A 64,986-nucleotide genomic window follows, 5' to 3' on the forward strand; every position below is an offset into this window, starting at 1 on the left:
GCAAACCTGCGACATTCAGGGGCCACGCAAAGAGCACCAGGTACACAACAGAACGAGCAGGGAGGCAAGAACTTCCTACAACTTCCTACACCCAAGGCCACCTGCCTCCTCCCCTGGCACAGCGAGCTGCACCCTCCTGCATCAGGGTAGCTTTCCTTGGACCATGCTCCATCCCTGCCTCCCGACAGCCTCGGGGGCCAGCTGAGGGTGCTGTGGGGCTGGCTACCTAAACACGCACCAGAAGCAGCTCTGGGCTCCTGTGATACAGGTTAATCCCCCCCTCCCTTCCCCAAAACCAACTCAGTCATTGGAATTTAGGCCCTGTGGAGTGTACCTGGCCTCAGCTTAATCTAGCTGTGACCTCTAGTAGCCCTCACAGGAAACTCAGACGTACAAACTTACAGCTTTAAAGGCAAGAAAGTCCCCTGCCATTTCATGAACAAGCCCTCCCCACCAACTTCTTGTCCCCTTGGGAAAGGCCTGAGGGGCTTTTCTTATCCTCAGTCGCTGTGGCCAGGACCCTGGAGTCCAACAACCTGACCCGCTAAGCCAAGGCTGTGCTTCACCCTGAAATCTCCCTTCTGTGACTTAAAAGGATCCAGAAATTCCCAGCCCAGGGAGAAGTGCAAAAACAGCTGGGGGTGGGTTTTGTGCCTGCTTCCAATTCAACCCCCTTCTCCGCCCGTAGAAAAGGCACCATCATCACCCCTGTCACCTCCCTTGCTGCAGGGGCATCACGGCAGGCTGCAGGGGTGCTGTGGGATGCAAGAACAGGGCTTGGTGCAGGTACCTGGGGCTGAAGCTGCCCAAATACTCCTGGGTTTGCCCGTATTAACTGGTTTGCCCGTATTACTGGTCGATGGCAGCAGCCCTCTTGCTGGGAAGAGGGTGCAGGGACGCCGTTGCTCTTGCAGAAGTCAGGCACAAGCGGCAGGGTGGGTTGCCACACTCCTGGGCCACGTCTCCCTTCAACAAGAGACCGAAAGCCAGCTGGCTCTGTTCAGCGTGACCGCGCCTGCTGTCACCCCGCTTGGGGCCCCCCCCCCCACCCCCCAGCGCCGCCACGGCAGGGGAACCAGCTCTGCTCTCCCACAGCGCCCGTGAAGAGGAGGCGATGGAGGGACAATGGCTCTCTCTATGCCTGAGCTAGCAATTCCCAGGCCCCCAGAGCTGACTCAGTGCAGCAAGCCCTGCCCTCCCCGCCGAGGCTGGAAAGGAACAGGGACACCAGTGTTGCAGGTAGAAAGCGACCGGGGGGGGGGGCCCCCACGGAGGGCAAGCCGGCGGCACGCCGAGGCATGAAAAGAGCCTTAGTCTGGGCCCAGGGAGCCGAGACAACAGACCGGGCTACTGTTCCCCTCGCCACAGGAGAGGCAGCTCCCCAAATGCACCGCTTCAGAGCCGGGCTGGGCCCCAGCCCCCCTCCATCCTCCGCCTGTGATGCCAAATTGGGGTGTCGGGCCAGAGGTCTGGGGAAAAAAAAAAAAAAAAGCAAAAAAAAAAAAAGCAGCTCATCCCTGCCTGCAGCCCTGCTCCTCTCCAGCGCCTTGAAGGGCTGAGGCCAAACGCAAACCTGGAGCTCAGCAGCCCACAGGATCTTAAGTCTCTCCTCTTTGCCCCGGCCCCGCAGCCGGCTCCCAGCCCGACCGCAGGCATCGTCGTCCCCGTGTGTCCCCCCCCCAGGACCACCCTCCGCCCCTGCCCAGGGGCAGCCGTGCTGCTGGATCCCCGCCGGCCGCCCGCAGGGGCACCCTCCGCCCCGGGACCCCCGGGGCCCGCCAGGCCTAGGCCCCTGGTGGGCCCCGGGGGGTCCCAGGGCGGGGGAAAAGCCGTGCGGGGACCCCGCTCTACGGCTCTTCTGCCCCGAGCCTCCAGCAGCCTCCGCCCCCGCGGGCCCAGGCACAGGGGAGAGGCAGAGCCCCGGGGCCGGCTGCGGGGCGAGCGGGGTCGCAGGGACGCCCCCCCCCCCCCCCCCCCCAACCCGGCGGCCACGTCCGCAGGGAGCCGGCCGGCAGCGCGGCGGCCCTTCGCCCACCCTTGCCGAGCGGGGCCGGCACCCCCCCCCCCGGCTCCGAGCCCACCCCCCGGCTTCAGCACCCACCTGCGGCCCGGCCCCGCTCCGCTCCCGGCCGGTTCCCCTCGGCTCCGCTCCGCTCCGCTCCCGGCGGCGGCGGCGGCGGCGGAACCCCCGCCCGGCGGGCCCCCGGCGGCGCCCCACAGCGCCCCCTGCCGCGGCGGAGGAGGGGAAAACCGCCGCGGTACCGGCGCCCGGCCCCCGGAGCGGGCCCGCGCGTGGTTCGGCGGCGGGAGGAGCGGAGCGGGGCGGGGCGGGGCGGGCCGGCGGGAAAGGGGCCGGTATCGCTTCCCCGCCGTGCACCGGAGTGGGAGATACCGAGCCCGGGAGGGCCGCGGAGAGGCGCCGGTTCGAGGCCGAGCGCCGGAAGGTCTCCAGGCCTCAAGGCCAGGCCCACGCCGCCCCACCGCCTCAGCTCCGGCTAAAAAAAAAAAAAAAAAAAAAAAAAAAACCCAACAAAATACCCGCTTGCGGTGCAGAAGCCCCCGAAACTCATCCCTCCGTCTCCCGCACCGTGTCCCTGCCCCGGTCTCCGAGTTCCCAGCCCTGTCCCGGGCAGCTGCGGGGCAGGATGGGGCCTTCTGTACCCCCGGCCCCAGCAGCCCCGCAACCCCCATCCCGGCTCCAGGCGAGGCTGCAGGGCCGGCTGTTGCCGTCAGGTGGCCACCCAGTAACATTTTACAAGAGATCTTTTTTTTTTTTTTCCCCCAAAATTACTTTATTTAAAAATAATAAAGATCACTTGCTTCTGCCTTTTTCCTCTCCCGCCCACCCAGCTGCAGCCCTCGCCCCACCGTGCTGCTCTGCCCTGCAGCACCTGGCCCTCCCTCCTGCTCCGGACCACCCCATGTCCCCTGTGAAAGTGGCCCCAGGGCAGCCCCAACAGGACACCAGCTCCCAGCAGGTGCTGGCCAAGGCCCACGAGCAGAGTCTGGCTTGTTGGCAGCAGGGTTGAGGCCCTGCCAGAAGGGAAGAGGCAAAGATCCGAAAGCAACGGAGCACTCCAGCCCAGGGCAGCTGAAGAGACCAAGCAAGCTCCAGAGAGGCCTGGGGGAATCCCGTGCTGCTTTGCTGGTGGCATTCCCTCGCTATCTTGTCTTTCCAAGAAGGGAGGAGAAGGACAACAGCTCGCTCCAGAGCATCTCTGGGTGATTGCGCCATCCAGGATTTGCCTCGAACAACAGCAGCTGCTCCCGGGCAGCGAGTGGGGAATTTCCCTGGCTGAGGTGGGGTCAGGCACGTTCGGTGTCTCCATTCCCACAGCACCTTTGGCTGCTGGTTCCCTAACGCCTTCCACGTGCTCCTCTGGTTTGGAGAGGGGGCAGGGAAGGGCGGTGAGCTGAACAACAGAAGGGATGTGGAGATAACGCTGCAACCTCCTCTGCTTGCAGCCTGGGGGAATCTAAAACCCAGGGAAGACCCATGCCCTCCTAAGCCGGGAGATGGGGCAGGATCTTTCTGTCCTCTTTGTGGAAGAGGAAACCACAGCATGGTAAGGCAGCCAGACGTCAGGCACAACGGCAGAAGCAGGGATCCACAGCCTGGTCTTCCAGCACCTCCTGTGCTCTTTCTTCAGCCCCGGAGCCAGAGCATGGGAATGGAGCACCGGGCTGGGATCCCCCAGCCCCGGCCTCGAGCAGCCTTTCCGAAGGCTCTGTGAGTGGGGAAGCCCCTGCGCTCCCACTCACCTTCTGCCGTGCAAAGGGGCCGAGGGGAGCGGGCAGGCTGGGGAAGCCCCTGCAGCCCACTCAGCCTCCTGATGCTGCGTGGGAGTGCAGGGCGGGGGGTGTTAGATCACATGAGACCTCAGGTGCCCGGCAAGAACAAATGTTTATTCGAGTAAGTGTCAAGTCTCCTCAGCCCACACTTCATTCTGATGGCGTTTGGGGGTGCCAGAGGATGCCCCATCCACCGTACAGTGTGAAAAGGAGTCCCCTTCTGCTCCTTCCCTGGGTAAGCTGGAGACCCCCCCCAAGTCAGACCCGTGGCAGCGTGGGGAAATTCAGTCCTGCTGCTGGGTACAAATACTAAAAGAAAAGCCTCCCCTGTGTAGTGCTCATAGTGCCACCTTCTTCCCTCTGGGAAGGCAGCCTAAGGCAAATAAAACGCTTCCAAAGAGGAGACGGGAAGGATGAGTCTCCCAAAGTGGCTCTGCTCCCACGGAGCCGCAGGCAGGCAAGGTCCCAGCAGGCACCAGAGCGGCAGCGCAGAGCGAGGAGGCAGCCCAACGGGCCAAAGGAGAGTCCGAGCCGCTCATTCAGAGCACACCACAGGCTTCCCCGAGATCTTCAGGTCATCGAAGGGCAGCAAGGCGAGGAGCTGCAAAGGCCAAGGGGGTGGACATGTCAGGATCCAGGGTCTTGTCTCCGCTGAGCTGGGGGTAAGGGCCCAGAGCTGCTCCCTGCAGCCCTGCAGCCTCCCACCTCCCCGGGGAAGCGCCAAGAAACCCTGGCTGGGCTTGAGGCAACGGGCACCCACGGACCCCCAGAGCCAACACCTGCACCCTATGGGGGAGGATGGGCACAGCTAGAAACTCCTCCTAGGAGCTCCCCCCCCGCCAAATCATCCGACTCCTGCATCCCCCACCACGCTGGCAAAGCCACAGGCCTTCCCTCGCCCCCGCCCAGACTCACGTCGTCGTTGCCGTCGGCCAGGTCCTGCGCCGTCTCGTTCTCCATGTTCCTCAGCAGGGTGTCGGCCCCGGAGTGCGAGAGGATGGCGGCGATGGCGGCGTCCTTGCGGCCCACGGCCAGGTGGAGCGGGGTGCACCCGTTGTACATCTGGGCGTCCACGTACGCCCCCCTGCGCAGCAGGAACTGGACGGCCCTGCGGTTGTGGCACTCCACGGCCAGGTGCAACGGGGTCTTCCCGCTCGTGCCCTCCTGCAACCCGCAGGCCACAAGGGGGGGGGGTGGGTGCAGGGTCCCCTCAGAACCCACCTGCACCCCCTTGGCAGGGTGGCAAAGGGGGCAGTCGCCACCCCGACTGCAGTCATAGCACCCAACAGCCCTGCAAGGATCTTCCCTCTCTTCTCCCTCCAGCACCCAACAGCCTTCCTTGCAAGGATCTTCCCTCTCTTCTCCCTCCAGCACCCAACAGCCTTCCTTGCAAGGACCTTCCCTCTCTTCTCCCTCCAGCACCCAACAGCCTTCCTTGCAAGGACCTTCCCTCTCTTCTCCCTCCAGCACCCAACAGCCTTCCTTGCAAGGACCTTCCCTCTCTTCTCCCTCCAGCACCCAACAGCCTTCCTTGCAAGGACCTTCCCTCTCTTCTCCCTCCAGCACCCAACAGCCTTGCAAGGACCTTCCCTCTCTTTTCCCTCTAGCACCCAACAGCCTTGCAAGGACCTTCCCTCTCTTCTCCCTCCAGCACCCAACAGCCTTCCTTGCAAGGATCTTCCCTCTCTTCTCCCTCAAAATTCAGAGCCTCCAAGCCCCACGGCGGTCAAGCCACTGCCCAGCAGTGCCTGCCTCAAGGCTGGAGCGCCCAAGGGAGCCACACACCGCGCCCAACCTCACCCACCATCTCACCATGCCCCCAGCCTTACCCGAACATCGATGTTGGCACCGCTCTCCAGCAGCAGAGACATCATCGGGATGTTCCCCTTCAAGGTGCTGATGTGCAGACAAGCCAAGCCTGGGGTGGGGAGGCAGGAGCCACAGTCAGCCCAGACCCCGACAGAGGGTCACCAACAGAGATGTGCCAACCCCGACCCCGCTCTCGCGCTCCCGGATCCCAACGCACCGTCTCCACCCCGACCTGGCCACCAGCCCCGTACTGGGCTCAGGTCTCACCTTGCCAGTTCTGGAGCTGCAGGTCCTGGGCGTGCTGGGGGGGCTGGGCCGTGCCCCCCGGCAGGGCTGAGCCCTGCAGCAGCTGCTGGGCGCAGCGCAGGCGCTGCTGCTCGCAGGCCAGGTGCAGCGGGGTGTTGCCGTTGCGGTCCTGCAGCCCGGGGTTGACTCCCTTGTGGATCAGCGCCTGGATCACGCTGGGCTGCTCCAGGTACACGGCGAGGTGCAGCGGGGTCTAGAGAGGAGGTGGGGGCAGAAATTAGGAAAGGGGAGGGGGGGGGGGGGGATGCCCCGTGGGACACCAGGCGTGATGAGCCTACAGGAGCCAGCCTGGTGGCACGGGCAGGTACCACGCAGGAGCCCATCCCCAGGTGTCCCCCACGCTTAACCCCAGGACAGACACCCCGGGGGTGCAAATGGCTTGCTGCCCACCCTCCCCCCCCCCCCCCCCCCCCAGCTCAAGGATCCCCCATGGGGGCAGATCTCAGTCTCCCAGGTTATCCACGCTGCCACATTCAAGCCGTGCCTGCTCCACCCTCTGCGACTGCCTGCGATGTCCTGGGGCTTTGTGAAGGACCCTTTCACCCTTGGGCGCTGGGAGCTGTCACACCTCTCTCGCTCAGGGTGTCTCCCACGCTCTTCTTCCCCTCCCTAAAAAAGGGGCTGCTCACAGGGGACCTTCACCACGCTCTGGAGGAAGCAGGTGGGTGGTCCTGGGGAAAAGGCAGACGGATGGGGCATCCCCCCAGGGAGCAGCCTGCGGCACCTGCCTTCCTCCCACCTTCTGCCTGTCACATCCACATACCTGGAAAAGATCATTTTGGATCTCCAGCACCTCCCTGGGCAGCTGAGAGATGCAGCAGAGTGCCACAGCTGGGACACAGTGGATAATGGCCAGGTGAACCAACCTACAGAGGGGATAAAGGGAACGGGAGAGGGAAAATAAAAGAAGAAAAATAAGTCCTGAGTGCCACGCTGAGGAGCAGAGATCCTCCACCGCCACATGGAGGAACAAACTTCCCTTCCCACCAGCTCAGGGCTTCTCCATCCTGCCCTCTCCCCGGGGAAGCTCAGCAGCAGGGCAAGGCAAGAATACGGCCCGAGGCTCCTCAGGGCAGTCCTTCACCCCGATCCCCCCCAGGGAACGGATCCTCCTGTCCCCGCTAAGCCCTGCAGGGTCCTCCCTCGGACCTCACAGCACACACGGGGCTTCTGTCCAAAGCCAGGCTTCCAACTGGTGCAGGTCGGAAGAGCCTGGGATGCGTTTCACAGAGCCCAAGGGACGGCTTTGGTGGCTGTGGAAGGAGGTCTGGGCTCTGGCAGCTGTCCGGGGAATTCCAGCTCCCCACTGCTGGCTGCTGCACGCCGCACTTCTGCTTTCCCCTCCACGAAGGCCGGCAGCCAACGCCGGGCAGGAGCCCAGCGCTGCTCCAAGATCACCTGCCTGGCACAGTCCCCGTGCCAGCCTGTCTGCTGGCCCACCCTGATGTCCTCTTCTCTCCCCCATATCCTTCCCTTTCCCCCACAGCAGGGCTGGCACGCAGTCCTCTGGCACAGAGGGACACCAGAGGTGTGGCTGTCAGAGCTCGGTGGCCATCAAGGAGCCCTGGTCCTCAGGACCGTGGTCCCCACGGCCACGAGGTGACCGAGCAGCCCCACAGTCCCCCAAGAGAGGTTTGATTTCCAGCCAGGTCTGATGCTGGCCCCTGCACAGTCAGAACAGAAGCGAGAGCACCGCGGAGGCAGAGCCGAGAGGGAATTTCCAGTCCCCTCCACCAACCTGCTGTGCTCCTGGGCCACCCCGCACAGAGGGGCCGGCCACACGCTGCAGGGCAGCCTCCCCCCGCCGCCCCGGGCCAGCCCCAGCCCCGGCGGGCAGCAGCGAGGAGCGGGCAGCAGCTCCCGCTCTGCAGAGCATGGCAGGCGCGAGCTGAGCCTCCTGCCACCTCCTCACCGCCGCGCTGGGGCCCCTGGGTGGCTTTTTCTCTCCGGCAGGGATCAGCTCCAACCCGAAAGCCAGGTTCGAAGCGGGCTCCTGCCACTCCAACGCTGCTTGCTGGAGGCAGGCAGGGATGAGGGATGGAGGGCGAGAGCTGTGCCAGCCCTGGCAAGACAACGCTCTCACCAGACAGCCCAGCTTCGGGATGCCACCTGCAATGCGGGGGACGGACAGCGTCCCTCCGCCGGCGGGAAGGCGGCAAGACCTGGCCCTAAAGCCTTGCAGCAAAGCAGCAGGGCCAGGGCTGGCTTCTCACCAGCTGCACGGGTGCACCGAGGAGCCCAGATGCCAGTCGCCAAAATGTCCTTTATCCACCTTCTGCCAAGCATTGCCCGAGGGTTCAGCCAGCACCCGGGACCCCAGGGACCCTCAGCTGAGCCCCGTTTTTGGTGGCAAAAGCAGGCCAGTTCCTCTTCACCCTGCCGCCAGGGAAGGGGCTGACAGGAGAGGCTGCATCCCCGGGGAAACCCCGGGTCATGCCACGGCAGGAAATTCCCCACTGGAAGGAGAGGCCACCCACATCTGCCTCTGCACCGCCACGGGGTGCCCCCTCGCTGCTGCCACTCCCCGGGGCAGGGGAGGGGGCTGCGAGCTGGGGACAAGCAGCCCCACGGGCAGCGTCCCACCGCCCCTCGGCAAACCAAGGGCACATCCAAGGGGCTCAGGCCAGGCTAGTGGGGGGGGGGGGCAGAAGCGAGGGGCAGAACTGGGGGACCAGCAGCAACAATACCCCTCCCCTCAGTGGGGCTCTGGCTGACCCCAGCCCGGGTACGATCCGGGCAGGGAGATTCCCTGCTGGGTTTTTCATCAGGCCCTTGGTCCCCACAGCGGCACCTGCGCCGGGGTGTCCCTCGCTCGCTGGCAGGGACGGCCCCCGTTCCTCCAAACCCGCTCCCAGGCGGGAGGGGGCCGTGGGATCTGCCTTTTTTGCAGGTACGGCAGCAAAGAAGACTGCTCCGACAGGGGACTTTCCGAGGCAATTCGGCTTCAACTTCAAACCTCTGCTGCTTTCACTTTCCAAGAGCCACGCTGGGCGCCCAGGGTCGTGCCCCGCTGCCGCCAGCCCCCGCACCCCCCAGGAATCCCCCCTCCCCGCCCCCAGCCCCTCTGCCACTACCTACGCCATGCTGCGCCGTCTCATGGGGACAAGTGGGGCTGTCACCCCGGGGGGGAGGTGGACACCCCGGGCAGCCCTTTGCTGCTGCCAGCACCTCTCGCTCTTCTCGGCTTGGGTGGCTTTGCAGCTCAACGAGCCGCTTGGGGCTGGGCTGACGATGAGCCAGTTTGGGCATCTCTGCTGCAGAGGTGATGGGGGGTGAGCACCTCGAAGCTGGGATTATGCCTGCTTCGAAGGATTGCTTTCCCCCACCTCCCTCCCTTCTCCACCCCGGGGTGCAACCTCCTCCTGGGCTTTCATTTCTGCATTCGTCCCCCCCTCCTTTCCTCGTTGCCCAGCCCTCAGCTTCCTGAAACGGCTGCAAGAGCCCCGAGTGACTTGGGGGGCGGGGGGGAATCGTGGCGAGGCTCAGCGGGCTGGGAAGAGCCCGCCGAAGAGCGCACGGGCACCCAGGCACGCTGTGCCACGGGGCAGGGATGCCACCCAGGAATCGGGATCGGCTCCGGGAAACCTCCTGCACCCAGGAGACCCGAGGGGCAGGCACCCTGCCAAGCTCCACTCTCTTCCAGCCAAGGCTACACCTCTCTCTCTGCCACGGCGGCCCCGTGGTCCAGCTGCTGACGGGCTGCTGCAGGGCACAGCGATGGAGAGAGAAGTATTTGCTGCCAGACACCCCTCCTCACCCAGCCACAGCCCTGTGCCCTCCCCCATGCCATGCTCAGACCCTTTGCCCTTCCCTCGGCTGCCTGCACGCCCCTCCTCTGCCTTCCTCTCCTTGCCTGCTCCCTCCCTTCCCACACTCCTGCCTGCAGCCACGGAGTAGCGGGGGGTGGGTGCCCAGCGAGGACTTTTGGAAAGGGCAACAGGGAGTTTTTAGAAAGGGCAGGGGATGGAGGAGCTGTGGGCAGGGGAAACGTGGCCAACCTGCTGGGCTCGTTCTCAGCTTTTTCCACTCGCTCACCAGCTCCATCCTGGCACAAGAGCTCTGAATCGCAAAGGTCCCGCGGGCACAGGGCATCCCTGGCACCAGGAGATCTGCACGTCATCAGAGAGAGAACGATCCCGGAGCAGCGGGGTCAGGGCCACCCCTGGGGACGTCCCCGGGTCTGAGCATGCCATGCCCAAGGTGGTCCTAGTTTAGGCAGGGGAGAGCATCCATTCCCACAGTGCTGTCCATCTCCCAGGCTTCTGAGTGACCTCAAGCACCCGGCAGGAAAAGTGTCCACACCCGAGGGCTGGAGGAAGGAGAACGGGGTAAGGGTGACACCCAGCTCTGAAACACAAGCAGAACTGATGAAGTCCCACCGGTTCTCTGGCTATCCTCTTCTCTGCCTCTAGAAAAAGGGGCTGACCATGCAGATCCCCCCCATCTGTGGAGCAAGACACTTTGGTCCTCAAAGCAGCCTCTCCTTTCACCACCTCACCCCAGCAGCACCTAGGACAAGGGGTCCAGCATTCACTAGAATTTGCTTTGACGAATTCTTTTCCCTCTCTAGATAAGATCCCTGTCTGCAGCAGGAACAGTTCACTCCCGGCTCCTTCTTTTGGCCGAGTGGAGCAGTCGGAAATCATGCAAACAATTCACACAAGAGAAACTTGTTCAGGGGAGGAAACGGCCCCAGCAGCAATCGAGAGGAGAGCGAGGGAGGAGGAAAACAGTAGGGGAATTCCACGCTTACCCTGCTCTCCTGTTCCAGCCCTGTAACCTGCACTGCTAACCGCTTCCTCAGCCAGCAGCACGAACCGCTGCCAGCAGGCTCAGCAAGAGCAGCTCCCTCCCGCCCTGCAGCCCTCCACCAGCCCAGCCCGGCTCCTTTCCTCCCCCCACACACCAGTGCGATGCTGCCCTGCTCCATAAAGCTGTTCCACCCGCCCTCTGGCAGCAACAAGGGCGCAGCGGATCCCAGCTGGCTGCAAGCTCATCCCCACGTCCCCTGCTCCTGCCCTGCAGGTTTCTTCTCTCCCTCCCACCCTGGGCAAAGCCCCTTCAGTGGTTGGGTTCAGTCCCCCGCTGATCTCCAGCCTGGGCAGCAGCTCCTTCCCAGCCTGCTGCTCCTGGGACCAAAGGGAGGGGTGGGAAGCGATGGGCGAGCAGGGGAGGCAGCCTCCACCTTTCCTGTGGTGCTCTGCAGAGGGTCTGGTCCGGGTGCCGGAGGATGAGGGGTGCTGGATGCTGACGGGCAGGGGAGGCGTTGCGAGAGGGCTGTGGGTGCCTCGTTTTTCAGTGAGGTGGGGGGAAGAGGAGGAGGAGGAGGTGGGGAGACGAAGCTGCCCTTGTTCACCCACATACAGCACGCCGTGCCTCACATCCTCTAGACTCTGCACCCACACATTTGAGCGTTTTGCCCCATTTCTGAGCAGATGGTGGGTCCAAGATGGCAGAACCACTCAACCTCAGGTGCATGCAGACTGCTGCCTGCCAAACGAGGGGTCTGTCCCACGCTACCATCCCTGCAGGGATGGGCCAAGCCAGAAAGCAGGTCAGGCCATGCCAGGAGGGCTCAGGCACAGGCTGAGAAGCAATAATTGCAATAAAAGCAGCAAACAGCCAAAAAGGTCCGTTGGCCTTGACTACTCCATTTCAAACGAAGCAAATTCCCATTATCATTCAGCAGGAGGCAAATACGTTCTCCTAAATTTTCTCTGCACACAGAGATATCTTGAGGTCAGACCAGCCTCTAACGAGGGGACAGTGTCTGGACTTGGCCAGAGCCCGTCCAACACGCCCTAGCAATCGTTTACAGCCTCGCAGGTATCCTCACTGCCTCAGGATTTTCTTTTAATGAGGCACCAGACATGGGCCTAGGATCTCTCAGGGCCCCCCTTCAGCCCTGCATCTGCCCCTGTCAGAGGGGCTTCCCATCTCCGGGGTGCAGAGAGCGTCCCGGCCAGCTCCCTGCGAGGCACCCGGTAACCACAGCAGCTCAGACCCCACGGCCTCTCTTTGTACACAGTTACATCTGACTCCTCCTTTATCCACGTTGTATCGAAAAAACCCAAACCCAACGAAATTCAAAACTTTCTTTGTTAATTTAGCTGAGCTCAACCCTTTCCCAGCAGGGGCCAAGGCCGCCTGCAGAGCGCAAGGACCTGAAGCCCTCCCCACCTCGACGGATCTGCTGCAGCCTGGCATCAGGCTTCTGCATCCCAGGGCATGGAAATTTCCAGCCGTTCTTTCCCTTCCTCTGCGCTGAAGTTCCCTGTGCCTCTCCCCAGCACCAAGGCAAACCTAAGCAGGCGGAAAGTTTGAAGAAATTTCCTCCAGGCCAGGCTGAAGTCATCCAAACAGGGGGGGAAAACAAATAAAATCGAATCTCTTCTTGCCTGCACAACCCCAGAGGGCTGCCAGGACTTACCCACCTTACGCCAAGGCTGTACGTGTGTGACCCCTGTGGCAGCCAGCAACTTCTGGGGCATCCTAAGGGAGCCCGTGCGGAGCTGCCTGCCCTCGCTTGGAGGGGCACCCAGCCCTCCCCCGCTCACCAAACTCCTGAGCTGAGCGTCCACGCAGCGGGAGCTGGACACAGCAGGTTCTCTTCTCCCTCTGGCCAGCCCCACGTTAGGATTCATTTTCCTCTAGGGAGCAACCCGGAATGGACTCGAACTTCCCAGGCAATTGGGCAAGGAGCTTCCCAAAGCCTCTCTGGAAAAAAAAAAAAACCCCAAGAGCATCCCTGCTTCCCATGAACTACGGCCATCCTGCTGCTGGGCAGCCAGCACCAGCCCAGCCCAGCCAAGCAGGGGGACCCCCAGCCCGACCAGCACCAAGGCGTGCTCTCTGCATCAGACGTCTTTAAGCCTTCTCCTAAACCTGTGCTTCCCCAGTCCTCTGCGGCTTTTTTTGTCTTCTTTCACAGCGGTTTCCCTTTGCTGCCACGCACCGAGCGTTCCCCCGGGCACACACGCTGGCACCCGGGGCTACGGGGGTTCAGCAACACCCCTGCTCCGCAGGGCGAGCAAGAGCAAGCGGCCACACCGCAGCAGGCGTGGGGAACAACCCCTGTCCCCCCCTGCACGGGGCAGATCTCTGGCCCGCAGCTACACGAGGTGGGAGGGTTACGGCTGGCGAACGGTTCGAAGGGGCTCCTGGCCCCCGCTCGAGGAGCCTTCGTGCTCGAGGCCCACCCACGCAGGCCAGGGCTCGGCGGGGAAGGCCCCTTGGCCACCCTCACGCAGCACCCAGCTCCCGCGGGGCCCCAGTTTTACTCGACCAACTCTCCCCAAGCCCTCGTGAAGGCATCTCCAGCCCACAAGTCACTGGCACGTGATTTCTTATCAGCAGACGGGGCAGCACTTGTGTCTCTGGGGGAAGGAGGAAGTCAGGCTTCCTCCGCTCCCCTCCCTCCCCGAAACACACACTTGACCAAAATCGCTCCGGTCCCATTTTCCATCGGAAGGAGGTCGAGATCTCCCTGCTGGGATTGAGCTGGGGGTCCCCTGACCTTCACCCCCACAGAGGAGCCGCGCTGCTTTGCAGACGGAGCCCCGTGCAGAAGGCGGCCACCCTCCTGCGGAGGGGCAGCCCACGGCCTTCTGCGGCGCCCCACGGCCAGGGGGCCCGGAGCAAGCTCGCCCCAAGCCGCCCAAGGGGCCCATCACCGTGGCGTCAGGTACCCACGGTGTGAACTGGCGTGTGCGCCACCAGGAATAGCAGGGCAGAAAGGGAAACGTGTTTTTTAAGTTTCAGACAGAATATATAGCCCTAGAGAGAGGAAGCCATGCCGAACTTCCCACACTGATGAATCAACTCTGCCTCTCCAGAGCTGGCAGAGGCTCCCACAAACCCAAGCGAACTGGGGAGGTCTTCCCTCGTGCTGGAATGCAACAGGCAACCCCACCGCCCTCCATCCCGCCCTGAAGGAGCTGATCCCACACCCACCCCTTTCCCAGGACACCGGGCTTGTGCGAGGCCGGGAAGGAGGGAGTTTCCTCGGTGCATCCTAACAAAGGTTGAGCTTGTCCGGAGGCCGGGGCACAGCGATAAAGCCGCCTGCCCAGCGCTAGCCATGCTCGCAGCTGGAAAGCCCCTCTCCTTGCTTCCACACGGAGCAATCCCACAAGGACTCCGTTCAGCATAAAAGGAGCTGGTTTACGAGGAAGACACGGATGCTTGGAGGAGACCTCTTGGTTCCCAAGGAAGACACGGATGCTTGGAGGAGACCGCTAGGTTCCCAAGGAAGACACGGATGCTTGGAGGAGACTGCATGAGCTTGAGCCCACAGGGCTTGCTCTCTGCCCAAAGCGCACCCACCACATTCTACTTGTCGCCCTGTTCCTCCTCCTTGACCCCTCCTGCCACGCCAGCTCTGCCACGCTGTCTCGGGGACGGATGTGCCGGTGCCCCATTACTGCAGCTCTGACTTCCCTGCGGCACTGCAGAGGCGCGGGGGTGGCTGATGCTTGGGCAAATGATTCTTGGAAGACAGCACCCACACATTGAACCGGCCATCACACCCACGTCTCTCCCCCGCTGGCCAATTTCCTTCCTGCAGAAGCAGGACCCCTGCTAATTTGGAGCGCGGGAAGAAAGAGTTTCGGTCCCGTCGCTTCACCCTGCCTGGGTTAACGCTGCTCTCCCGCAGAGGTGGGCAGAAGGGATCCAAGGAGGGTCCTGCTGATGCTCCAACCACCCAAGCCCACGCTCCTGGCCTCTGCTTCCACCTCCTGTACATCCCCACGGGCACCAGGCTGACAAACACAGCCCCCTCGCAGGCACACCTCGAGGTGCCACGGGTGGGTGAGCCCAGGGGAGCTGCGGATAACCAAGATTTTTGGTCAGGTGGAGAGCCAAGCCTTTTGCCAGCTCCCTTTGCGCACGCCTGGTGCTCCTCTCCGTACCAGCCAGGGCACCTGTGGAAACAGGAACTACTTGGCCAAAACCCCTGAACTTTTTGTATTTTCAGAATTACAATTACAGGAAAGCGTCGTTGCCCGGGTCTTCTGAAATCTAACGATAGTATGATTTTCATTCTCGGCCTGGAGCTGTGTTGTGGCAGACATTCAAGCAAGGCACACAAGGAAATGTGCTGCTGACGGAGATGAAAAGAAGTTGACGGGTTTCTCTTGCTGGATGAAAGGGCTGCAGCCTGTGGCCATCAGATCCCTTTTCTCTGGGGACCTTCTGCCACCGGGTGAGCAATTGCTCCACCGACTTTAGCTCTGCTATTCGCCCCGACTTTTTGCACACAAAACTGGTAGCAGCCGTTCAACGAGTTGCTGGGCGCTCACAGTCCCCATTTGCATCGACTGAGCTTTGGATGTTCAGCGTTGCTAAATATAAATGCCGCCTACCTCTGCCGGAGGGTCAGGAGGAGAGACAGGAATAGCAGAGGCAGAAATCCACAGCCTTGCCGGTCTAACCACAAGAATCGGGTGGGTTTTTTTTTTTTTTTTCCCAGCAGCGGGAGCAGATCCCAGGAAAGCCGGTTCCTGCACGGACACGGTGAGCCCGGAGCTGTACGAGCTGCACCACCAGCAGACTTTTCACTCCCTCCCTCGCTGTTTTACAGATTTCCTGTTCTGAGCTGCGCTGCGAGCGAGAGAAAACAACAGAAGAGCAACTGCAGCCCTTTGCAGAGCTCTCTGGGAGCCTCTCCTGCCTACAGTAACCAAGGCACCGCTGATTAATGTGTCCCTAGTTAATGAGGTGCTTGTGCTAGGTCTCTCCGAGCAAGCCTGACAAGCAAAGGGCTCATCCACTTTAGAAGACGGACCCAAGCAGCAAAAGCATCTCCGAGCAGCTGCATCTCCCAGGCTCATCTCCCACGCTCCACTGGGGAGCCCTGGGCGCGCAGCGATGGACTTTTCGGAGGCGTTAGTTCCACAGCTCTGCTTAAAAGACCCCTGGCTCTCTCCGTGGGCACCTTGGCTCCAGTGTTACCGCTGGGAAAGGTGGTGAAGCTCCTCCAAGCCTAGGAGCCCCCGAGCCAGCCTGTAGATAGGACAGGACTAGAAAGTACTACCCAGGAGCCTGGCTGGGGAGCGTGGGAGGCTGGGTTTAGTCTAACCTTGCTTGCCACGAGACTTCCAGCCAGTCCTTGGAGCAGATCCCACAGCGAGCATTAATGAACTAATTAGCAGCTGCACAGGCTCCTTCCTAACCTGGAAGTAAACACTCAGGCTGCCTCTTGGCTCATCCTCAGCCTCAGAACCAGGCGTGCTCTGCCAGGCAACAACAGAGCCTCTTTGCTGCTCCCACGACTGAAGACGTTCGCTTGGTCGCGTCGGTGCCTCTTAAAGTTTCTCTTCCTCTTGCACCATTACTCAGAATTCGACGCCAGCCTGGGTTTGGGGCAAAGCTTTGCCCTTCTCCGCTGTAAGCGCGCTTCGCTTGTGCTCTGTGTGTGCACACTCGTGACGAAACCCTTCCGTCGAGGGCATGTGCGACAGGAAAGCGGCACGATTCGCTGAAGGCACTTACCAGAAGCCAAACCAACCAACTCCAGCATGATGCCTCTGCTCTTGAGAGGGCATCACGGATGTGGGGAGCCCTCCCGCACTCAAAGAGACACTCGTCTCCGTCACAGAGGCCCCGCAGGGCAGCCCCGCAGCGGGGCGTGCGTCACGACCGTGCCGAAAGCGGCGGCTGTGCGGGCGGGTTGGCAGAGCGAGGCCGTTTCCACCGGAGAACAAATAGCGCTCGGGCTGCTCGGTGGAGCAGCATCTGGGGCCCTCACACAGCCGTCCCAAGGTCTCGCCCTGCACAGCCCACCTCCTTTTGGGTCTTGCTCACCTTCCCCATCGGGGAGGAAACAGTTGCATTCTCTGGGGGGTTGGGGGGAAAAGATGGCGAGGGAGGGGGGGGGGGTTTGATGCGCCCCTTCTAGTTTTGCCACCTTGTCGTTGCCAGCGGCCTCAGAGACAAGCGGGAGACCTGTGCCACGGTGCCTGGGGTGCCTCTCCCTCCTCGCTCCGCTGGACCCCCACTTGGATGCCCCACTGGTCACCCACCCAAACCCCGCATCCGCAAGGCGACAGGCTGTCACGACAGGGGGGCTCGGGGAGCCTTTCACAGCCCCCCCTCAACGGGTGCTCCTCCGGAGAGGGCTGGGGACACCCACCCCCCCACCCCCCCCGCCGATAAAGCCCAGCTTATCTCTAGGGACCGGCTGCGAGGGGGCCAAGCCCGGGGCTGGCTGGGGGGCGGGGGGGGAGGCTCGGCGCTCGCCAGTTGCCCCCGGGGCTTGCTGGGGGGGGGCTCGGCGCTCGCCCCCGGGGCAGGGGCCGCGGTCACTCACGTGTCGCCGTCCTCCGAAACGTAGGTGAGCGCCTCCAGCTGCTGCCGGCTGAGCCCCTCGGGGGGCGGCGGCGGCGGCGGCGGCTCCTCGACGGGGCAAGCGACCGGCAGCCCCGGCAGGGGCTCGGGAAGGGCTCCGGAGCCGTAGCTGGAGTCGAGCCGCTCCTCGGTGGGGGTCTCGGTGGGGGTTTCCTCGGCCAGGGGCTCCTCGGCGACGGGGATCACGGCGGCGGCGGCGGGGGTGGCGGGGGTCTCCCTGCCGCCCGGCAGCGAGCGCAGGGACTCGATGCCCGAGTCGCACTGTCCCTCCTCGCCCTCCCAACCCGCCGCCTCCTTGCGGCACTCGCCGCCCGCCCCCCGCGACATCCTTCAGCGTCTTCTTCCTCTTCCTCCTCCTCCTCCTCCTGGCCCCGGCCCCGACCCCGGCCCCGGTACCGGTACCGGGGGGCTCATGGCCGGAAAGCCAGCGACCGGCGGCCGGCGGGGAGGCTAAGGCGCCGCGGCTCCTCCTCCTCCTCCTCCTCCTCCTCCTCTTCCTCCTCCTTCTGCCCGCACTGACTCAGCCGCGCCCGGCCCCGCCTGCCCGGGATTCCCCCCCCCCGCCGCCGCCATCGCTCCGCCCCGGCACCCCCTTGCACCCCCCTAAACAGGGGGGTGGGGGCTGCCTCTGCCCACCCGCTTTGGCCGGAGGAGGGAGCAAACCCACCCGCGGGGGCGCGGCCCGCGGGGGCGAGGGGCGGCAGCCGGGGGGGGGCGCGGAGGGGAGGCGGCCGCGCTGTGCTGCCCTGCCCCGGGCGGGACGTGCCGGTGGGTCCCGGAGCTGCCTCCTCGCCTGCCCTCTCTGCTGGGGTTCTTTAAACCGCGGGAGGGTTTGCCAGGGGTGGGAGAGGGACCTCGCCAAAGCGGGGGTGCCGGTGCGTGTGCAGGTGCCGGCTGAAGCCACGGGCTCTGCGGGAAACGATGCGGTGGATGTCGCTGGCGTTCGCTTTTTCCCGCGTGCGCGGTTTGGTTTAACCCGTTTCACCCACTGCGACACCTTCTTGGCTGGCAGGGAACGGCCAGGCGGTCACCACAGTTGGCTGTACAAGTGTCCAGGCACTTCCCACCACCTCTCTGGGTCGCAAATAGAAAGCCCAAAGGCCAGAGTGGGTCACACAACAGCAGCCAGGACACAGAGATCAAAGCTGAAAACAGAAGCTCAAACAAAGGCCCAGCTCTGCCTGTGAATGATTGACCTGGCTGCATTCCAATGCTTTCCTTCCAACCTCAAAAAAATACCCAGTGCTCCCCTTCCAACCTCAAAACTACCCAGTTGCGTTCCTCATGGATCTGTGTAGACTTCGTCTGGTTACCTTCCAGTATCCCAAGCAGTGGGCTTTCCTCAGAAGACAGCCCTGAGCACAGGTGACACTTTGCCATCGGTTTCACTTGTTGCTTTTATCGCTTGACGTGCCCCTTCACCTCCACGGGGTGCCCACCTTCCCAGTTCAGCCCAGTGGGAGGGGAAGGGTCTCTCTGTGCCGCACACCTGCAAGGGAGCTCACCTGGGGAGAGCTCGGTGGTGGGTACGGGACCGAGGTCACACAAACCACACGCAAAGCACCAGTGATTTCCCCCTCCCGTGCTGCAGCTGCCACCTCAGCTTGGCCTCACTCCCCCGGCACTGGCCACCAGGCCTTTCACCACAGCCTTGCCACAGGCAAGCCACCCACCAAAAGTGCCTCCACCCAGGCAGGAAGAGAAGTTTTGGGGTGCGAGGGCAGCAGGAGGCAGGCAGGGATCGATAACTTCCAGTCACGAGTTTTCCTCCCACACTCAGGATCTGTTTCAGGATCTCCAGTTGTGCCCCTGGCCCTGCCTGGCTGCGAGACGACAGTTGCTAAGGGGAGGGAGCTTCTCCCGCATCCTTTCAGCTCCGTCCAACGCAGGGCAGGGAGCTGGGCCATATATTTGTGTTGCTCCCTCTCACACCCTGGCAGCGGCTGCATCCCAGCTCCATGCGCATCTGCAGCTGACGTTGCGGACCCCCACCCAGAACTTCTACTCTTTCAGCTTTCTGCACCCAACTGCTACTGGGTTACCCGCCAAATACCTTCCAAAATGACTTTGCCATTTTCTCTAGTAACTTACTAGAGGTTACCAGAGATGCAGCTCCATCACGGAGCGGTTACTTACACACTTTTGCATGGATAAAATCGGGTATGGGGAGAAATCTGCTTTGGTCAAACCAGCACAAGCCATGCACAAAGATTTCACTTTTCTGTGAACCAGCTGCTCCTTGGCTTTGCAGCAAGTGGCAGTCACCCCTTGACTACCTTGTGATGTCCTTTGGGATATGGGTGTGCAGCCTGCTTCCAGCGCTAGCACTGGTCCGGGAGTGGATCAGCCAAGGCACAGAGCCCGAAGCTAATAAGCCCTGGACCAGCTCTGCAGGGAGGCAACTGGAGATCCACCACTTGGGACTCTACAGTCCAGTCCACTGCAAGCTGTTTACCCCTCTGGCTACCAAGCAACCCCTGGAGGTGGCTTCCCCCTGCTGCTGATGTGAGGCTAGCTGGAGCTAGGGATCTTGCAGCTTCCCTCAGGTGAGCCTGGAACGTTCTCGAGCTGGCTGCTCCTCTCCCAGGGCTGTGTGGCAGTGGTCTGCTGCAGCTGAGCTACGGACACTGGGCACTCCCCATTCCAACCAGCTGTATGTCCCACAGGCATCCAGATCCAGCCACGCTCTCCTCTGACCTTCAACTACACCCACTAACGTGAAGCTCGGGCACCGTCTCCTTCCCATCTCCCTTCTGGCTGGGTGGGCTTCTACTGACCCTTTGGAGAGTTTGACTGGAATGTCTGAAAGATGGACGTGGCCACTCTGCCCCGTTATTGGCCTTCTGTCACTCATTCGGCGAGGCCTGGGCTCTGTTTCACGCTGTCTTCCTAACAGAGAGCTTTTCTGCCCGGCCATGCGACTTCTGGACTATATAACATGCGGCCAACCTTGATCTGCTGGTTTGCTTTTGAGGATTTGAAAACCGAAACTCTTGATTCTGGGCTCTTTCCAGTCCCCCTTAAGACGCGTCACTTAAAATGGTTAAAACTGCAGGGAAAAGCTGAGCCGGGAGGGACCTGTTCCCACTAGAGGTCAGTGTCAACACACGCTGCTCGAAGGGACCCAGCGCTGCTCAAAACAACCTCTGCGGCAAGAAACCCGGCTCAGCAAGGCTCCCCCACCCCACTGGGCTGCCAGGAGCATCGGGGCAGAGCCTGGGCATGGCAAGGGCTCCCCAGGCCACCTGTGACCCCCGGTAGTGTCCCTGAGGATGGCCTGTCCCCCACTACGGCGCTCTGATTTCCTCGGTGAAACCCCAAGTCTCAGCACCCAACTTCTTGAACCCAAGCTCTGCCTGCCTCAGTTGCAGCTGGGCCTGGCACCAGTGTATTCTCCGCTGCTCTTCGAGCTGTTAACTGGGTGAGATAAGTGAGACGAAGCTGAGAAAGAGGGAGAAAGGGAGTTTATGCCCAGTCTGTGTCTGGTCTGAGGAAAAATAATGGCACTTGAGTTGCCCGCTGTGGTCTTCCTTCATGTTTGAGGAGCACAGGTTACCTGAAATTGTTAAAAGCAGCTATTGGAAATGTGACTAGTGCTGGATTCCCCCCGTGCTGACTGCCCACCGCACAGCTTTGGTCCCGCACAAGCACTGGGCTGCTCCGTTCCCTGGAGATGAAGCCTTTTTCCCCCCTCCCCAGCAGCAGGAGTCCTGAGCCCAGCAGAAAGGTGCCAGACCCTCACCTGAGAACGCTCCCACTGCGTTTTCCACACCAGAGATGTCTCTGGGTGCCCTGAGCAGTAACCCAGACCTCCCCCTGGGACTCCAGCTCTAGCTCAGCCCAGAAACCACGTGCACTGGGCTCTTGACCAGGAGCAGAGGCCCAGGGAGAGCAAGGAAAGCTGCAGGACAGACAACAGGCTCTCTCCTCCGACTGCTGTTCCATATATTTGCCAGAAAATCGGCTCTGTAGCGCACCAAACTGGGTCACTTCGCTTCCTGGCCTAACAGGGTAAAGCAGGAACATGACTTTTGAAGATCCAACGCTCAGAAGTGAGGCCAGGCTTTCCAAAAGACCAGTCCTCCTCAGGTTACCTATTTTCTGGGGTAAGCAGCCCAGAAAATGCTGGCTGCTCTCTTGTGGTAAGTCTGGCTGAAATCACAGGACCGCTCTGAAGCCAAGGACGCTGCTCTGGGGCAACCTGCTTGCTTTTGCAGTAAGGGATCGTTTCCAGTCCGAGTTTTCCTCCTTGCAGCCTGTGCTGGGTGCCTCTTGTCCTCTTGTCCTGCTGCTGTGCACTCCTGTAACATCACAGGACCCATTGCACCAATACCGGGACGCACAACCCGGGTCAGATCGGGTTTGTCTACGTGTGGTAAGTGGCCGGCAAGTTGCCCAGCTGATGCCCTCCCTGAGAAGGACACACCGTTCCCGCTGCTGCCCCGAGTCCCGCGTGGTTTCTAGCTCCTTCTGTCGTTCACCGTGTGTATGATGGGTAGGAAGTCAGATGAGGAGGGTTAATTAATTCTTTGAACAGGGATCACACCCAACTCACCTCTCTCTTGGCCGTAGCGTTCACTCCCACCAGCAGAGCGTGGTCGATATAAAGATGCACCAAAAATCCTCGATCTTACGAAGCGAATGAACAAGACCCCCAGATGTTTTAACAAAATCTCATTCCCAACTAGATCCTCCTTGTGTCACTCCTGCCAGCTCAGTGGCTGCTCGCATCCCGGCAAATGGGTGGCCGCTGAGGCCTCTGTGCGCGTTTATTTACATGTGTGTGTGCAGCTGCGTGTGCTCAGAGCTCTCCCAAAGGAGGTGGCAGATGCGGTTGTGAACGGGGAGGGGATGGCAGATGGTCTCGGAGAACCGATAATAAAACCCTGCTGAAATAGCTGGTGAAACTGTGCCTTAGGTGAGAAATCTCGTCACCTGGGGCTCCCTTTATAGCTGGTGGAGAGACAGACTCACGTCCAGGGGCGGCCCTGATAACCTCTGCCTGGCCACAGCGCTTTACCGAAGCGAGCTGCTCCTTCCCCGCGGAATAGCTGTGGAAAGCAGCGCTCCGTCACCGGGCTATCATTTATTCATGACTCCCTAAGCACAGTTTATCCGGCAGGGACTCTCCGAGGCAGCACAAAAAACCTCGGCTCACCCAACCGCCCCGCAGCTCACCTCGCCAGAGAGCGCGGGACGGAGGCTGCCAGCGCCGCATCCCGGGCTTCGGCATCGCCGCGCTGGACCCGATACGGCCCGTCAGAAAGGAGGATGGGCCCACTTCCACTCCTGAGTTGCTTCCTCAGCCCTGCAGCCCCCCCCCCCCCGCTAGCCCAGTCCTCGCCTTCTAGCAGCGCTCTGCGTGGCTACCGTGCGACCGGTGCTGCCCAGAGGTGTTACCCGTGCGAGCTCAGCTCTGCTCTCCGGAGAGTTAAACCTCCCAGCTGCCAGGCTGAATTAGAGCTTGTGTCTCTCCTCGCTTGCATCAGAGCGATTTGGGAACAGGCCTGGTGGAGCCACCCTGCTGTAAGCAAGCGAGGAGCCCGGGCTCAGATGTTGGGAGAGAGGGGTGAGCAGGAGGGCTGGCTCGGGTCAGCAGGGCGGGGAGGTGGGGGCGAGCGGGCTGTTGGAAATACTCAAGCGCTGAGCAGGAGCACAGGGCACGCGGAGGGCAAGGGGCAGAGGAGCCCTGGCGCCACGAATAAGCGGTGAACCAGTCCGTGATGGCCGGGGCATGGGTGGTCCCGGCGCGCTGACGGTGGGATCGCAGCCCTTCCCCAAGGTGGGAGCGCAGCCGTTGCCCGGGACCGCCGGCCTTGCCACCAGCCCCAGCCCGTGCAGAGGCCCCTAAGCAATGCAGCCCGCCGTGCGGTGGGCTTTTAGCCCCTGCCCCACAACAGCCTCGGCTCCCCGGCCTGCCCAGGTCCGTGGGGGGAGTTGGGCGGCGTGCTTCCCCCGCCCAGGATGCGTCAGCTCCCACTGCTCCGTGCTGGGAAGGCAAACTGCAACGGAAACCTATTCTCTGCTTTTAGGGAGGTGACTCCCAGGCCCGTAACTAGGGACAGGCTGAATTCTCTGAGCCATTCGTTTCCACGGCTTGTTACTTTTTGGGGACGATGGGCCAAAAAAAACTCAGGCAGAACGAGACATTTACCATGGGAGGATGTGGGTCAGTTTGCAGGCGCTTGGGGTGGTCGCCGCTGCTCCAGAGCTGTAGGGGACAAGGTGCCCTGAGGGACGGTCGAACGGCATCTGGGCAGCTCTGAATCCGCTTTTGCTTGCCAGGGGCGACGGGAAGGAGGGCCCTGGGTATCCTGCTGGGCTGCTGCAGGGAGGAAAGCGACTTAACCTGAGCCAGAAACCTCTACGGAGCCTCACAAATAATTGTGGTGATGCAGAAATAGAGTCTCACGGGGGCTGGGTGGAAAAACAGCCAAACTGCACCCAGCCAGCCTGCTGGAAAAGGAAGGATCAGAGCAGGGATCATGGAGTTTCCAACGACAGCAATCGCCGTCCGTGAAACGCAGCCCGGAGCAGGAGCTGCCAGCCCACCTACTTCACGAGGTTTAAGGCTTCGCACGTTTGTGGACCGCTGGCATCCGGCCCAGGGGGATGCAGACCCCTGCCGAGTGAGGCTGAACAGAAACTGGTTCCCCAGTCACAAAGGAGTGACACCTACGGGTTTCCTTCCCGTGACAAAAACGGGCACGCCTGGCTCTCCTCCCAGCAGACGTGAAGTCTGAGGGTAGCTGAGGAAAACGCAACTATTGGCACCGATTTTCTTGAGGACGACGACCGCAGAGGCGAGTGGAACCCACTCAGTCAACCCCGCCGACCAGCAGTGGCAAAGGGATGTTGTTTAACTGGAGCAATAGGCACGTTCCTTCACCCACACTCCCCTTATTGCATTATTAAGGAGTAATTTAATCGGAGCAACACATTCTGGAAGGCTCGGACAACCAGCATAAAATAGCCTTGAAATTTCTAAATGTGATAGGCATTAGTTTCTGAGCTCAGAAAATCCTGCATCCAACACAAGGGGATTTTCTGCTACACATCTTCTGAAGAGAGAAAAAGAGGCGGACTGCTAGGAACCATCGCTTCAAAACAAAAGACTAAGATTTGATCACAGTTGGCCTGTTGGACAAAATAAAGCTGAACCCAATGTTACATATACAATGCCACAGAAATTTGGTGCAAAATCCAGTTTTATATTTAGGCGACGAAAGCCAGCCCAAGGATAGGTCACCTGGTTTAAAATGCAGCCCCTGTCAAAATTTTTCCAGAAATGAGATGTAAATTTACTGCATGGGTAACAACTAAAAACATAGTTAACCAGGAGCTGAAAGGCTATTTTCTGTACCCACCAGGGGCCGAAATTTGGGACCTTTTCTGGCTGAACACACTATGAAAAATGAATGGAGAATACCACTAATACGACTTACTGCTTTACATCTGCTTGGAATAGAAACTAATGTCCCTGCAGGGTGGCAGGTAGAGGTGTCTGGAGGACAAACCTATCGACGCCCCAGTAAGGCACCACCTCTGCTTCAGCTGCCATGTCTCCTTAAAAGCCTCCCTACTTCTTCCAACTGTTTTGTCACGTCAGAAGTGCGCCCAATCCCAGCAATGTCCGGCTCTCTGACACGATCTAACAGCAGAGCATCCCAAAACCCTACGGGGATAACTGGGGGGGGGATTCTCACATATAAAAGCAAAGATGTTTTAATCTTTTGCCCCCAAGAGAAAGAGGTGTTGAGTGTTTAGGGCAGTGCGTTATCATTAGGACTCCTGGGTTCTCCCGGTGATGGTGACACGGAACGCTGACCTTCTTGCTTCGCTTTCCAAGTGGCGTATACTTCATGCAGCCTCATTTCTGCCATTCTCGGGGGGGTCCTGTGCTCTTTGTAACACAGCCATGCCCTCGGGTTCCTATCTGAGGGTCAAAACCTGCCACCTGCCTGTTCCCCACAGTAAATGGCTGAGAACTTGTACAACTTCTGATGGAGCAGGGCACAGGACTTCTTCGGGACCTCTCAGCCCAGTATAGCCAGGGATGTCTTTGGCAGTGTTGCCTCCAAGACACAGAAAACGTGCTGCTGGGAGCAGCATCCACGATGTCCGAAACAAAACCTCCTGCCTCTGGCTCACCAGTAGCTGCTGACTCCACCGGCAGAGGCCAAACTGCAGGGCTCTGTGCGGGTGGCTCCACAGGGGTGGCAGCAGCCCGCTTCCTGAGGGTTGGTCCTAGGGGATAACAAGCCCCAAACGGGCACACCGAAGGAAGCTGCTCCTCGAGCCTGGGGGCGAGCTGCCCAACTCCTTGCACGCAGCATCTACAAGTCCAAAGTTAACACAAATTCCAAAGCAAATGGACAAATTCCCTGGAGGAAAAACCACTGTGGGCTATTAAATGCAAAGACTCAAACTCGTATCTGTTTTTTTTTCTTTTCCCCGCCACCCTTCTGCTTTGCTCTTTTTGGGTGACATTCCCTTCTTGGAGAGAAAACCAGAGCTCGTCCTGAAGGGCGGTCACCCCGCGGATGCTTTTTGGTCTGGTTGAGGTCACTTCCTCCAGGAGTCCCCAGCACTATAAAAAGCAGAAATGTGTAACTCATGCAAATTATTTGGAGCTGCCTACTGGTGTGCATGCAACAGCCCAGAGCCCTGCGGCAGAAACCCTGGCAGCCCTGGGCTCGTGCCTCTTGCTCTGCCATGGCACGCACGCGCCGGTGGGCTCTCCTTGGAGGCGTGGGATCCCCCACCTGAGAGGAGGGGGCTGCAACCCTCCAGAGCCAAAGCCTGCCTGGAGGATTGGGCAGGGGGTGCCTGAGCGGTCGGCAGGGAAATTCAGAGCCGGCTGCTCCTGCTTGCTGCTGTTCCCATGGAAACAGGGGAAAGGCGAGAGGAAACGCATCCCCAAGCCTCTTTGGAAGAGGAGCTCCTTCAGCAGCACCCCACCCCGGCTGCCACACCTCTTCCCAAAAGAAGCGGCGGCTGCCAAGTCCCCTCGGAGGCGTCTCCTTGAGCGAGGCCATCAGGCCTGCGGACCGCTCCTTCTCCATCCCAGGCGACAGAGTGGGTGAGAGCAAACCGCTCTTCCCACCGCCAAGGCTGAGCCTCAGAGCTCAGAAAAAGCGAAGCCATTTCCAGCAAATTCTGCAACTCGCGCTTTGCCCCAGTTTGGGTCTGGGGAAGCACCTGCAGGGACACCTGATTTCCCAACACTCTCAAGGAAGATGGGCTCTGCCTGCAAAATATCTGGGCCTAGATGAGTCTGGACCCTTCCTGAGCTCTGTGGGTGTGTGTCCCCGGGGGATGCTACTGTGAGTTTAGCTTGAGAGTCTGAAGAGACTTTCCCACTCCTCCCTGCAACCGAGCAGGACAGGTCTATGGGTGAAATCTGCTGCAGCCAGCTCTGTGATAGCTAGCTGAGCATCCTGGGGCCTGGTGGAGATCGGAGCAGTGAAGACACTGCCTGACCCAAGGTTTTTTTCCCCCGAGTGGTGGCATCAGTGCTGATGCTCAGCCTTACCCCCCGAGACCAGCTGGGGCTGCCCACGGATTACCAAAACAGCCGGAGCACACGCAAAGTGTTCCTGATCCTCCGAGCTCTCCCATTTCATCCTGAGGGGAGAAAAATACACAGGACCCCTCACCTGCCCCATCAGTAGCCCGGTGGGGGCTGAAGCCCCCCCCCCCCCCCCCCCCAGCCAGTCTGACGTCCCCTTGATGGGGCTGGAAGCGGGAGCCCTCCCCGGCAGTGCCCGGGTGGCAGGTCCGCTCTCAGTGGGGGTCCCGAGGGGCGGCGGCACCTGCTTCCCTGCCTGCCTGCCCGCTTCCCTGCCTGCCTGCCTGCTTCCCTGCCTGCTTCCCTGCCTGCCTGCCTGCTTCCCTGCCTCCCTGCCTGCTTCCCTGCCTGCTTCCCTGCCTGCCTGCCTGCCTGCCGCCGGCTCCTCAAGGTCACCCGCTTGGGCGGGCGCCGATCCCACCGTGCCCCCACCCCACCTCATCCCATCCCGTCCCACCCCACCCCACCTTCATCCCCATTCCCATCCCCACCCCACCCTCATCCCCATCCCCATCCCCATCCCCACCCCACCCCATCCCTTCCCATCCCATCCCATCCCATCCCATCCCATCCCATCCCATCCCATCCCATCCCCACCCTCATCCTCATCCCCATCCCATCCCACCCCATCCCCATCCCATCCCATCCCCAATCCCATCCCCATCCCCATCCCCATCCCCAACCCCATCCCCAATCCCCATCCCCATCCCCATCCCCATCTCCATCCCATCCCCATCCCCATCCCCATCCCACCCCATCCCATCCCATCCCATCCCATCCCATCCCATCCCATCCCATCCCCACCCTCATCCCCATCCCATCCCACCCCATCCCCATCCCCACCCCATCCCCATCCCCATCCCCACCCCATCCCCATCCCCATCCCCATCCCCATCCCCAATCCCCATCCCCATCCCCATCCCCATCCCCATCCCGTCCCCATCCCCATCCCATCCCCATCCCACCCCATCCCCATCCCATCCCATCCCATCCCATCCCATCCCATCCCATCCCATCCCATCCCATCCCCACCCTCATCCCCATCCCATCCCACCCCATCCCCATCCCCACCCCATCCCCATCCCCAATCCCATCCCCATCCCCATCCCCATCCCCATCCCCATCCCCATCCCCATCCCATCCCCATCCCACCCCATCTCATCCCATCCCATCCCACCTCATCCCCATCCCCATCCCCATCCCCATCCCCATCCCCACCCCATCCCCACCCCATCCCCATCCCCAATCCCATCCCCACATCCACACCCCCCCCCCCCCCCCCGCCCCGGCCCTCCCACCGCGGCTCATCCCCGCCCTCCGCCGGGCGCGGGCGCGGGAGCGGCGCTGCGCTGCGCTGCGGCGGGGCCGGGGGCCCGGCGGGCGGCGAGCGCTGCCGCGGCTGGCGGGGGGGAGGCGCCGTGCCGCGGCTCGGGGGGGGCCATGCGGCCGCGCCGCCCGCCCGCCGCGCCTCCCCGCCGCCCGCCCGGCAACCGGCGAGGCAGCGCCCGGCGGCGGGCGGGATAATGCGGCTGCCCAGCCCGCAGGCACCGCCAGCGGGGCGACCCCGCCGCCGCCGCCGCCGCCGCCGCCGCCATGTCCCCCCCGGCCTCGGCGGCCGCCGCCAGCGAGGGAGGCAGCAGCACGCCGGTGCCTCCGGAGGAGGAGGCGGAGGGGGCCCGAGAGGAGGTGAGGAGAACGCCCCCCCCCCCCCCCCCCACCAGGGGGGCTGCCCCCGACCCCCCTCCCGTCCCCGCCCGCTTCGCACGGAGCCCTCGTTGACCGCCCCGCCGCGGCTTTGCCCGCCCAGGGACGGACCCCCTCGCCGGGAGCCCCTCGCCCCTTCCTCCGACCCCGGGGTTGCGGTGCGGACCGGCCGCGGGGTGGGGTGGGGGGGAGAGAAGAAGGAGGAGGAGGAGGAGGAGGAGGAGGAGGCAGGCGAGGAAACCCACCCGTCGATCCCCGGCGCCGCTCTCCATCCCTCGCCCCGTCACCTCGGGCTCCCCGCGGTGCCCCCCGGGGCTGGAGGGGGCGTCCGGAGGTGGGGTCGGGGGGGGTAGGTGGTGGTGGTGGTAGTTGGGGTTTTGGGGCTCGGGGGGAGTGGCTGGGGTGTTGGAGGAAGGGGGAAAATCACCAAAAGAGAAGCGGGGGGCGCTGCTTGGGCTTCCTGCGGTGGGAAGAGGTTGTTAACGCCTGGGAAAAATAGGGATGGAAACCCCCCCACCCCGTCCTGCGCTCTGGTTTGGGGGGGGGGGTGGGGTGTGCCAGGAGGGGAGCACAGCTGCCTGGGGTCACCGCGAGGGAAGCCGCGGTGGGCTTGGGGCCGTGGCGAAGCTTGGGGTTGTCCCTGGTGGCTGCTCCCAGCTGGAGGGTGGCAGGGGAGAGCAGAAGGTGCGGACTGGTGGGGCAGGCCAGGTACCAGCACAGCCTTGCCTCCAGGTATGCTGCGGTCCCCTCCCCACCTGATGGGGACTTGTCTGGAGTCCAGGCGCTTACCAAAAAAAATAGCGTGAGGAGGAGCAGGGTGCTCTGTGCGAGCCCCTTTGCCTGCCCCCGCGCATCCTGGGCTTCCCAAGAGGGGGGAAAGCAACCGCACTGGCGAGCGAAACCCACCGCCTGCCACGGGGCCGGCGGCCCACGGGGGGCAGCTGGGCAGCAGGGGAAGGGCAGCGCGCTCCTGGCGTGGTGGGTTGTCCTCGCTGGTGAGACCACAGCTCAGAGGGCAGCTTGGGGAATGGGGGGGGTGGGGGGGGTGGGGGTGGCGGTGTGTGTGCTCAGAAGCTGGTGCATCGCTCGTCCTCAGCTGTTGAGGAGCTGCGGTTAGCAAGTGCTGCATAATCCTGGTGTTCTCTGCCTCCTTGGCTGAGGAAGAACGTGCATGCCCATGCACGGTTATTCTATATATACAGGCTTATATTTAGATATAAATAATTACGGGAGAGGAAAACTGAAGTTCAAGGACTGGGGAGCTGTAAAAGCGCCATATACTCCGCTCTGCGGCTGTTCCGCTCTTGCTGCCTCCGTTCAACAAACCCCGGCGCCCTGAGCCCATGCTCTCCAAACAGATCCCGACCGAGGTAGCTAAACCACGAGGCACCTTTTTAGCTTGAGGACGTGCTTGTGCCACGCTGTGACGTGGTCTCTTGCCCCCAGTGCCCTGGCAGCGCTGGCGCTATGCTCACGAGAGCGCAGTGGCTTTTGAGAGATGCCAGAGCGAGCGCCGGTTTGGATGAAAGAATCGTAGCAGGAGCGGTGCCGGGGTGAGTTTCCCTCGCCTACGGTGTCCCCTGGCTCGCAAGGGATTACGAGAAGATCGTCTGGGCTTTGATTGCTCCGTGGTGGCTGCCAACTAGGGTGGCAGTGTCATTGTCCCCTGGGGGAGCAGGCAGAAGGGCTGCAGTCAAGGATCTGCGCTGTTTAGGCTGAGGGCACGCTTCCCCCGGCCAGCAGCTATCACAGGCGGCTGGTGGAGGAGAGGGAAGCTGCAGCCGCTCCTGACGGTGCTGGTGTCTCATCTGATGCCATGAGGAGAGACTTTAGTGGGCGGCTTGGATTCGTGGGCTGACCTAGGGCAATTCTCGCCTTCCGAAATATCAGGAGGGGAGGGTGTTCCTGCGCCCCTATAGTGCCTGTGTAAGGCTGTACCGGCAGCGAGGTGTCCTCGTGTCCATCGGGACCAGCTGCTGGGGCCAGCATTGCTGAGGATCCCGGGAGTGTGGCTGAATCCAACCTGTAAGGGTCCGTTGGCTGGCAGGGAGGCAGAGGAGATGTCTGGAGGCAGGAAAATGGGGAATGTGCTCTGTCCTGTTTGAAGGTGCTTCATCTTGGCGTATCTCAGGTCTAGGAGCCAGGCGGGGCTTCAGGTGCTGCTCAGCTTGTCCCAGCAAGGCAAGTAGCAAGGGCTACTGGTCCGAGCGGGCTGAGCCCTTCTTCCCTGTTGGCATCACCCGCATATACCTACGCTTAATGGTGGTGAGCTGAGTCTCACTCAGCAATGCCTGTCCACCTCGGAGAGTAGAAAATGCCAAGGGACGAGCTCTTCAGCCTGGGAATGAGTGGAAGAATGTCCTTGTCCTGCTGCTCAAGTGAGGTCCGATGGAAGGAACCAGTCCTCCTCCAAGCTGCTGTGTAAAATGGAGACCTCGGTACCGCTGCAGGAGCTGGCTGCTGGCAGGGTTCCCCGGCTTCTAGATGCTCAGCCTTCCCCTTTCCTCTGCAGTTGGCAGCGCTGCCAGCCTGGGGCTGAGCCAGCTCTTTCTTCTAGGCAGGTGGTTCCTGAATCTGGGCCGTAGGCATGTGGGGCGTGATGTGGGTGTTTGCTGGGACCATCCTGACCGGGAGTTGCCAGGGCCTTGGAAGATAGATGGTGGCAGTTCCTAGAAATGGCTGGATCCTTCCAACCCGCCTTGTTCTGGGGATTTGAGGTCAAAGGGAACAGACAGGGCTTATTCATTTGTGCCATGATGTAAGCAAATCGGCCGGGCAGAGCCATGGAAACTGATGCTCAGGAGTCCCGCTGGAGTCTCCTGCAAGCGGCTGCCACAGCCTGGCGCTCAGGAGCTACCTGGGCCTTCAGGCTGCTGCTCCGAGGCTTTTTTGAATCATTTTTTTCCAGCCCCATAGAGGGCTGTCCCGAGGACCCCTAACCCTGTGAACCCCAGGGCGTCTCGTAAGGCGAAGGCTTAGCATTCTGGGGATGAATCGGAGATTTCAGGCAGGTCTCTACAGGGAGAGGTGGGTGAGAGGCGCGGGAGGTGAGGACGCGGGAACGCTTGTGACGCAGGGCGATGGTAGATGGGGCCAAGGGACGGGCTGTTTCGGAGACGAGCTTGAAGGATTCCTGGAGTTGTTTAGTGTTCAAAGTTGCAGCGTCAAGGTGGTAGGGGTGATGAAGGTATTGTGGCCCATGTGCTTGGCCACTGGGGTGCTGGGCAGGTTTGCCCCCTCAAAGAATTTTTGAGGAGAGGATTCTCCAGATCTCGAAGGAGTTTCGTGCAAGCAGTGTTGGGGCCCCCTCTTCTCCTGCCTCTGCCCTGTGCCTTGAAGGCATCTCCATGGGCTTCACAGCTGCTCATCAGTCATCCCGTCCATCCCTTCCCGTGCATCCCAGAGCAGCGGCTGCAGGTGTGGGGCTCCATCTCCTTTGACCTCCGGGACAATGTCAGAGGCAAACGCTACGTATGAGGGAGGGGAGGCTCTCGCAGCAGTCTACCCCCTTGCCTTTCTCCGTGTGTGTTACAGTGAGGGTTGTCCCACGTGTTCTATATGGTGGACAGAGAAGGGACTTGACTGGGATCCCGCAAAGGGGTTGGCCGAGCCATGGCTGGACCAGTTCTGCCCTCTAAACACTGCAGAGGTGTTGAGGTGCACCTGCAAGAGCAGATTTGCTTACCCCTCTCCAGTGCTCAAGCCTGAGCGATGGGGGAGGCTCCCAGTGGTGAAGGGAAACCCTATTTGCAGTGAAGTAGGGCAAGCCTTTCGCCTCGTTTCATCAGACTGCAGCGGGCAGATGACGATGGCATTTATATCAGAGCCTGCTCTCCTCCCGGTGACACTGTTCTGGGATAGAGAGGATTTCCCTCGGCGCAGCTTTTTCATCTGCGTGTTTGCTGTGCTGGGCTTCTCCAAGGCTGGTGAAGAGCTCGAAGAGGCAACCTGATTCAGCTGCTTCTGCAGGGAGAAGCCACGGAGCTGGCGGTTTGCTCCTGCGAGCCCTTTGCAGCCCGGGAGAGGAGCGAGGATGCTGCAGTTCCTACTGGGATTAGATTCTGCAGCTGGCTCCTCCTCCGTCTCTGCTGTGGTTGTGTCCCCTGTCATTGGCACTTGGATCAGCTTTCAGAAACCCCACCAGCGTGGCCGATGTGTGTGTGTGTTTTGCCTCAAAAGCCTCGGACAAAACTGTGCTGTAAACAGTTTACAGCAGGGGATAGCGTGACCCTGTAAAAGCTCTGCAGTATCGAAATGCTGCGTAGCCCTAGGAGGAGGCTAATGCGTGGACTAGAGCCCTGCTAACACAGTTCCTGGAACCAAGCCTGGGCTGCATCGTGCTCCCTGCCCGGGGTGGGTAACCGCAGTGGGGCTCGCCTGCGTCTCCGGGTGGCAGCCAGCAGCGCCCTTCTCGTGGGCCGGATGATGCAGGCAGCGCGGGATGCGAGGGGCTGGGAGGTGGCATTGGCTTTTCCGAGATGAACCTGGCCAAAGACCTGTCCCCCTCCTGCCCCTTCCCCAGCTCGGCAAACGAGCGAGCCGAACGCTTCGCTTTCTGCCCTTGGGCTCCGTTTGCAGATATCCCCCCGCCTCCCCGGCCCCCAACCCCGCGCAAGACGCTGTTGCTGTGCAAACCCACGCACACGCCAGGGGTAGCGTTTGCCCTGCATCTCCCCGAGACACCCCCCCCCCCGTTCACTCAGGCCTTCCCCACGCTCCCCCTCGAGCCAAGAAGCCCCCTTCCAGCCTCCCAGCCAGGGCCGCTGCCGCTGGGGAAGGCTGGCAAGGCGGGAGGCGGCCGTGGGAGACGAACCCTTCAGCCGCCTGGGTAGCGGCACAGCGGTCCGGCGCGGCAGAGCCGTGCTGCAGCCCGGCAAAGCCGGAGGGGTCCGGGCAGGCTCTTGGAACCCCCCCCTGAGCAGGGACGGCGCAGGTCAGGCAGCTCTGCCTGCTGGGTGAGCCCCCTTCCTCTCCTTGCTCCCTTTTCTCTTACCCTTCTCGCCCAGTGACCGTGAGGATGTTGCCGTAGTGGGTTGTCCTGGGAGGACTGGGGCGCACGTGTGGCCGTGCCGGAGCTGGTGAGCAGAGCTGTCCCGCACCTCTCCCTGCAGACCAGCGCTGCCCCACCTGCCTTCGCCGGGCTCTGTGTCTCTGTCACTGGCTCTCATTCTCAGCTGGTGGCCCCAAAGAGGGGGGCTCAGTGCTAGTGATGCTTGGGGCCTGCAGGAGGGTTGGGGAGGGACTTTTTGCAAGGGTGTGTCGTGGTAGGGCAAGGGGTAGTGGTGGGAAGCTGGGAGAGGGCAGGTTTAGACTAGATGCAAGGAAGAAGTTCACCCTGAGGGTGGTGAGACACTGGCACAGGCTGCCCAGAGCAGCTGTGGCTGCTCCCTCCCTGGCAGGGCTCAAGGCCAGGTTGGATGGAGCCTTGAGCAACGCGGTCTGGTGGGAGGTGTCCCTGCCCATGGCAGGGGGGTTGGAACTGGGTGGTCTTTGAGGTCCCTTCCAACCCAAACCGTTCGAGGATTGACCCCCAGCGGGATGTGCCACCGTTCATTCCCCTTGCCACCAGCAGTCCCTCGGGACGTGCCGCCCGCTCCGCTCGCGGCAGGCTGGCTGCTGGGGCAGCTCCCTGCCTTTGGTAAGGAAAACTCTGTTGGAGGTTTGGGCTGGATCCAGCCCTGCTAATCGCAGTGGCAGAAGTCCCACTGGCATGGGGGGGGACCAGGCTTTGGCAAGAGGAAAGGTTAGCACGTGGGACTCTAGGGGACCAAGCCAGGGCTGAGGGGCTCTTCAGGGAGAGCAGGGGGGAATCTCCTAGAGGAAAGGAGAAGCCCAAATCTGTCCCTAGACCTGCCAGTGGCGTTGTGACCTCTGGTTCTCGCTTTAATTTTCCTTTTCGTGCAAGAGTGAAAGTGACCCCCTTGCTTTCTAGTAGTGTGAGCCCATTAAGCCCTTTGGGATCCCTGGGTGAAAGACCTCTCCATCCCAGTGTGCTCAGGAATGGAGGAGGGATGGGGCCAGGCTTGAACTTCACTGCCCTGAGCGGTGTCGTTACCCCCTACAAGGGCAGAGGTGAGCTCAGGAGCCGTGCTGCACGCAGCTGGGGAGGGAGAGCAAAGCTGGAAGCTTCTTAACTGAGTTTTGTGGCATCTGCACAAGGCTGGGGTTCTTGCCCCGCTCTCAGCTTGCACCTTTGGAGATTGCTGGGTTGGATGGCATTTGGGCTGGGTGAAGTCTTTTGTATGGGAAAGCAAGTTTCATCTTTGCACGTTCTCCCTTTGGGTGTGATAATGCCAGGTCTCACTGACCAAGCTGGATCGAGACTTGAGGCTTCAGAGTGTGGCAGAGACCGACAGAGGTTTCCTTAAGTGGGTTTTTTCCCGAGTCTTTGTGAAACCCTGCAGGCACCATCCCTTTTAAAAGTCTTGTTGATGAAGTCCTGCCCTTTCCTCACCATGGAAGACCTGCAAGCAGTTTTTCCAGAAGTATGGCCTGCAACACCTGAAAAAAAACCCTGGTGCAGGCAGGGACATTTACTGGCAGCGGTGACTGCCGCTCGCCCTCCCTGCTCTGGCAGATCGGTAGGGTGCTCTTTGCCGCCTGCCCGAACACCTTTTAGGATGTTATTCCATACTCGCTTTCTCTTCCACCAGAGGCAGCCGCGTTTCAGTCGTGGAAAAGTACTTTCCCGTTTGTGTGGTTTGTAAAGCACTTGAGAAGCACTTCAGGGCCCCCTTGGGCTGCCGAGTGATGTTGTGGGAATCGCCGCTACCTAACAGAGGCCTTTCCAGCTGCAGAAGGTCCGTTCCTCTGCCTTACAGGCACCCCAGGCGGCTCGTGCCGCCCTGGTAGGAGAAATGTGAACGTGGCTGTTGGTCCTGACTGGAAAAACGGGGAGAGCCTCCTGTGTGAGCAGCGAGAGGCGCGGTGGGATGAGCTGTGGTGGGGCGTTCAGGTGGGATGCCCCACCGGTTAGAGCTGCTTGCGCTGGTGGGGTGGGTGCAGGAGCCGAGAGGTGCAGGGGACATCCCCCAGCCTCCGTCTTGCTGGGACACGGCGGTGGTGGGGGTCACTCCCCGTTGAAGAAGGGGGATGCCAGGGGTGCGGGCCGGCAGAGTGGCCCTTTGCCGCTCTCCTCCACGTCCAGCTGGGCGCTGGCCATCTCCCGTGGAGGGGCAGGGCAGTGTGGGACTGTCATCCTGGGGGAGATCCCGGCCTCTGGCCTGCCCGCTGAGGCTAGGAGCCCCACGGCACCTGCTGTGTCGTCCCCATTCGTGGAGGTACCGGTGCCACCCTGCTACCTGCTCCCCTTCCCCTTGCTGCTGTAGTGCACTGACTCCTCTCTCGTTTTCTCTCTCCTCCCCGGTCCTCCGGAGCAGCAGCGGCCGGTGAAGCAGTCTCTCAGCAAGTCCCTGTGCCGGGAGTCCCACTGGAAATGCCTGCTGCTGTCCCTCCTCATGTACGGCTGCATGGGGGCCATGACCTGGTGCCATGTCACCAAGGTGACCCGGCTGACCTTTGACAGCACTTACAAGGGCAAGTCCATGATGTACCACGACAGTCCCTGTTCCAACGGCTACGTCTACATCCCCTTAGCCTTCCTGGTGATGCTCTACGTGGTGTACCTGGTGGAGTGCTGGCACTGCTACACTCGCAACGAGCTGCAGTACAAAGTGGACGTGGAGAGCGTGCACGAGCGCGTGCAGCGGATGCAGCAGGCGACTCCCTGCATCTGGTGGAAGGCCATCAGCTACCACTACGTCCGCAGGACCCGGCAGGTTACCCGCTACCGCAACGGGGATGCCTACACCACCACCCAAGTGTATCACGAGCGGGTCAACACCCACGTGGCCGAGGCCGAGTTTGATTATTCCAATTGCGGAGTTAAGGACATCTCCAAGGACCTCATTGACTTGGAGAGCTACCCAGCCACGCGGCTCCGCTTCACCAAGTGTTTCAGCTTTGCCAACGTGGAGTCGGAGAACTCCTACCTGACCCAGCGGGCCCGCTTCTTCACGGAGAACGAGGGCCTGGATGACTACATGGAGGCCAGGGAGGGAATGCACCTCAAAAACGTGGACTTCAAGGAATACATGGTGGCCTTTTCCGACCCGGACAACCTGCCTTGGTACGTATCCCACTATGTCTTCTGGGTGGCGGCTCTGCTGACCCTATCGTGGCCGCTGCGGGTGCTAAACGAGTACCGCACCTCCTACGTCCATTACCACGTGGAGAAACTCTTTGGGTTTGACTACGTGGCGGTGACGCCGGCCGAGGAGCGCTCCTTCTGCCGCCGCATGCCCCGCGTCAACACGGTGGACAGCACCGAGCTGGAGTGGCACATCCGATCCAACCAGCAGCTGGTGCCCAGCTACTCGGAAGCGGTCCTGATGGACTTGGTGGGGCTCTCCGGCTGCAACGGCTACTCCGCTTGCCGCTACGGGGGCTACCGGCAGAACTGCGAGCGGTGCCACAGGACTATAAGCAGCTCCTCCATCTTCTCCCGCAGCGCCCTGAGCATCTGCAACGGCAGCCCCAGGATTCCCTTCAGCAGCAGCCGCTTCTCCCTGGGCCGCCTGTACGGCTCGCGCCGCAGCTGCCTCTGGCAGAGCCGGAGCGGGAGCCTGAACGAGCAGAGCTGCCCCACCGAGCAGACCCGCCTCTCCAGCCAGGTGACCGTGGAAGAGGAAGACCCCCCTCCTTACCAGGACGCGCTCTACTTCCCCATCCTCATCGTGCACCGCAACGAAGGCTGCCTGAACCACGACCACCGTCACCTCCACCGCAACGGGTCCTGCGTGGAGACCTCACTGTGAAAGCGGAGGGCGGTGACAGCTCGTCGTCCGTTGCCTGGCCCGAGCCAGCGCGGGGTTTGGGGGGAGGAGCGCAGGGAAGGGAGATGGCCTAGGAGGGACATCAGGATGGAGCAGACGAGGCGTCTCGCTCCAGCAGCCAGTGAAAGCTCCCCCTGCCGCGGCTCTGACCTCCTGGAGGGCTGAGTGCTGACGCTCCCCCTGACGTGGCACTGAACTCTAGACAGGCCACCACATGCAAAAAAAAAAAAACAACAAAAAACCAACCCAAACCAACCAAACCGACCCCAAAACCGTACTTCATGGCATCAAGATCCAAAGGGGGGAATAAAAAGACAGGCCTGATGCAGGGACAGGGGTGCTTTGGCTCCCAGCCCTGGCTCCAGGCTGGCTTGTGCTCCAAGGAACCAGCAGCCACCAGAAAGCGCCCTGCTGCACCTCTGCCCGCCCTGCTGCACCTCTGCCTGCCCTGCTGCCCGCGCTGGAGCGAGACCCCTCGCAGGGTGGAGGGGAACGGGCGCCTTGGGAGCGGCGTGTAACTGCCTGTGCCTAAAGGTCTGGGGCGTCCAGGCCCGTGGAGCTGAGCGGCAGGTTAGAGCAAAGGCTGAAAGCCACGAATCCAGCTCTTCCCCTTTCCCCCCCGCCCCGACTGTTCCCCACCCTCCCCGCTTTTTTTTTTAGACCACGCTCCGACTGTTACTCTGTTCTCACTGCTGGGAATGGCACCGCCTCCAGAGGATCCCGGGCTCTGCTCCTTAGGAAGCTTCGGCACGCCAGCTCTGAGAGCCAGCATCCCCTAGGTAAAGGGCTTTGGGTTTGGGATTCCAGCAGGCAGGCAGCGCCGGGGAAGGGATGGGTGTGCAAAGCCAGTTGGAGCGGAGATCTGTGGTGCTACTGGTCTGCTTGCTGGAAAGAGAAAACGGGAGGCTGCTGGTGAGCTGGGGAAGGGGGGAGAAGGCGGCAGTGGGCCAGACGTTGTGGTAGTAGGTGGCGTGTCAAGTGGCTGGGATCCCTTCTTGGCTTTGGAGTGAGTCCTGATCAGGTCAGACAAGCATCAAGGAAGGCTCTGGTCCATTCAGCTGCAGTTCACTGGTTGATAATGGAGCAGCGCGTTGGTGCATGTCTGTGAGAGTGGATTGTGCGTGAGGTCAGGCTGGGCTCTGGCTGCAGAGGCTCCTGGCAGCCTGGCTTTGGCAGAGAGCTCCGAGGGGCTGAGAAAGGCAAAAGCACGCTGGAGCGTCAGGAAAATGGTCTGGGGGAATGAGGAGCAAAGGGATTCTCTTTCCGTAGGGCCCCACTGTGGGTGCGGGACCCACCGGTGGGAGACAGGGAGGTGTCTGCTGTGAGGGACGCTCTGCAGAACAGAGGCTGGGGATTTGTTAGAGGGGGACCTGCTTAAAACCGAGCAGAGGTTTGCAGAGAGGTGTCAGTCTGTGAGAAGTGGGGTGGCTCCTGTGTAGCCCGTTAGCCCCTGGGTTCCTCCGTCTTGCTGTTAACCAGGGCAGGTTGCTCTGCTGCGAGCTTTGCGCTGCCCCTTCTGCTGGAAAGGATCTCGGTGGCGTCGGGCAAGGAGCCTTCGTGTTAGTGAAGCTGCCTGCAGGCACTCCGCTTTTCCTTCTCCATCAGTCTCTCATGGATCTCTCACGTCCCTGTTCTCAGAAAAGCTGTCTGCTTTTCCGTCGGCTCTGTGGGGGAGCGCAGCCCGAATCAGCCAGCCGTTTCTCCAGCCAGCGCTGCTCCTCAGCCTCACCATGCTTCCCTCATCAGCTGGGGCAAATAGCTGAGAGCAGCAGGTCCTGGGTGACAAGAGCAAGTCCATGAGGACCTGGGCATTCGAGCAAGAGGTAACAGCAAACAGTGAGGCGTTGTATTTAGTCCAGCCTGTCTTCCTCCTGCCAACTATTGATGGAGGCTCTGTTTCTCTAGTCATGCTGCTTCACCTCACAGGTCTTGCGGAGGCTGGAAAGGCACCCTTCCACCACAGCAGTCCTCTTTCTTTTGAAAATCATCTCTTGCTGGAGCAGTCCGCACCCGCAGGCGTTGTAAGGCTCCGCTTGGCTTTGCCCCCAGAGCAGTTTGTTCTGCTCTTTGTGCTTTGCGTGTCCTGCTCAGTGTCTCTTGCCCTTCAAGTCAACTTGCCCTCAAGTGCTGGACTCCAAGCTAGACTTGGATCTCAAGCGCTAGACTCCAAACAGTGGGGGTCTGAACAGAAAGTCCCTTAAAATCTCGCTCCTTTAAGTCCCTTTAAGTCCCTTAAAATCTCCGTTAAGATTCTGTCTTGTCGTCTGCCCTTACTCTCACTACCAGACCTAGATGTTGGTTTAGATAAGAGGGTGCCTTTGAGAACAGAGAAGCATAAGGTCTCCAGTGTGGGCACATCCCTCTCTGCATTTTGTTCTTACTATTGGGACAGATTCAGGCGGGGTGAAGGTGGCTGCAGCCCCCTTCCTTGCTTAGCGATGCCGTTTGGCTTGCTGGGCGCTTGCGCTTTCCTCTCCAAGGGCCTAACGTCAGCCAAGGCCGACGCTGGGGGCCCTTGTGGCTCTGGGGACATCATGGTGTGTGCTTGTAATTCCCAGTGAATCGGGAGACAGTCGGGCAGTGGAGCTGCAGCGGGTCATTAGTGAGGAATGTGGTCTGCTTGTCCTTCCCTACGTGTTCTCTTTGAAATCTCCTACCCGTTGCTTAAATTAGGCTGTGATGGCCGTCTTTCTGTCTCCAGCCTCCAAGGTACCTTGGACAGATGGATTTATCTAAGATTTGGCAGGCTTTTTAGCTCCCTGGGGCAGAGACAGTCCTCGGAATAGGGACAGATTAGTAGGGTCTCTGTGCCCCTGTCCTTTAGCACCTGCAGCAAGGTTCTGCTTCCAGCCACCTTGTCCTTGGCTCTTTCTGGGCCTTTTCCTGAGATTGCCTCAACTCGTCCCTCTGGCCCCGTTTTCACCCACAAAATCTTGTTCTGGAGGTGGTCTCTCTGGGTGGTCTCTCCTGCTGTGGCCAGCAGGTTCCTGTCGCTGAACACCTTCCCCAGGAGCACATAGTCCCAGCCGCAGCCAGGTCCCAGATGTAGTCCCAGTGCCACGGTCTGGGGCTGTCCCGGACCCACAGCACCCTGAGAAGTGGGACCTCTCTCGTCAGTGCTCCCCCCTGCACGCTGGGATTTCTCAGACATCCGCTTCCTCATATTCTTGGCTCTGCCACCCCACTGCGTCTGGCGGAGCTGCCCGCCCCCTGGTCCAGCCTACTCCATTCTCACCATGCTGGAGACCCTCCTGCCCTGTTTTAGGCCTCAGGAAGGCGGGAGGGCATGCTTGGGCACGGGAGGGGAGCAGGAGTGGGCAGGAGGGACAGGAGCTGCCTGGTGGCTTGGTAGAAAGTGGTGGAGCTGAAGAGGAGAGGCTGAAACCGTGGTGGTTCTCCCTCTCCTTCTCCCTGCCTGCAATGGCAGGGCAGCATGTCTGGCCAGGCTGGGAAGTTCACGGCAAACAACTGGGCTCTCCCTTCCCGCTCCTGGCACGGGACACAGCAAGAAGGGTGTGCGAGTATAGGTTTCCTCCTAAGTGTTGATGAGGGACCCTAGTGCCCTGGGCAAAGGGCAGCTGATTGAATTCTCCTTGCAGCTCAGGGGATCAGCAAAGATACCCAGAGCCGGTCTGTCCCTTTTGTGGCCGACAGCCTCTCCGTGGCGGAGCGGTCCCATCTCCTGGGCACACAGACATCCACCCGCCGGAGCTCCAGGCTGAGCAGCAGTCGGGCGTCTGCTCTTCCCGCAGACTCGTGTCTGCTCTCTGCTGCGTCTGTGTCGGTGATGACGATTCCTTTGGCAGCGCGTTCGACGGCCCAGTCTGCTCCTCTCATGATAGCCTGCTCCCTTCTATCTAACCTGAATTGTCCCTGCTGTATCTTAATCCCATTACTTCTCCTCCATTGACTGGTGAGTCTAATTGGCTCTGCTCCTTTTCCCCATGGCCTTCCTGACACAAGCAGGTGTTATCTGGTCTCTTCAGCCTTCCTTTCGCCAGTGCCAGGGTCTTCTCTCCCCCCAGGATCTCACTGGGCAAACCCTGGCTTGGGTGGCAGAGCAGAATTTTTCCCTGTGTAGCGAGTCCATCCTTCCTGCTCGGAGCCCAGCCTGGGCAAGGGGAGAGGGCCAAAGGTGCAAGCAGTGCCTTGGTCTGTCAGGGTGGCTGCGTCCTCATTTCTGGTGCAGAAGATCTCTTCAAAGTGAGCGAAGTGCACAGAGCTGCTGGCCCCTTGTGCAAGAAAAGCAGGACAGCCTGCATCCCCCTCTGGGAAGGTGAAAGCCGGCTGCTCGTCAGTACGAGGGGGCAATAACTAGAGGATCTCTGCGGTCAGATGGCTTTGGGTTTTTCCATACATCATTCACCCGTTGCAGCTTTCCACGGGCCAAGAGTCGGGCTCAGCATTGCGCTTGTCAGCAGGCTTCCCTTGCATACCTGGGAGAGTGAGGTGGGAACGCTGCCAGCTCCTCTTCCCGGCGCTGTTACATCCCTGGAAGAGATCTAATCCTTACTGCTGCAAGGTTGGACAATAAGTTTGGGCTTTTTGGTGTTTCCCGTTGCTGCCAGTGTACTTGTGGGGTACTTCAAAGCTCTTCAGCTTTCCTGAACTAGAGAGAGAGAGAGAGAATGAGCGTGTGTAGCTGGTCTTCAGGACACATCACCGCCCATTTATCCATCTTTCAGCACAGCCTGGAAGCTTCCCAGACAGTGCCTAGCGCTGTGCCTGTGCAGAACCAGGCAGCGATGCCACCCAGCCCGGGTGTACTTCTTGAGCCCACCGCATGCCCTGCAGACCACACCGAGGAGGGGGATTTCAGAGAGGCCTAAGCAACTGCAGGGACATTCCTGAGCGCAGGGAGAGGGAATCTCAGCTTACGGCCAAGGCCAAGCATTCCAGAGACAGGACACCAGGGAAATACTCAGGATTGGCGCTGGGGAAGCTGCTGTTCTTCTCGTGCCAAACAAGCACAGCCCCCTCCCTTTCCCCTTCCCCCTAAAATGCACGTTAGAGACTCAGCCATCGCTGCCCTCATTGCTGTCTCTCCACTGCAGAGCTGTTTGGCGACTCTGATGGGTGCCCATGGGGAGGGGACTGCAGGAAGAGGTTTGTTAAGTGGAAGTTTAAGAAAGTTAGGTAGCCTCTGATGTCAGTAAAACAGTGTGGGAGCAATAATACCTTTTAAGCTCTTTTTCCAGCCTTTCCAACCGTGGCTTCAGTGCTGCTGCCTTGCTTTGAGCAGGGTACACCCTTGCTGCAATGTAGCTGTAGGGCATGGGTCTGACATAGCACACCACCCCCCAGAAGTATTACCAAAGGGCTGTGGAGTCTCAATTTGTGGTACGTGCTTCTGATCGCGTTTTGTTCACGTTTTGGGGGTCAGAACAAGGTCTGTAGGAATGTGATCTGGGCGCAGGGCGTCTCGGAAACGGGGCGCGGTTTCGGCGTTAGCTCTGTTTGGTGGTGCTGCCTCCTGGGGTGCACGTGGGCCTGGAGTCTCCACTGAGACAGGTACGCACGGGGCTTAAAGGCTGGTTCCCAGGACCTGGGAGCCCAGTGGGGTCTTGGGGCTGAGCCCAGCTGGCCTTTTTCCCCATGGGCATTCTGGAAAAAGGGGGAAGGGGCTTAGTCCCTTTTCAGGTAGAAACTACTGGGCTATGTTCATTCCTAGCGTGATTTTGTTGAAGGCAGTGGTGCTATACCAATGCGAGCTTGGCTTGGCAGCTCCTCGGGGTGGTCTGTCCTTGGGTCCAGCCAAACTGATCTGTCACAGTATTGCTTTGGTGCGTGGAGTTCGTGCTGGGGCTTGGCCAACACGAATCCTGAATATCTACTGTCCGTGCAAGCGGTGGGTTGAATTGTTCTGCTCTGCTGCCTCCATCACAGCTGCTCCGCCGAGGGAAACGTTGTCCCCATGGGTGCGATCTCATCGACTCCCGAACGAGCACGTTGACCTCCACCGCGCTGGGAGAGGAGCCTTCTCCTACAGGACCGTAGCCTTTCCGCACACGAGGGAAAAGAGGTCCCAAGGACAGAACTGAACCCGCAAGACCTATGGCCTCGTGGCCTCCCCTTCCTCCTTCCCTCCTCACCTCGTCTGTCTGTCTTGGCGGAGGAACAGTTTCTTTGGGGAGTTCAGCACGCTCCTCTTCCTGCAGCTCATAAACAGGCTCTACTGACAGGTACATCATCCACCTATGCAACACTTCCAGAAGCTGCCGAGTCTTCAGGAGCCCGTCACGATGTGCAGCATGGCCATCCAGCACTGAGAATAAGCACAGCGGCTGCTGGAAAGCTAAGTGGGTTTTATTCCTCCCCCGACTCCCGAGTAAGACTGTTTTTGTTGGGGCTTTTTTGTTCGTTCGTTTGGTTTTTGTAAACTTCATTTTGGGGAAATGAAGCTTGTGAGAAATCGGTGCCCATCCTGAGCCCTCCCCAGTCTTTTGAACTTCGGGAACGGGTGGATCACCTACTGTGATTATCGTTTAGCGGATTTTGTAGAGCAAAGTGACTTCACACACAGACACATGAGGTTCTTTCACTCTCCATCAGCACAAGCTGCTTCTGCGATCTTAGCTACTCACATTAGTGAAAGAAAAAGCCTAGCTAGAATGTGGTGAGATGACTTAGCGTTTCGTATCAGTCCCATGGTCCCAACGTCCATTAGCAGCACCGTCAGCTGCCGTGCCGTCAGTTCGGACTTCGGATGGCAGCCCACGAACTGGCCAGGGTGGAAAAACCTTCGGAAAAACCCAAGCCCAGCTCTGTACACATCTCCAGCAGCAGGTGCAGAGAGAGAGGATCGGCCGAAAGCAGACGTTGCCTCCTGCTCAGCCCAGCCGGGAGCTGGTGGGCTCCGGTTGTGCTGCGCCTGCCCTCGCAGGGAGAGCTGTCCCCAGGGGCCGAGCAGAGGGGGACGCAAGCGCTGGCACGTCTTGACGAAGCAGCAGGCACGGCACCGTTCAGCCAGCTGGGGAAAAAGCGGTGACAACCAGACCCCCAAAATAACAAGATTTCACTTTGGAAATGCCAGTGGCTTTTTCAAACTGAAATGAGACGAAAAGGCCTTAACAGTTGCGAGAGAAGTGCTGCAGGGTGCTGTTCCTTGTGTAAAAAATGTCATTTTGGACGATGAGGTGAGTTTAAACGCTCCGCTTCAGCCAGCTTTCGTTAGAAATGTGCGGTGCTGGTGCAGATGAAGTGCTCCAGGAAGCCTGGGCTGGTGGCCCTGTGGCTTTGCAGTGGGGTAAGCTGGTCAGGAACGGAGGCTGGAGTTCGAAGTCTTCCTCTGCCCCAGAGGTGCGACCTGTCCGTCTACCCAAGCACGGGCACAGGGCAGGGCGGGCTTCTGCCTGCTCCTGTGCACGGCTGGGCCCATGGCCCTGCAGAGGGTCGGTGTGTTGGTGGCTTTGGTCTGGGGTCACCCACCCGTCCTTGCGGCCAGGGCTTCGCAGGGTGACAGAGCATCCCTGGTTCCTCGTGAGAGGAAACGCCTGCCCTGCTTTTTGCGAGGAGATGGTGCGAAGTGTCGCATTTGCTGCGGTGAGTGGTGGGGAGCTGGGATAGAAGCATGGAGGAAGCTGTGTTTGAGAACGAGCTCGTCCCTCGCTGCCTGCCTGGCACGGGAGAAAGTCTGGATCTGGTCCCTGGCCAACACTCTCCAACTCTTCTCACCCTCCCCGAACCCGATGTACAAACTGTCATTCCTCTGAGCTGGGCAAAGCCAAACCGCCCCCCTCCTGAACTCCAAATGATGGGTTCGCGTCGTTCCGGTCCTCTCCCAGCTTGGTGCCGCGGGCCGGCCGTGGAACACCGGCGGACGCGTGATGTCCTCCGGCGTGCGGGTGGCCGGAGCTCACCGTAACCTGCCGGTTTGCCTGCCCGCAGCCTTCCAACAACGCTCCCTGCCCCGGCGTGCCTCCTGCTCGCTTGGGGGAGGGACGGCACAGCCTGCAGAGCGTTGCAGCGCATCCTGGCCTCGCTTTTTGGGCTTCACCGGAGAGTTTCGCCGCACTTCTCTGAGCTTTTGTAGACAGGGTGAGTCAAACAGCCCGAAGTTAGGAAACGGAAGGCCTTGACGTTTTGGTGGTCCCGATTTCCAGAGCTCTGGGGAGGAGAGGCGTGTTGGCTGCCGTGGCAGCGCAGAGCCAGGGGACAGGGGTTGTGGTGAAAGCAGCTGGGGGAGTCTCTGAATGTGGGCTCTGTGCTTCTCCGCTGGGCTGATGGAGGCACAGCTGATGGAGGAGCTAGCTGAGGAGGGCAGAACAGCATGGGAGCGCTCAGCAGGACGTGCGGAGAGGAGGAGGGGGGCTGCCTGAGAACGGCTGCGGAAGGCTTTGCAGAGGCGGTGGTTTTTATGAGAGAGGCAAGATGGGGCAAGGAGGCTGTGGGGGGATAGAGGGAGCAGGGCATTTTGATGGAGAAGCCCAGGAACAAAGCAGGCTGTGCGTGCTGTGGCCGGGGAGACGGGCAGGAGGTATTTCCAGGCTGAGGTGCCCAGGCCAAGCCTCGCTGCCTTGTCAGAGCAGCGATGTTGCCTCCAAGCCCGGCACTGACAGCTCGAGCACGTGTCACCCAACCGCAGCGGCTGATGCAGCCACAAGGTGTAAATGTCACTAATGAATAAATTGCCTCGTGCCTTGGAGAGGCTAATCCATCATGGCCGGGGAAAGGGATCTGACAGGCTTGGCTATTTCGGGCGTAGCCTGTAGGGAGGAGGACCTCTTTGTAGCTGAGCTGTCCCCTCTGCCTCGGGAAGCCGATGCAGGGCTTGGCTCTGTGCTGCTCGCCAGCCCCATGAGCTCAGGCTTCGTCCCTCTTCGCTGCGGCCGCGGGAGGAAGCGGGAGAGGGTCTAGGTTAGCCAAAAGCGCCCCGTCAGCACGGGCTGGCTGGTGAGGGAGTTTGGAGGGAGGCTGGGGCAGGGGGGGTGGGTGCTGTCAGGGTAAAGCGGTGGGTCCCCAGCGGTGGGGAGAGCGCGTGTCGGCTGTCGGGGTGCGGGGCCGGGGCCTGCACCGTGCGTGTTTCAGGCCAGTAGTGCTTGGCGCCACGTTTTACAAAGGTGCCGTTTGCTCCCCAATTCCGTTTCCTAGTTTGCCCCTCTAAGAGGCGACCTGGAAATGCTTCAAGCCTGCCCCAGCACCAGCCCTCGCCCGGGCCGGAGACAGCTCTGCTGTGCTGTCATGGAGGCGCCACGCAGGGCCCGCCATTTCCCCCGCTGCTCTTGAACGCCAGCCGCCTCGGCCGGCAGCGCGGGGGGCGGCCGGCAGGTACCCGGCAGCTCAGCGCGGGCACATCCAGCTCCGCGGGAGCAAGGGGAGGCCGAACGCCACCGTTTCCCCCGTCCCCGCGGCGGCCTGCTCCTCCGCCGCCAGCCGGTGCTCCAAAACCCGCCCCGCCGCCCTGTTGGGGACACGTGCCGGCGGGACACCTCGCAAGCGGGTGGCCGGGCCGCGGCGGGCAGAAGTCGGCAGGCCTGGAGCTCGCCGGCTGCTGCGGGAGGGAGCCAGCCGGGCAGCCCTGCTCTGGGCCGCTGCGGCACCCGCTGGCGTTAGTCCCAAACGCCAAGCCCTTGTGGCGTTCCCTCTCCTTGGCTTCCCGGCCACCTCCCTGCCTCCTCTCCCGTCTCTCTGGCACAGACCCACGGGCAGCGGGGGGGGGGGGGGGATGCTCCCAGTTTGGCTGGGGTCCCTCTGCTGCTGAGGGCCACTCCTGCCGCGTCGGTGGATGGCAGCGGGAGGGAAGACCAGCTCGCAGGCAAGGTGCTGGAGGTGGTTCCCTCCTCCAGATGGAGGCCCACGGCTGACCGCCCTCCTCCAAGCCCCGCAGTACTTCTTGGGGATGGACCTCGCGGGAGGCCACGTGCCCTTCCCAGCACAGCGTGACCTGCTGCTTCCCGCTCTGCAAGGCGGCCCCACGCCACGCTAACCGGACCCGGAGCTGACAAGTGACCCACCAACGATTCACGCTGTCAAGGCTTTCATTTTCCCCCAACGTGGGTGGCATTCGAGATGGTCTCAACTCTTGCCGGCTGGCGGATAGCGCGCTCTTGAGTCTTGGGAGGGTGGGCCAGGGGTGCAGGCTGCTTGGTTTGGGCTTTGCTCTTTTGCCGAGAAGATTGATGGGAGGGGAGGCAAAGGGGTTCTCCGGGCAGCAGCTACCTGTCCAGGCGTTCCTGCGTGTGGCAGCCCAGGAGTGGGTGTGGAGGGTGCTCAGGTGGTGGTAACAGTCTCGGCCATTTGCAGCGAAAGGAGCCGTGAGTGTTCCAGAGAGCAAGTCAACTGTTGGTCCGGTGATGGTTTGTCTTCTCAAGCCCTTTTCTTTCCATCCCCGTTCCTCTGGCGGCCAATTCCTCCTCGTGTGTCTGCTAGCATGTCTGAGGGGTCTCATTGCTGCCCTCCCAGCACGAGCTTTCATTGCCCAACGGGCTGACCAGACGCAGCCCTGTACTTGGAGCTACAGGCGGGCTTTCCTAGGACCAGGCCACCCCCATTAAGCCCCCACCCCACCCTTGCTGCTGGAGCTGTTCCTTCATCAGCCTAACGCTGATCTGGGTCTTTTCTGCTGTTTCTGAACACGAGTTCTCATCTCATTCAGGTGTGTCATTCAGTGGAAATATTTTGTAAATGCAAATAAAAAGAAATAAATCTATTCAATACCTCGGTCTCGAGGATGGGAAACGAGTAGTGGGAGACGCCCGGGTTGGGAGGTTTCACAGCTGCTGCTGGTTGGGATTTCTTGCGGATGTAGCCCCTGGAGCATCCGTGACTAGTTGGGAAGGGAGCTACATGTGAGGGCTTGGGGCTGAGCCCTGTTGGCACCCCTCGCGTGGCCACCACGGCCGGGGACAGCCTCTCACGCCATCCTTTCTGATCGATCAGGGCGTGACACGATGCAGGTAAAGGTGCTGGCGGCCAGTGGCACCACGGGTGTCTGTATCCATCAGGCAGAGCAAGGCAGAAGCGGGTACGTGGTGAACGAATTCTTTTGTGAACACTGGGAAACAGTTTTTACTTTTCAACTCTGTCAATATGATTCTAGCTCTGTCTGTCTCTCTATATATGTACAAACAGTATATCACAATGTTGCCTTTTTTGTTGGAAATAATCAAAGTACAAAGATTGTAAACCAAATCGGTGTAATAAAAGTTTCAGATGATTCACTGAGGTGGCTGCCAGCAGTGGGTCTGTGGGTGCTGGGGCCGGGCAGGGCTGGGAGACACGTGGAGCCCCTGCCTTGCTCAGAGGGCGGGAGGGGATGGAAGCCAACCCACTTGCTGAATTCCCTGCTGACCCCTCCTGAGGGGGGCGGGGAAAGGACACGGACACTCGGGTATGGACCCTGTCCTGTCCTCAGGTGGCCACAGCCCATGGGGCAGAAGGAAGCTGCTCCCTTTTCCTCCAAGCCCATGGAAGCTGCTCCATTTTGAACCCTGTGGGCAGTGTGGAGCAGCAGGGACCCCTCTAGCTTGAAGTTAGGTGCAACACAGGCTTTTTTGGGACAGGTTTGCCCAGCACACCGCTGCTAGTTAAGGTAAGCATCTGGTGGGAAAGAATTCCCCTGTTTGCAAAGCAGGCTAGCACTAATCAAAGCAATCCAAAGCAGGAAACCATGGTGGAAAGACCTATCATTTATTGAATTTTTATTTTTTTTTTACTTTTCACCACCCATATCTGAGACTCCAGAGAGATTTTGCTATAAAAATGAATCCTTGAGCAGAGCAATAGCCAGAAAAAGCTGCCGAGGAACTAGAAACAACATCTCCTCTGTCTATTTAGGTGGTGGAGACTCCACCTTAGCTGCTTTACGGGTGGAACGACATCCAGTTGCCTGAACTAAGCGTGCTGCTGGAGCACGTAAGAAGCACCACAGGAGGTGGGATTTAGTCTTGGGCGCAGCGGGAGGGAGGGCTTGGGAGGCAGATTGCTGCTGTGGTGCCCCTGCAGTCCCATGAGGCCTAATGTCTGCCGCGTATTAAGTCACGGGTTGGACGATGGGGATTTGGGAAAGGCTGTGGTGGCAGCTACAAGTTGAGTGTTTCTGAGAAATAAGAACAAAAAGAAGCCTCTGGAGTCAAGTTCCTCCAACACTGCTCCTGCAAAGCTCGTTGCTCTCTGGAGCGTTTCCTTCAGAGGGGTTTGGCAGGGGGGTGCTGGGGACACCCCCGCCTCGCCGCTTCCCGGTTGGCCCACACCATTTGGTGAACGAGGTGCTCGGTCTCCTCGCCCACCTCTGCCAGGCGGAGGTCGAACTCAGTCAAAGCCTTGTTATCCGCCAGCCCTTCAAGCAGCTGCTTCCCGCCGTCCTGCAGAGGGGTGAGAAGCAGGGGGGGAGTTCAAGGAGGAGATGCAAAAGTGAAGCGTTTTGCTCCCTTTCCCCCCCCTCCCCAGGGCAGCTCCTGCAGCTGGTGGTGGGGAGCCCATGAGATGATGGTGCCAAAAGGGACGAAGGCCTTCACCCCACCCCAAAATGTTCCTCACAGGAGAAGTACACAAGGAAGGAGCGTAACCTTATGCAGCGCTCCGTGATGTGACATACACTAATGACTCCCTCTGGGTACCGTGTCAGGAGTCCTCAAGCTCAGGCTGGTGATGATAACCTGAAAGGAGAGTCTCTGCTCTCCCCTCTCCCCCAGTCCCCAGCTCGCTGCTGGCTGGGGACAAACGGCGGCGTGATGAGTGCCCCGCGCCTCGTCTCGGCAGCGACGACAGCCCCAGTGCTGGCAGCCTCCTGCCTGGATGGCGCTTCCCAGGCTGGGTTGGCTTTCCTGGGGCGGGGGGGGGGGGGGGAACATCTCACACAACTGAAGTCCAGCCTGACAGAAAATGGGATGTAGAGAGTACATCACTTTTGGGGCATTTCCCTCCCTTACCTGAAGCACTGCCTTTAGGGGTGTGACAATTTGACTTCCCACCACCACCACTGTTCTCTTTTAGGTAGCAAATACACCCCCTGCCCCCATCTCCTCCGTCCAGGTGGTCCCCTCATCCCAGCACTCTGCCTCTTAGACCTTTTGCCAAAAAAAGGACAGAGCAAAAAGGTCTGTGACGGAGTCTCTTTTTAATGGGGTACAGATGTCCGAATTTGATGCAAAGCCCCCCCCCCCCCCCCCATTTCCCCAAAGATAATACCACCAGGCCATTTGTTGGGCTGCTGCGGAGCTTCACAAATGGGTAACAGGAGAGCTCATTAGAAGGAAGATGCTAAACAGAGAGATTATTATTTACTAAGCAAAAATCCTATCCTTTCCAACCTTTGCCCCCTTGTATCGTTAAACTCAAATGGTTTTCCACGTCCAGGATCATAAAACTCAGAACTCACAAAAGGTTTTCTGCCATCAAATCCTTTTAAAACCGTTGTCAAACACATTGATGCCAATATTCCTGCCAGCAGGGACAGCTGGTCTTGCTGTCTCTTTATTGTGACAGTGAGAAAAATTGAGGCAGCACAGAAAGTTTAAAAGCCAGCGTGATTGCATTTGGCTGTCTAGTTTCAGATTTCTAAAGCTCTTTTTAATCAGCAGAAGAGAAGCGGTCTGGTTTGTGGGCATGTTGCATACTGCAGCTCTTAGGGATGCAGTAAGATCTGCGGATGCTCCTCCGTCTAGAAAACGTGAGTCTGTGGTTTAGGAGCCACTTACAGGCACCCAGACGTGACACTTTTGACCTACCGCGCTGCTCCAGAGCTGTAGGGTGGGTTAAAGGAGCTCAACGACTGAGCCAATTTTTTAACAGCCTCCTCTGAGCACATGACAGACAGGAGAGATTCTGGGAAGGGTGACACTATCTGTATGCTGCTGAGTGACAGATGGCACAGCAGCTCCAAAGCACAGAGGATATGCATAAGGCCCTTGTCTCATTCCGCCTGTCATTATTATCTACTCCCACATGTGTGAAATGGCTCTGATTTTTTTTTTTTTTTTCCCTTACTCCCTGGTTTTCAGTCTCCTGGGGGGAAAAAATCCTTCTCTGCCCAAAAGCCCAAAGCCTGGAAGATTCAGCCCCGTGAACAGAGCTAGATGTACCGAGTGAGTGAAGCGTGTGTGCGCCCGCAGGAGATGTCCTTCTCCTTCCTGCCGTCTGCTGGAGTCTCTGCCCTGCTTGCAACCCATTGCCATCCCAGCAAGACTGCGACGTGAGGGACCCACTTGCCCCGGCGCCTTCAAGGCAGGGCAGGATCAGCATCTGCTCTGCCAGGCCACCACGCGGGCTCACGGACCGAGAGAAGGGGTTTCTCTTACCAGCCCTAGACGGTTGCACGAGAAGTTGATACTGGTCAGGGTGGTGTTCTGAGCCAGGACCTGGGAGAAAAGCGCAGCGGTTGGCTCCGACAGGTTGTTGCTTCCCAGATGGAGGGACTTCAGGGTGGCGTTGGTCAGCAGGGCGCGACCGATCGCCTCCCCGCCTTGGTCCTCCACGCAGTTGAGGCGCAGATTCAGGGAGGTCAGGGTGGGGTTGTCAGCCAGGGCTTGAGCGAGAGCCTGAGCCCCCAGGTGACGGATCTGGTTGTTACAGAGATCGAGGGTTTCTAATCGGCTGCGCTCGATCAGCTCGCCGAGAGCTCGTGCCCCCTTGTCCCTGACGAGATTGTGGGCCAAGCTCAGCTCCACCAAGCAGGGGTGATCCAGCAAGTTACGGACCAGCAGCCCGGTCTTCTCGTCATCCACTTTGCTCTGCGTCAGCTTGAAAACCTGTGGGGGTGAAGGACGGGGACACTAAAACAGGCAGCGCTTTGGACTGAGCTTTGTACAAGACCCCAAGGGAGTTCAGCCGAAGGTCCACCAGCCAGGATTCATCTCCCTTCACTTCAGCCGCCTTTAGCCAGGAGGCTCGAGTAGTTGCTTTTATAGTGGGCAGGTACTTCCAGCAGGCAGGGCGTGCCACTGACGTCCCGTGCCTGTTCTCGGGAGATGGGGCTCGTCTGGAAACGAAAACAAGATAAAGCTGCCCAAAAGCCTGCAGAGAGCAGCAGCAGAACTCGCCCCAGATCACAGCCGGGCGCTGTCTGAACAAGCACGTGTACCAGTGGTAACCACCGTGCTCTCTATGAGGGGCAACGTCCTGCCTGGCCAGGGCACCTTAACACCTACAGCAGATGTAATTTCTCTTCTGGAAGGAGAGCAGAGAAACATCTCCCAGAGCTGTGGGGAGAGCGGTCAGTGCCATCCACCACTTGCTCTAGCCATGCCCACTGCTGTTTTGGAGGGGCTGAGTAGCTGTGCTGCAGTTGCCACAGAACTGAAGATGGTGTTAGTGCCCAGAAGGAAAACCCCTCATCGCTCTAAGGCAAACGTGAGTGTTTCCCTGCGCCCCTCCTGGGGGTCTCTGCACCTCTGGGGCGTGTCGACACCTATTTACTGAGCATAACTACCAAAAACTCTTTATGAAATAACTCCCTCTGGGCTTTCTCCTCTCCTCCCTCCCAGAACTACGGAAGGGTTTCAAACTTTCTCTCGTGTTACAGGGAACATGTTTTGTGGGAGCGAGTATTTTTCTCACTGACCCTCTGACGACCTGTTCTGTCAAGGGCACAGGCAGAACGAGACACTCAGCGCTACGCCAGCAAGCTGACATCTCTGCGCTCTGCCAGACTGCAACTTGCAAAAGAAAGGGTGCTGCCAGCAAGCAAAACTGGTCCCTGGGTTTCTACCCCCGTGCAATTTGAAGATCTAGCTGAGGAAGGAAGGTTCAGTTTGGAATACGTTACCTTCAAGTTGGGGCACATCTTCACAGCGACAGCCAGGTTGCAGCAGTCCTGGTGGGTGAAGTTAAAGAGGTTCCACTCGAAGTTCATGCCACAGTTTTTCACGCCGTACGTGAGATGAAGCTCTTCAAGGTGAGGCAGAGCAGGAATGAGGACTCCCAGGTCGTAGTGATGCACGGAGACCTCGCCGAACCCAAAGTCACTCCCTGTATCAGAGAGGTCATCCCTCTCCTCCTTTCGGTCCACCTGCACCGGTGGCAGGAACTGATCAACCTCCAGTTTCCGCACGTAGTCTTTGCAGAGCGGGATGAGCTCTAGGACCTGGTTGGGGTCTGTGGTGTTAGGGATGAAACGTTTCAGGATGTTCTCCAGGTGACGTTCGAAGAACATCCGTTTCCAGCTGTCTCCGTGGTTGGAGATGTCACACACTCGCCAGCGCTCCGTGCAGCACCTCTTCCAGTAGCCCTCATCGTTTATGAGGTTGGCAGTCACAGCGAGGGGAAGGCTGGTGGAGAGCCTGTCCAGCACCTTTCTTCTGTGCCCAGGCAGAAGACGGTCCAAAATAGGGTTGTCTGGAGGGGATGGAGAGAAGGAGAGGTTGGTCTGGGCTGTAGGAACCACGGCTGGCACTGTGGTTCTGCCCCAGCGGCGCGCCCGTGCCCTCCCCTCTGCTGGTGCTGGCTCTCTTCTCAGTTGCCAGAGGCTGGTGCCGGGAGCGAAGCTGGCAGAAAGCGTGTGGGATTAACCTCCTACATTCCTGGGTAGGATTTCTAACTTCCACAATAAAACACCAGCATAATTGGGTTTACTCCCATAAAATTTGGGAACTGCATCGGGAACTTAGCTCCCAGCTTGAATTTCGTTTGAATGCAGTTTATATTCAGAGCAGGACCTCTGCTCCCAAGAGAGCTAATTCAGCCTTACAGCGATGGGAGAGCTTGGCTTGTCATGTGCTGAACCTTCTCCCTTTGGTTTCTAAGCATATTGAAGGACAATATTTGAGAACAACTGTCTGTGTGCTCTCCAGGCAAGCCCTCGTGCCTTTTTATCTTAACTCAGGCTTTACCCCAAATAGATTCCTCTTCCTTTCCGCTGAGACACACTCTTAGCCTTTAGGTCCACCTTGTTTAAATAAGAGTTCTCTTTTCCCAGGAACTTTCTTGCCTCAGTCTCTTTTCTGACGCTCGCCCTAAGTCTCAGCTGGCCTCTGTCTGGTGGAAGTCTGGTGGTCACAAAAGGCAGAGGAAAGCCGTGCAAACTCACACCATGAATGCTTGGTGACATGTAGTAGTGTTGAGCAACAGAAATAATCCGTGGAGAAGCCTATCTGCTCACGGGAAATCAGATTTTGAGACCCAAAGCGGGGCTAACTTCATATTTCCTCTCTCTCTGTGGCGTTTCCTCCCTAAGGACACCCGGAGTTTTACCACAGCCTCTTCCTGGAGTCTGTTCTCCGATGTCCTACAGCCGTGACCTCCTCTGCAAAGTCCCATCGTCCAGGCAGAGGGGAGACACGCGTGGGCAGGACTGGGCTGGCTTCCCTCGGGCTCGCGCAGGCCCCAGCAGTGGCCAAGATGCAGCCACGAGGATCCCCAAGGCACCGAGCGCTCTGCTTTCGTGCGGCCACCATTTAAGTCCACTTGGCATCGGACTGACTGACCAGGCTGACAGGGCTGCAGGGGTCCCAGCTCAGACCCCCTGCTACCATCACCTCCTGGCAGCAGGGCAGCACTGAGCTCCTCCCCACTGCCCTACAGCCCCGAGGTGGACACAGCCTTAGACCTGCCTTTGCTCTTTGCTGCCACTTCACTGCGTCAGCCAAAGAGACAGGCAGGCCCTTCCTTTCCCCCTCCCAGTTAGCTCCAAGGTGGGACACGCTTTTTCTGGTTTGCTGCAGTCTCAACAGCCCACCTGCTTCAAAAGCACGTTCCCTGCCTGAGGATACAACTCGTCCCGTCACCACCAAAAGCCGTGGAGGAGCCCTGAGGCTGCGAGTACAAGAGGTACGCGGAGATGGTCGCTCCTCCGAGCAGGGAGCGATTCTCCATCTCTTCGTACAGCACTCGGCATGACGGGGGGTCCCTCCTCGAGTGCTATCGTAGAGTGAACCAAGAGGAGGAAACAGCAACTCCCCAGCCCCAGCCACGGCTGAGGTGAGTCCAGCAGGGCACAGAAGGAAGAAGAAACGATAGGACAAGGTTAGGGCAGAGTCACACCCTGGGACAGCAGCCCAGAGGACTACAGCCTTCCCTGGAGGATGCAAGTACACACTTAGCAACTAAAGGGTTTGTTTCACTGCCTCCCTGAGGGGATACTTCTCCCCATCTGTTCCTTTGGCAGGGCTGGGTACCCACACCTTGCCTTTCGGATGCATCTGCCTGCCTTGTCGACCCTCTGCCCCCCTGGACTGCCTCTACGTGTCCCAGGGGAAACGTGCTCCTGCTTACTTTGGAAATTGCGAACGATGTGCTGGAGGCAGAGCTCAGTGAGGCGGGGGACAGTGGCGAGGGACCACTCGGGATCCTCGACGATGCGGTGTCTGTAGTACGAGCCAGTAGCAAGGCTGGCCTGGGATGGATCCAGCGAGGGAACGGCTGTGCTCCTGTCACCAGCTGCTGGCTGCTCCATCCTGCTCAGGACCCACTTCTCCTTCCGAAGAAGCAAGAGGAAAATTCCTTGAGAGTCACCGCCACATTTTCCAGCTGGGCTGCCTGCAAAAGCAAAAGGCAACTTTAGAAAGAGGCCAGCAATAGGAATGGTCTGCTCACACTGCCCTCCTGGAACGCACTGGGCCCCTGCCCTTTGCCTGCCTCCTCTGCTTAGGCTGGACACTGCAGCAAAACAACTGTTGTCCAGCCTTATCTTCACACACTGCCCTGTACAAAGAGGTCTCTAGGTACCACGTGTAGCAAGCAGATAGTAACTTGGTGTTAATTCATAGTGCTGTTGAAGAGGATGGACAGGAATTGATTATTTACTGTCTTTTCCAACAAAAGAAATAGGTGAAGCCGGCAGGAGCTGAGTTTAAAGCGAAGGAAAACGATGGCTCTTCACATGGTCTGCAGCTGGACTTGGGAATTCCTTCCCACAGGATGCTGTGGATGTTGAGAGTCTGTGCAGATTCCAGGACAAGTTCATGGAAGGGAAGCCCCTGGAGAATATTCAATGCACAGAAACCACATCTGGCTCGGTGTGAGTTGAACACAGCTGGAAAGCTGTGGGGAGAGCGCTGGAGGGAAAAAAACCCACACATATTTGCATTGTTTTTCCACTTTTCTCCAGGCACCTGCTTCTAGCCACTGTCAGAGATGAGATACTGGGCCAGCCCACCCCCTGGTTTGAGCCAGTATGCCTGTTCTTGTCACTCTTTAAAGACAGACGCTTTACAGGTTAATACACTGTATTCAGGGTTGGTTTTTTTTCCCTGCTTTTCCCAATTACTCTCCAGCTGAACTTCCAAACATCCATTAACCGATGAGATGGGTCAGACCTATTCGGACCACACTGAGCCTAAGCAAACACGAGCTACAAGAACGAGCCTGGAGCAGCAGGCAGGGTGCCCAGTGCCATTAGCGCTGCAGAGCTTTCCCAGACCAAAGTTTCCCGTTCGCTGTTCCCTACCCCAAGCTCAGGAGGAGCGCTCTCCGCCACCAGGACCCCACGTGCGTGGTTATTGCCTGGAAATCCTAAGGGTTCCCTTGCCAGCCCTTGAGTTCTAGGTTCAACCAGGCTGCCCGAGCTTGGTGAGCATCTCCCAGGGCATACCGACCCGTGCTGATCCTTACTGGGGCTAACTGGATGTAACAGGGCTGCAACGAAGGGCTGGGCGGTTAGAGACTGCAGGACGCCTAAAAGAAGCATGAAGCAAATGGCTGGATGGCAATGTCAGGGGTGAGGACAGCCTCCTGCGAGGCCAAGAGGATGCCTCAGGGCACAGGCGGCCTCGCACCACAGTAGAGTCGAAAGATTCCTGCGGTAACATCCTGCACAGAAGGCGCCTGTCCCGTCGTACCTCGTGCCACAACATCCCTCAGCTGAATGTCTGATCCCAAAGAGCTCCCCCTCTGTGAAGGGCGTGAGCCGGACAGCGCTCCCCGTGTGAAACCTCGTAGGTCCTTCTGCTGCAGGAGGCTGCTCCCTTCTCCTCTGCCCTCCCAGCCTGCGATGCCCCGGTCCACACAGGCTCTTCTCTCCCTGAAAGCTTTTTTTTTTAGCTGGCTTTGCCAGCGTTCCTCCCTCTGTAAGACATCTGGGGAAGGGCCTGCGAAGGGTTGAGCAAAAGGGGGAAGAGAGAGGAGGATCTGTGAAACGCCAAGAACTAGAGGAGAGGAGCAAAATGCTTCATGCTGTACTACAGCAAATAGGTCAGCAGAGGCTTCTTCAAAGGCACTTGAAGCAGGTCCGAGAAGAGAGCGACCGTTTCAGAACGCCAGTCAGGAAAGGGCAGAGATGGCAGCGGCAGGGGACCCGCTGGCACAAAGCAGGGGGATGAAGGGTGCCCAGGACAGGGAAGCTCTATCTCCTGGGAGGCACTGGTGTACGGACAAAGGCAAAGGCTGTAGAAAAAGGGACCTGAAGAAGAGTGGGTGTGGAAGGAGAAGGAATGGGTGACAGGCAGATGTGAGGACCTGGAGTCCTTTCTCTGCAGAGCTCCCTGCCCCCAAAGGAAGGTGCTGTGATGGCAGGCCACCATTGCAGGGGAAGAGGAGAGGTCTGGTTCTCCCCAGCACGCTGACCCAGCTGAAACACAGCTCCTGGTCCTCGATGGACTCCAGCAGAAGGGCAAAGCCCAGCTGGATAGCAACGAGGTGGAAGCGACTGGGAAAAACGTTTTCTCCTTGCTCAGTCCTTCATCCTGTTCAAAAAGCATCTGTGTCACTCTGTTCCCCAGGCCAGAGCGGGGTCCGCAGGCAGAAGCTAATTGGAGCTTCTGGTGGCTTTCCTGACCTTTGGAAGCAAGAGTCCAAGGCCAGCTGCTGGGGAAAGCCAGTGCAGCACCGGTGGCCTAGGATTATTTCATGGCTGCGTCCCAGCAGATGACCTGATGGCCAGTTTACTGACGGCGGATTGATTGTTTGGAGGGTACGTAACCCACGGCACAGGCGGGACTGCCAAAGGGGCTCCTGGCAACCGAGCAGGAGACACAGCTGCCCGCAGGCAGGGCCAAAACCCTCCCTCCGTGCTGTGCCTGGGCTGCTGAGGAGCTTTCCCTCTACCCGAGCTCCACGAGTCAGCTCAGCTGACTCTGCCATCCCACTCGGCATTCGGGGAGAAGCCAGCGAGAGCAAGGCTGCCGGTGTGCTGGGGGGGGGGGAACTGAGCCTGCATCCATTCCCATCACCCCAGCGCCGTCACACCCCGCTGGCTGTGCTCGCCGTCCGGGGAAGGGCCTCTGTCACCCCGGGATCCCCTCGCCCAGCCCCAGCTCCCACGCCAAGCCAGCTCCCACAGCCGGGCTTGCCGAGCGGGTGTTGGAACACCAGGGGAGTGCTGTCATTCGCCGTCAATAAGGCAAGGCAACAGCGCTGGGGCACGCTCCTTCCCACCCACTCGACACACGCATCAGTCATCTACGCTAAAAAGGCTTTATGAGATGATAGGCAGCCAACGGGATCAGGTGGTAAATTCCCAGTTTCTGTCATTTAAGACTCAGATTAGGCTGAGAGGTAAATGATACTGAAACTTCCAAAAAAACACCCAGAAATCACACTTCCCTTCCCAGGAAGAACGGACGGAAATCCACTCACGCAGCCAACTTACGCTGCTACCTAGCACGCTTAACACACCTCTTCCAGCTGGACCTGTTTTGATCCGGAAACAAAGGATTTCTGCGCTTTCGCTTCACACCAAAGCCCAGAGAGACCGAAAAAAGCGGAGTTGCATGGAAACCGGTGACCTTTGGCTGACGCCTCCTACCAGCAGCGGGGTGACCCAAGAAATGGAGCAACTGTAAACCCTGCGTTTACTGGGGAGTTTGTAAGTGCGGGAGAAATTCTTTCCAAGGATGGTTATGCCCCAGCTGAGGTCGCATTCCCGCTGAAGCTCAGCCTACCCGGAAATCCAGGATGCTCTCACGCCGCTGCAACAGCACCCTGAAAACGCCGGCTGTGCTGCAGGCGGCCTTTGTGCTGTCACCTCTGCTCCAGGGGGACGTCGGCAAGGGATGCCAAGCGCCGGCGAACACCGCCGGTCGTCCCCCCGCCACCTGCAGGGACTTGCCACGCTCCCTCGCGCTCCGAAAAGCGGATGTTTTAGGGCAGCATGTTGCGGGCTCCCCGAGGGGCTGAGCCTCTGCAGCGGGCTTTAAGTCTGGAAAAAAACCCAAGCGTGTCAAACGAGGAATCTATTTAGCTTTGGGTATAATGGAATTTGTAACGGGAGACTGGGCAGAAGGAGGCCAGCCGGGCGTTTGGGAAGGTGGTGACAGCCGTCACCGTCATCCGGGCCAAGGCTGATGGTGCTGGTACCCGCCAGCACGCCCGGGGACCAGGGGCAGTGCCCCAAAGGGATGCCAAACCCACGAAAGCCCCCCAGGACCTGAGCATGGCCCTCTGGCCGCTCCCTGCAGCTGGCTGTGCCCTGGCAGCCCCCGGGGGGAGACCCGGGAGCGGGGCGGGAGGCGAAGAACACCTCGGGCTGCTGCCAAATCCCCCCCCGGCCCCCCGCCAGCCCCCATCACCCCGGTGCCCCCAAGAAGTCAGCGGCGCGACCCTCCCTTCCCTCCTCCCAGCGCAGCTCCTCTCCAGAGACCCCGAGAGGGAAGAAAACTCATTAGTCCGGCCCTTAATTAACGATAAAACCTGCCAACTGCCGGGGGGGGGGGGATGTCCACCGGGAGGGGGATGCCGGCAGCCCCCGGCAATGCCCGGGAGTGAAACGCGGGGAGGGGCGGGGGGGGGGGGGGTGTCCCTGCCCTCCCCTCCCCTCCCCTCCCCTCGGCCCTGGGGGGTTTCGCCTGCTCGTGGGTGCGGGGGAAGGGGGGTACGAACAGCCCCGGCGCCTCCCCCCCCCCCCGGCCCTTACCCGCCGCCGCCGGTCGCTGGGGACGCGGCCGTTGCCGGGGCGGGAGCGGGGAGGGCGGGGGGGGGGGGGGGGGGGGGAGCGCTGGGCGGTTTTGCGGGGGCAAAACCGGGTTTTGGGGTGGCTAAGCATGTATGGCAGCCCCGGGGGGGGGGGGGGGGGGGGGAGGGTGTGTCGTGGGGGAGCTGGTCCCTGGCAAGAAGGTGCAGGGAGGCAGAGGGGTGGGATTGGGGAGGTGCTCCCCTGCCCCCCCCCCCCCCCCCCCCGAGGCGGCTGAAGGCCAGAGCGGGAGGTCCGCGGTGCTGGGCCGGGCTGGGAGCCCGCTTTCCCAGCGGCGGGAGAAGGGTGTGAGCTGGCCATAAAGTCCCCTCGCCAAACACCCCCCCCCCCCAGGGGAGCTGCTCCAGGGGTGCTGCTGGTGGGGGGCAATTCTGTCGGGGTGCCGTGGGCTCCTGCAGGGGCCCCTCGGCAGCCGGAGGAGAGCGGGGCGAGCGGCACCCCGGGAACGGTCAGGCACCGGTGCTCCAGCGGCGAAGGCTTCGCTGGGCTCGGGGGACTCGTTTTCTGGGATCGCAGGATGGTTTGGGTGGGAAGGGACCTCAAAGACCATCTAGTTCCAACCCCCCTGCCCTGGGCAGGGACACCTCCCACCAGACCAGTTGCTCCCAGCCCCATCCAGCCTGGCCTTGAGCCCTGCCAGGGAGGGGGCAGCCACAGCTGCTCTGGGCAACCTCTTCCAGCGCCTCACCACCCTCACAGTGAGGAATTTCTTCCCAATATCTCATCTCAATCTCCCCTCTTTCAGTTTGAAACCGTTACCCCTCATCCCATCACCACACCCCCTGATCACGAGTCCCTCCCCACCTCTCCTGCAGCCCCTTTCAGCCCTGGGAGGCCTCTCTAAGGTCTCCCCGTAGCCTTCTCTGCTCCAGGCTGAGCAGCCCCAACACTCTCTCTGTCCACATTTGTATTTTAAGGCTCATCAGCATTCACGACCACCGCCTTGCTAAAGAGAACGCTGTCGCTGCCTGAAACGGGCTTGCTTCAACGCTGCACATTTTGGGGCCGTTACCCCCGAAAGATTGCGGGCAGGTCCAAGAGGGAGGGGAGCACATCTGAGAACTCCACCGACAGCAAGGCCTTGGTCTGTCCGCCGCGTGCCCGTCCCTCCTCCTCGGTCTGCTCTTTCTCCATCCTGCTAGCGAGCACCCTCTCGTAGAGCAGGGGAAAGACCCGAATCCTTGGCACGGCAGCGACTGCACGCATAATGCTGTGGAATATAGAAAGGAAAAAAAAAAAAAAAAGGGATGAAAACGTGCGTGTCCTCTTTCCCATTTCTCAGATCTAAGCATTTCGGTGTTTGGCAGTTGATTTTCAGCTCCCTTTTGCTTCTCCAAAATGCTGACGCACTCAGCAGCGGGTACATGACGAGCGCAGCCAGGCTGTGCCCTGTGGGAGCATACATAATACTGGTGCCAGCTCTCATGATAGTCCTGCAAGTCCCATGATAGCTGGCATTTTTGGGAAGCTGCACTGGCTTTCATATAAAATATGCCTCCTGGTCGTGAAGAAGATGTTACAAACATGATCCAAGATTACCCGAAAGGCTCAGCCACGCAACAGTAAATGCAAAGAGGCATAGATTTAAAAAAGGATGAAGATTTTGAGGCTTCCTTTGTGAGCTTTAGAGATGGGTAGTTAGACTCCAGCAGCAATGTGCTTCTTTCCTAGGTGTGGCCTGATTCTGTCACTCAACTCCCCAGAAGAGTGCCTGTGAGTCAAGCTGGTGTTTAACGCAGCGGGGGTGTCGGGAGCCTTGCGAAGCCCTTCGCAAACACTGGCCCCACACTGACCACGTTATTTCTGGGAACACGCCCTCGGAGATCTTGAAAAGCAGAAACGAGAGCAACGTAAAACTGGAAACGTTTTCTCCTGCACTGATTTCCATGAGCGTGTTCCGTTTGGCTCCTGAATAGCACAGGAGACGGCCAAACTGGATCCGCAGGAACAGCCCCCCCCCCCCCCCCCTTGAGTTGCCTCCCCAGTTGCTCTCAGCTTCTGAGCTGAGCCTTCAAGAAGCCATGGACGCTGAAGTCTTCAGCCCACATCACTAATACAACACAAATGTCCCGTTTCCTTGAAGACTTCACCATCCAACGGGCTCCAGCTGTGTCTGCCCAGAGTCATTGATGCCCAGAGACAATATTGCCCAAGTACCCAATATAACTACCCAGTTGGACTGGGTGCAATCAGGTGTTGAATCACGGGCTGAAAGCAAGTAGTGGTGGCTGAAAAACGGCTGTGTTAACTCTTTACCTACCCGAGCGTTTATTTCCATGCCTGCAGCCATTAGCACGCGTTTCCAGCGGGGTGTGCAGTGGCAACTGCTCCTCAAATGCCCCGGAGCAGCCGACTGTGTGGAGGGTGAAACCATTCCCATTCCCGTTGTTCACATTTGAGGGAGGGGATGGGGGACGGCACCGCTTCCCGGCCTTAGTAACTGGAGCGTCATCCCGTCAGGAAACCCCAGCTGCCCTCTGTATCCCTCCAGGCCTCAGATTCCCCCCCCCCCCGAGGGCACTGAGGGTGGTGTCGTGCGTGATCAGCTCTGCTGTCTTTGCCTGGAGTTTGGGGACAGCGTAACAGCAGCTGAGCTTCCTCTCACAACAAACGAATAGGAGAGGAGCCAGGTCCTGCAGTGCCTTGGGTGGGAGGAACATAGCCCACAGGGCATCTTCTGCTGCTGATGCGAAGATTTGGGTGCTGTTCTGGAGACAGAGGAGCTATGGCTGTAGGGTGACAACCTTTTTTAGTGTCCCAGGCATGATGGACTAGAAACACATTGCCCTACCTGGCCTCTCCCACCCTGATCTCTTTGTCTCTTTGTTTTCTTTGTCTCTTCTCTCCTTCTTGGTTTTTCCCTGGTGGGGAGGCACCAGCACCAGCCACCTCCTCGGGGACTGCACGAACACATCTGGCGAGGTTTTTGCCCACGGCAAGCGGCAGACTGCTTACAGCGGCAGCTGGAGGTAGCAGGAGTGGAAGGGGGGGAGGAAAAAAAACCCCCCTCGGCGCACCGTCAGCTCTGCTGGTGCATCTCCTGCAGCCCCCTCGCTCCTCGCCCCGCGCTGTGACGGCCACAAGCCACCACACCGGTCCAGGATTTCGTGTCGTTCGAGTCCTTTACGCTGGCGTGGGGCGGCTTCTCTAGCTGCTGCCCTTCAGTGAGGCAACCCCCATCTGTCAGATGCGGTTCGTCTCTCCGGGGGGGGGGGAGGGAAGAGCTGTGGGTGCGGCTGAAGGGCACGTTTTAGAGGACGCGGTTGTTTGACGGCTGCCTGACACCGAAGGGATTCACTAGGGCAGGAGCCAGCCCGGTTTGTCCTTCGTGCTGGGGGAGTCCTCTTGTGCAGATGGCTTCTGCCCTTTCCGTGAGAAAGTTGACAAAGCTGGGGGGGGGGGGACACTCAGCAAATTGAGGATGCTGAGGAGCAGAGCTCCAAAGCCCTTGTCTCCAGCACCTCTTGCTGGAAAAAGCTGCTTAAAAGCAGCAGGCATCTCCTGGAGTCCTGGGGGAAGCAGCAAGAGAAAGAGCATCCTGGAAGGAGGAAAAAGCCTCCCGCACAGCCAGCGCCGAAGGATGGAGGGGGGGAGCAGGATGCTCGCTGTGCTGCCGCTCCTGCCGAAGCTTTCCGCTCTCCCCGGGTCCCAGCAGGAACCGTGCAGCTGCTGACAGCTATTAATAGACGGGGAAAACGTGGGTTTTTGTCTCCTACTGCTTCCTGGGATGAATGGTAATTACTCTTAATTAGACTGGATTTGGTTCTACCTCCTACCTTCCAGCCCCCTTGCCTGCGCTGGCAGGGAGAGACCGGCCCATCTGCTGCCTGCGCCAGCTCCGTGGGGAGCGGGGCTCGGCAGCGGGAGCGGAGGGTCATCTCCCCGGGACATCCCGCAGGATGGTGGGCACAGGGGAGGAGGCAGAGCCTGGCAGCTGGCGGGCTGCAGGAGCTCCTCTTGCCCTGGCCTTTCTGGCACACAGGAGCCCTGTGGGATGATCCCATCCTGTGGGGTGATCCCACCCTCTGTGATGGTCCCACCGTTTGTGATGATCCCATCCTGTGTGATGATCCCACCCTGTGTGCTGATCCCACCCTGTGTGCTGATCCCACTCTGTGTGATGATCCCACCCTGTGTGCTGATCCCACCCTGTGTGATGATCCCACTGTGTGTGATGTTCCCACTCTGTGTGATGATCCCACCCTGTGTGATGATCCCACCATGTGTGATGATCCCACCCTGGGTGATGATCCCACCATGTGTGATGATCCCATCCTGTGTGATGACCCCACCACGTGTGATGATCCCACCCTGGGTGATGATCCCACCATTTGTGCTGATCCCACCCTGGGTGATGATCCCACCACGTGTGCTGATCCCACCCTGGGTGATGATCCCACCCTGTGTGCTGATCCCACCCTGGGTGATGATCCCACCCTGTGCGATGGTCCCACCGAAGCCGGAGGGTGCGGGTGACCTGCACGCTCTCTCTCTAAGCTCAACGGATCAATCCAGGGCGAGAAACCATCCGGGGATCCGACCTGCCGTTAGGGTTGGCACCCACACCGCCAGGCGTCGCACCTCGGTCTGTGAAAAGGGGCACCCTCCCTCTGCTGCTGGTGCAAGCCAGTCCCGGGGTACGCCTGCACGTGGCCCCCGTCTCCCCCAGGGCACAGCCCAGCTGCCGTGGGGTTACTCAGGATACGACCTGCCCAGGGAGGGGGTGGGTTTTTCCTCCTTGTGCCACTCCACCTCTGGCCTGAACTCCGAAGCAGGAAGGTTTCTTTCATCCGGGTTACTTTAGTGCAGGTGCATAAATAGTGTGGGGTTTTTTTCTTTGC

At 59.9% G+C, this 64,986-nt stretch overlaps 3 protein-coding genes across 4 annotated transcripts; 1 reads left to right on the top strand and 2 right to left on the bottom strand.

The window, feature by feature from the left end:
- Positions 1 to 3,885: 3,885 nt before the first annotated feature.
- Positions 3,886 to 17,583, bottom strand: NFKBIE (NFKB inhibitor epsilon). Of its 2 annotated transcripts, XM_086460551.1 has the most exons (7): positions 17,443 to 17,583; positions 17,219 to 17,409; positions 6,671 to 6,773; positions 5,869 to 6,100; positions 5,622 to 5,710; positions 4,708 to 4,956; positions 3,886 to 4,393 (listed from the first exon to the last, which is right to left on the bottom strand). In XM_086460551.1, exons 1-7 carry the CDS (start codon positions 17,581 to 17,583, stop codon positions 4,328 to 4,330), a joined length of 1,071 nt encoding a protein of 356 aa, XP_086316677.1. In that variant the 3' UTR covers positions 3,886 to 4,327. The 2 variants fall into 2 exon arrangements, with proteins under 2 accessions (XP_086316677.1, XP_086316676.1); XM_086460550.1 differs by having other exon boundaries at positions 17,219 to 17,583.
- Positions 17,584 to 28,420: 10,837 nt separating this feature from the next.
- On the top strand, positions 28,421 to 37,347 carry TMEM151B (transmembrane protein 151B). Its single transcript, XM_086460882.1, has 2 exons — positions 28,421 to 28,513; positions 35,911 to 37,347. Exons 1-2 carry the CDS (start codon positions 28,421 to 28,423, stop codon positions 37,345 to 37,347), a joined length of 1,530 nt encoding a protein of 509 aa, XP_086317008.1.
- An 11,782-nt stretch (positions 37,348 to 49,129) lies between these two features.
- On the bottom strand, positions 49,130 to 55,693 carry DRC5 (dynein regulatory complex subunit 5). Its single transcript, XM_009960152.2, has 4 exons — positions 55,513 to 55,693; positions 53,069 to 53,637; positions 51,603 to 52,052; positions 49,130 to 49,667 (listed from the first exon to the last, which is right to left on the bottom strand). Exons 1-4 carry the CDS (start codon positions 55,691 to 55,693, stop codon positions 49,491 to 49,493), a joined length of 1,377 nt encoding a protein of 458 aa, XP_009958454.2. The 3' UTR covers positions 49,130 to 49,490.
- Positions 55,694 to 64,986: the final 9,293 nt, after the last annotated feature.

The sequence above is a fragment of the Leptosomus discolor genome, chromosome 2 (assembly GCF_034619465.1).
Source record: "Leptosomus discolor isolate bLepDis1 chromosome 2, bLepDis1.hap2, whole genome shotgun sequence".
Taxonomy (NCBI): Eukaryota; Metazoa; Chordata; class Aves; order Leptosomiformes; family Leptosomidae; genus Leptosomus; species Leptosomus discolor.

Excerpts from the sequence above, each read along its gene's own strand:
- DRC5 (XM_009960152.2), bottom strand. The coding sequence starts at position 55,693 with ATGGAGCAGCCAGCAGCTGGTGACAGGAGCACAGCCGTTCCCTCGCTG. Across the intron at positions 53,638-55,512 it reads CATCGTTCGCAATTTCCAAA|ACAACCCTATTTTGGACCGT; the intron begins GTAAGCAGGAGC and ends CATCCCCTCCAG. Across the intron at positions 49,668-51,602 it reads CGTGCAACCGTCTAGGGCTG|GACGGCGGGAAGCAGCTGCT; the intron begins GTAAGAGAAACC and ends ACCCCTCTGCAG.
- TMEM151B (XM_086460882.1), top strand. The coding sequence starts at position 28,421 with ATGTCCCCCCCGGCCTCGGCGGCCGCCGCCAGCGAGGGAGGCAGCAGC. Across the intron at positions 28,514-35,910 it reads CGGAGGGGGCCCGAGAGGAG|CAGCGGCCGGTGAAGCAGTC; the intron begins GTGAGGAGAACG and ends CCTCCGGAGCAG.
- NFKBIE (XM_086460550.1), bottom strand. The coding sequence starts at position 17,583 with ATGTCGCGGGGGGCGGGCGGCGAGTGCCGCAAGGAGGCGGCGGGTTGG. Across the intron at positions 6,774-17,218 it reads GTTTCGGAGGACGGCGACAC|GTTGGTTCACCTGGCCATTA; the intron begins GTGAGTGACCGC and ends TCCCCTCTGTAG. Across the intron at positions 4,394-4,707 it reads TGGCCGACGGCAACGACGAC|CTCCTCGCCTTGCTGCCCTT; the intron begins GTGAGTCTGGGC and ends TGGCCTTTGCAG.